General features: G+C 25.9%; 1 protein-coding gene across 1 annotated transcript; it reads right to left on the reverse strand.

The window, feature by feature from the left end:
- Positions 1–565: 565 nt before the first annotated feature.
- Positions 566–54,034, reverse strand: LOC129610430 (putative uncharacterized protein DDB_G0286901). The gene is made up of 5 exons (XM_055522999.1): positions 53,876–54,034; positions 53,512–53,574; positions 7,523–7,703; positions 5,467–5,614; positions 566–4,897 (listed from the first exon to the last, which is right to left on the reverse strand). The coding sequence occupies exons 1-5, from the start codon at positions 54,032–54,034 to the stop codon at positions 2,119–2,121; spliced, it is 3,330 nt and encodes a 1,109-aa protein (XP_055378974.1). The 3' UTR covers positions 566–2,118.
- Positions 54,035–72,089: the final 18,055 nt, after the last annotated feature.

The following is a 72,089-nucleotide window of genomic DNA, read 5'->3' on the forward strand; positions in this document are numbered from 1 at the left end:
TTTATTCTGTACGACGTTGAGGGGATAGTAGCGGTAAAAGAAATTTCATTTCATTTAAAATTAAGCTCTATGTTTACTTTCATAACAGAAACTTAAGTACATTTTCAAAATTTTAAAGAAAGCTTGTGTATTATAAAAATTTACTGTTGAGAAATATAGCTCACTATAATTTTATAGATATGCATAAGTACAATTACATTAGTGTAATTGTCTTTCATGCAAGTAATACTCAATTATTTACTAGAATAATAAATGTGGCTTCTTCATTTTATTACCTTCATTAAAATTGATAGTTCATAAAAGGTGTCTAAAAGAAAAAGGACATTTTATGTGAAGTGATAACAAAATTAATCTACTAAACAGAATGATTCGACTAAGGTAATATGGTTGAATGTTAATAGAAATTAATTGATTTAAAAAAAAAAAGAGCGGATTTTAAAAACTTAGATGCATTAGCAATCTTTATTGAATAAAATTTATTTTTTTTTTTTAATTTTTGTCTATTAGGTATATTTTGTCTTTTTTGCTTTTTTAATATTTAAAAATATAAATATGGAAGGTTTTGTATTGTCTATTTCTGTATTGATCTTATTATGATATGAATAGCGAATTCAGTAAATTCAATTTGTTATCTTATATTTATCTACTTTATATTATTTCTTTTAATAGTAATTCGCATAAGAATATCGAAAATTGACATTGCCATCTTACAAAATAATAAAATTAAAAATCATTACATTGTAAATGATATAAAAACTAACGTCATTTAAATAATAGTGATTCCGGAAATTTAACACATTTAATTTTTAGTTTTGTTTCCATTAGTTTGTAATAAAGTTCTAAGTACAACGAGGTTAATATCGCTAAATAAAAAATAAATATGTTGGCAGTAATATTGAATAACTTTATTGACCGTTTTCGCTATAATGATGCAAAAATATCATTAGTGATTTTGTAATATTAAATACTTATTAAATTTTAAAAGAATTTAATTAATGATTCATCATTTTTGTACCAGTTAGATTAAATTTAATTCGAATTTAATTATTTTGCTTATTAAAAATATAATTCTGATGGTATTGTTTTAAATTTCAGAATATTCTTCAAAGGAATGCCAATGATTGTAATAAATAATGCTATTTTAATTTGATTTAGGTTCTAAAGTTTTTTAAAAAAACAAATTAGTACATAGTTGGTTTAAAAAATTTATTTTTAATTTAGGCCGCAGTTGCAACTAGCACGTGCAATATTGTTTGTAAGATGACAATTGTAAAAATTTTCAATATCTATTATCCTAATAATTTTCAGCCACTTTCTCAAATTTGTGGGCTTCTTCTATTTCCGGTATTACTGGACTAAAACAATTATTTTTTCTATATTTTATTCTACTATTTTTGTACAATTATAACAATTTTTATTTATTAATTTTTTATTAAATTTAAATGAATTAATTATTGAAATGCATATTGTATTTATTATTTGTTCCTAAATTTCTCTTTTAAAACTTTTATTTAATAGCTTTATACCTATTAAAAAACTTTTTGAATTTTTATAAAAAAACAATTGAGGTTTTTTGTAAATATATTTATAGTTGCAAATTTTTTTCAATACTATTTTAATTGGATTAAGTTAAATTGAAAAGATGATGCGCCTAAAAAATGAGTGTCGTGAATTTCAAAATTTGTGTAGGAAATGATAGTGTCTATATGGTATTAATTTTGAAAAGAAGTGAATTTTTATAACGTTTAATTGAAAAAAGAAATTGTGAGGAACGAATTTTTGATAATATGGCAAGAGATATAAACTGTTCTAAAAATTTGCAAAAAGATGCAAGCAACTTAGCAACTGTAAGACGATTGTTATGGATTATGAGTAAATATTTTATGGGCGCGAAAAATAGGGCGAAATTGTGGTAAACGCAAGAAAATATTTGATAGCAAATAAAATACATTCATAAAAATTTAACACTGACAACTTCATAATTTTCGTTATAAAGTCCCATTTTGTATACATATAAGAGAAATGTGAATAAAAAATTATAAATTAAATTTTCTAAAATAAAAAATTATAACCTAAAATTTATTAAAATAAAATGGTAAATTAAACAAAAATTTCTTCTCACAATCTACGATCACTATCTGACCATTCATTATCGGAATTTGACAATGGTACGGGTTGCCTGTTGTGTTGTTGCTGTTGTTGCTGCTGTTGTTGTTTATTTCCTATTATATTATGTCCTTGTAATTTAATCATTTTAACATTATGATTTTCTTGATCTGAAAAATTATCATGAATTGATGAACTACAACTACTATTACTAACACGATTTTCTGGATATAATAGACCAGATTCACTGGTACCTAAATTTTGTATAATACTAGTGATATTGGCACCAATATTAGATCTTTTTATAGGAGTTAAATTTAAATTTTTTGGAGATTTCATTTGATGACTAGTTATTTTATTGTTATTGTTATTATTGTTATTATTATTATTATTAACATTACTATTAATGCTATTTATATTATTGTTGTTATTATTATTATTAACATTATTGTTTTGATTATTATTAAGTTTATTTATATTACTACTATTTATATCATTTTCAAAAGCTAAAGTTAATTGGGTATTTGAATCAAAATGATTTGAGTCTTTAACTATTTCGTATTGCGCATCAGGAGCTAAAAACATATCATGTAAATTTTTAGTTGAACGTCGATGTGCTTCCTGACACTGTTCATTAGATGAGAACGGATAAGATGCTATAAATGCATCATTTGTATTGTTTAATTCGGAATTATTATTTGTGATATTAAAATTATTTATATGATCTTGTTGTGATATAAAATTATTATTGTTAATATTATTTGTACATGGTGTTGCTGGTGATAAATCAGTAAAATCAGTTTTATTTTCATCTGAATCAATTGAACACATACTTTGTCTAGAAATATCTTTTGGTAAAATTTGTGTATTTTGTCTTGAATTTAATATTGGTAGATTTAATTGGTTTTTACATTCAAAATTATTATCTGTGGTTTTTGTAATATTTGAATGAATAATTGTTGAATTTTGTGGAAATGGAAGCCTACTACGTGTTGAATTTTCACGTTGTCCAAATCTCTGCGCTAAGTAATCTTCTTCAACATCTTCATTTGCTGGATCATGTAGATTTGAATCTTTGCATAATTTTTGGTTTGCATCGTCATAATAACTACTATCATTTTTTACCGAAACATTATAGCAACTACTTACGTCAGCAAAATAAACTTCGGATTCTGTTGACGGTTCAATATGATGAACGATGTTTTTGTCTATATTGTCATTATTTTGAAATGCTGTATTGTCAATGCCAGATTTTAATCTTTTGGTACTTTTTTGTTGCTGTTGTTGTTGAATGGAATTTATTTGATTATTTGTAGAATTAATATTAACATTATTAGCAATTGTACAATTTCCATGAGTAACACCGCCATTACCGCTACCACCACCTGAAGATGATGTTAAGGTATTTGTGGGTGAACTATTAATTTCGTCGTCATCAGGATGTAAGGGTTCATGATATTCTGGTTCTTCGATATCTGAAGGACTAATTGGCTGAAAACAATTTTGTGTATTTCTAGATTGAGATTTATTATTACTACTTGAATTAATATTATTTTTTGTCGATGATTCTATACGTTTTTTCATTTTTCTAGCTGGTAAAGAATTTGTAAATCTTTCTCTAGAACCATCACTATCCGATTGAGTATTCTCATAATTGTCTTTTGATTTCAAACCAGTTTGACGTTTAATTATACTACGATTTTGTTGTTGTGGTGATCCATTAAAATGTTCCACAATTGAATTGGTATCTAGTGGTGAACCGTTGTTATTACTTTGTTGATGACATTCTAAATTAACAATTGACTGTTGTTGCTGTTGTGTTGTCTGTTGATGATTTATTTGATGTTCTAGCATTGATGGGCATTGATTTTGATGAATATATTGATAACGGCCACTACTATTAAGTAAAGCTGCTGCTGATGGGTTATTAATATTATTTATTGTACTATTGAGTGGTCTACGAGCTGGACTGTTCGGATCACTATATGGTGGCGGTGGTCCCCAAACACCATATGGCAAACCACCGATGATACTATAACTATTTGGTTGATTTGGTAAACCATTCGTTCCCATTAAAACATTTGTACCATCAACAGAAGATATTATGCCGCCTGTGTTCGGATTTTGCGTAAAGCCGTATTGTGAATCTGGACTTGATGGTGATTGATGTAATGATCTTGAATTATGATCAGAATTTGTTTGATTTAATTGATTGTTATTGCTATTAGTGCCATTATTATTCGAATGATTTTTTTTCCATGGCATTTTTGGCCAACTCCAACCATTTGAACGATTTGTTTGATTGCCGTTAGAATTATTATCAGTTATTGATGATGAAGTATTATTACGATTACCCGTATTATTATTTAAATTACTGTTATTACCGAAATTTCCACTACAAATACCACTATTCATATTACAATTTCCCCCAGAGCCACCACCACCGCCCCCATTAATATTTAATTCATCACTACCAGGATTTGGTGAATAAAAATTTCCCGTGGCTGTTGGTAATAATTGACCATTTGTACTTGTAAATGTTGCAGCTGCCCAAAATCTATTTGCATTATCCCATACAGCTGATGTTGTGTTTGTACCAGTTATGTTAGATGATTGTCGATGTGCATGACATTGTTCACAACAACGACAAGTGCCAATTGTTGTTATTGGTGGCCCACCAATTATTGATGGGCCATTTAATGTTGGTATTGTTGTTGGTAAATGTTGACTTTCATATAATGAACGACATCGTAATTCCAATTGTTCCCAATACATTTTCTTTCGTTCGTGACTGCAATTTATTTGTGATTTTTGTTTTTAATTTTTGAAAAATTTTAAAAGAAAAAGGATTTTTTTTTGCCGTTATATTGCAAAACGGATGTTTAGTGCATTTTTTTCGTTTCCACAAAATTATCCATGAAGAGAACACACGTTTGTACATAAAAATAAAAAAACAAAAAAGAAAACATCAATATGAAAAGTTAAAGAGAAAAATTTAAAATCAGTGTTCATTTCGTTTTATTTTTTTTCCTCTCATACTAAACATGCATTTTTAAACTCTTTAATGCCTTCCCTTTTTAGAAATTTTGTTAGTATAACTGTATATATGTGTGTGCATACACATACTTGCATACGCTTAAAAGAACGACTGTAAAACTGGAATTGGAAGGCAATTAGAGTAGAGCAATGCATGCAAAGATTTTCAAGTGTTACATACTTACAAATTTATTTCATATTTTTCACAAACATACACACATATTGCATACATAAATGTATATGATACGTGCATATGCACATTTTTTCGAAAAGTTTTTATGTATGTATGTATGCGATTGTTTTAAATAAAGAAATGTTACTTACGTTAAAAGTTGATAGACCAGCATACAACTGAAAACCGCCACAAGTACACCAGCAACTGAAAGACCAAAAATAGCTCTTAGACATGAATAAAGTGCACCATGTACTAAACCACAATCAGATGTTGAATCGAATACAAATGTAACTGATTCTAAATATTTAAAGTAAAATTGAAGTCACCAAGAGAGGTACATATAGATTAAGTGTGCATAACACACATTTTTCCCAAGTTAATATTCATTTTAGCAGCAATTGATGAAGAAATATGGTGATTGGATGATGGTGAAATTTCATTTTTATCAAGATTGCCATTGAAGGAGTGGATTTTTTTCAAAATTAAAAAAGAAAAAAAAAATGTGTTAATATTGAGAATAAAAATATTAAATATACGTTAAAATAAAAAATTTCTTTATTTAAAACTGTTATATTATGTAAATTGTTATACACAAATAATTTTAACTATGCAACATTTATTCATCTAGTAAGTGATTGGGACTATATTTATAAAAATTTAATCTAACTTCAATACGTTTATTTAGAATTTAATATAAAATTCTTGCTTTTCGGGAAGTAATTGTTAACAAATCAATAATTAGAGCTTCTATCTAAAAGAAATATCTAAATGACTTCAGAATATTACATAATGTAATAGTTGTGAGGGCAGAAAGGAGTGCCTAATTAATGGTCGAGACAGAAAAGTTAGCTGACATCCCTCTTATCACTTCTGAACCAAAGTGAGATATATCTGTTTTTGACATGTTGTAGTCTTGCAAGTCGCCAACTGTAATATGGTTGTCGCCTTAGACCAATAAGATGAGATAATATTCTTCTAGATAACTCCAAGAAAATAAATGCACTGTTATAAGATCGAGGTAAGTAGTTGTACGGTACCGACTGGGTTATTGCACAATACATACTTTATGAATTTTCTTGAAAAAAATTATAAGTTCAAATTCCATTAGGCTTCAATTTTTCAATTTTTCAGAAATTCAATTTCAAATATAATAAGAGAATTTAATATAATAAGAGAATGACAAAATTTGGAGACGAGATTTTAATATTTCGACTTCCAGTAGTCTCATTTTGATTCATGATGTAGATTGGTATATCATATATTTGACATATTTGACTGATTAAAATTTTAAGTTAAATGAAGGTTTAGAAAAAAAGACATCAGATTTAGAAACCATGTCCAACACCTTATTGAATGTTGGTTCAGGAAGAGGATAAAAAGCCAATGCAAATTTCAAATTTTCTGAGAGATGCCTATCATGTTTGAAGTGTCAGTGGGTAATAAGGTTCTTGAAGAGATATAGAAATGAAGGAAAAAGTTACTGGCTTTGATCTTTACTTCTTGGACTGACATTTATATTTATGGGTATAAGTCAATGCAACGCACCAAGAGCCTCCTACTAATGCCAAAAACACAAAATAGCCAATTTGGATGACGTTCATGAAAATAGAATGTTGTATGGGTAAATTTTTTGGAAGCGGATGTGATAAAATTTTTAAAATATGTAATTTATTTTTCTGAAATAGAATAGATACAACCATTCGGATAAATACTTAAAGAAGTTTTTATTTCTTCCATTTTAAGGTTATTAAACACCAAAACACCCTAAGTATTCCCCTGTTAATAGCATGGATTTTATAATGCCTCGCTTTTCATAAAATTTCAATCCAAATTAAAACGTGGCATAAAAGGTGGCATAAATAGGAAGTATAAATTGACGTTTATTGTTTTATGCCAGATATATTATGCCTGATGCAAATTTGTTCCTATCCGCAACATAAAAATCAAATAAATTTGTTCTTCTACCACAATCCAAGAAGAATGAGAAAAAACATCTGAAAAATTTCCAAATCCTTGTTCAACTCTTCAATCCTTGTTCACAATTAATAATTTGCAAGTTACTTGTTTCCTTAATAACACTCTGTCGATATAGAATTTTTCTTATAGTAATGTTAATATGTTATATTATAAAATATCTATGTTTAACATACTAATACATGATATAACAGTTTGATTTAATATTTTTTCTCTTTTAATTTAACAAACCTCTATCCGATTCATGTGGACGCTCTGGTGGTGCTGAATAACATGTGCAGGTTTTTGCCTTTGTTGAATATTCGCATTCACTTAATGCTTGAAGCCGACTCATATGTAATACTGTAGTTGTAACCGTAACCAATGCACATACAAGTGATGATGCAAGACCACAAACTCCAGCTAATTTTATCTAAAAAAAAGAAAAGAAGAAAAAAAAGTGAAAAGAAATGTACAAGAATAGTGCAAAATTATTCTATAGGTAAAATGAAAACAGAAACAAAAAATATTTCCTTTTGTGTTTGTAAATTAAAATTAGTTATGTAAATTTTGAGGACGAAAATAAAATGAAATTTAAAACGGTACTTTTTACAACTTTTCCAATTGTCAATAAACTTTCTTCTGTGTGTATGTGTGAAGGTTGAAGAACAAGATTATGTACATATATGTGCGAATTTTTGTGCATTGCCATCATTTATTTAAAAAAGAATTTGTACGTCCATACAGCAATGTATTATGCATTTTGCTATTGCAAAAAGATTTTACGTAAATTAATTCTTTAGAGAAGGTCTTTGTTTATTGTGGGATCGGAAAAAGGTTTATTATGGAAACGACATTTGAAAAATGTTATTTTTACTTCCGGAACTGGGTACAATTAAGGTTCTAATTGAACTTTTCTACTTCAAATTTATAAAGAATAAATCTGGCATTTTAGGAATATCTGAATGTCTAGCAACCCGATTTAAGGATATTTTATGTTTGAACTTTGAATCTCGTTAAAGCGAAATTTCCAACTATTTAATTTTTGAAGAACATATGAACAAGGAATTTTAGGGTTCGTTAATGATCTAAGCGAGTTTTTGATAAGTGGTTCCTAAACAAGAACTATAGAAAATTTTTCCTTCCGCAATTTAAATAGATTTATGTAAGTTTATGATGAAACCTACTTACAGAGCAGCGATTACGATTACTTTTTGCAAATAAATTTTGAAAATTTGGAAAAAAAGTGTTGAAAAGAGTTTTTAATTTCCCAATCTCCATCTAAATTTTTAGAATTATAAATATAAAGAGTAATTTTATTTTGAGTTGTAATAAAAAATTTTAATGTTTTTTAATTTTATAGCTTTAATTTACGATAGTTTTTTCGTTTATTAATTTTTTTTAATATGCTTCCAAATAACATGAAATGACATTCGTTATGTGACATGACAACCACATTTAATTTTTTCTTTCCTCTGTGGTTTCAAAACCATGAAAATTTAAATATATTTTCCTCGATATCAAAAATGTTCTTTACTTTAGAATTGCCACCAAGTTTTGGTTTTAATCTAATTCTATTGAATTTTTATTCAGGAAATATGAGTTTTTTTTAGAATTATTTAACAGTATGTTCAATTATTCTTAAAATATGTTGTAAAGTATGTATTATATAATGTAATATTTAATAAAAGAAAATAATTGGCTGAAAACCACGATATTTTAAAGATATACGTATGCGCCATCAATAAATGAGTTTGTGTAATTAAGTAGAGGATAGATGTAATGAGGTTTGTTTGAGTGATAAAATATGTAAATGTATAGTATGTTGACCGAATTAGAAATATAATAATGTACATAGTTTGTATTATATGGCTTAAATATTAAGTTGTGGTAAAAATTTATTGAAGCTGATTTCAGTTTGACCAGGATAAAAGTGTAATGAAAAAACAAAATGTAATAAGAAGAAAGCGAGCGATTTATGCGAGTATTTATGCATTTGCACGTTTTCTTAATTAATTATTTTGTTAACAATAAAAACTATACATGAGAGATTAGTAAATTTGTGTATTTTGGGTTTTTTGCATTAGTTCAGTAAAGTGGTGAAGCTATGATAGGACGGGCAATTTTGTTTTAGAAGTTTTTTTGGCAAAAAGGCAAAGAAAACCTTCGAAGAAAGCTTTTGATATACACAATGTATATTTTTGAAATTTATACCCCTCAGACTATTGACACTTTTAAGTTCAACTAAAGATTGGATATATAGGTAAATGTTAAAATTTTGCACTCACATGAGATTTTTGTCAATATTTGCCGACTCTTGCGGTAGTTCAGAGGTTTATTTGAAAATATTGAAGCTCAGTGGAGTTATGCAATTATATAGAAAATTTAAGACAAAATTCTGTTGATTTTTTCTAATTTTAAATAAAAAATTCAAATATACAACAATTTTTTTTGTTCTCAAAATTGCAATTCATAAAATTTAAGAACATAGATAAATTTAAATGTACAAAATTTATTTAAAATACAATGAAAAGTTAAATAGTTAAAGTGAATCTCACTTTTATTTAATTTACAATATTTAAGAGAAGAGCAAAAAAATAAAAACATAAGAAGAAGCAAAAATAAAAAAATGCAAAGAGAGACGAGCCCTAAAACGCAAAGGAAGAAAAAAAATCACTTTAGATTTGTTGGAAAAGTTTTTATTTTGCGCTACGCGAAAGTTATTGAAATTATTTACGCTCACTGTCCATTGCAGTTAAATAAAATAATTTTTTTTCTCTACTTTAATCTCATTTCCTTGTTCACTTTTTTTTCTACTGTATTTTTAACTACAATTACAATTTATAGTAGGCAACAGCATCGCTATTCTAGTTACTTATACTAGTTACTAGTTCATACATATATGTATGTATAGTATTAGAGTATACAAAGTAATATATTTAACTTAATAATACAAGTATATGAGAGTATATTTAATGTTCATTATACGAAACATTAAAGTCGAAACACTAACTTTAATGTGGTTTCTCTTGTTTTTATTTTGGGGTATATTATTTCTTGTATACTGCAAAAGGATATATTTATATATGCGTAAGCAGGGTATTGTACAAAGTAGCTATAATAAGCTTACCAAGTTATAGTTAACCACCAACAGTTACCGCATAATATAAAGTTACAATTTTAGTTAACATTTTTCTATAATACAAGTTCATATTGTAAAAACTTTTTTTATTAGGTTTACCAATTACCCCAAATTTTATAAAAATATAAATTTTGCAAAATCAGTTTAAATACGTGTAATTTATGTTAAATTGATCAAGTTTGCAATTGACTATAAAGTCCTGGGTGTACCTAACAATAACGATAAATCAAAGCTGAATGAAAATTTTTCATTATTAATATCAAATTAAATTTAAATTATGTTAATCCAGTTGCAATTTTACATAAATTTTGGAAAACTAAAACAAAAATGCAAAATTATATTCCAATAATATCAAAAAATATATTCCAATAATTTTCACGTTGCATGAAGAATTTTCAATTAAATAAAACTGGAAATCTTATGAATTTTGTGGGTTGGTTGATAGTTTCGCTTTAACTGTTGTAGTTTTATTGATGAAAATTAGTTTAAGCAGCTATTTTTCAGCAATTTTGCATTATTATTTTACTTAAATTTCTGTAATATTGCCAAACCAAGATAATGATGTTTTATTTAAAAAAATTATTTTCATTTAATCTTAACAATACTTTTGTTGGTTAAAGATTGTCACGAAATTATTCAAAAAAAAATTAATTTTCCAAAATGATTTTTTTTTAAATCCCTCAAATTGCTGGTATTTTTAAGTCCAAACAAAATAGCTAAAAAACTCCTTTTGTAGTTTATTTTAACAAGTATGTAAGAATGTAATTAACCAAGAATGTAATTATATAAATAGTCCAAATATACAGGTTCAAAAAATCCCTAATTAAATTAAGCTTCTTCTATAAATTATAAGAAAATCTTTTGCAACATGTTAATATAAACTTCTTTTAACCGAAGTATTATGCAATCGGATGGCAATTCTAATCTACTAAACTTGGCATCGTTTCATTATTATTTTAATATTATGAGTAGACAAACTCTTTATATAGTTTCGTAAAATATGAATTTATAATGAGCATTATTTTTTTATGACTATTTTTTTCCTCAATTGCTACAAGTAAATAAATAATTTTTTTTCTCTTTTCCCTGAAAGAGATGAAGTAATATATAACAAAGCAACAACAGTATAGTAACAGTAATAATAAAATAAGAAAACATTAAAGTAAAATAATAATAATAAAATTATAATAATATGAAAATCTCTTTTTATTTTTTAATTTATTTAAATTTTAACTTTTATTCACCACATTCTGATTCTAACAATGGTGAATTAAATAAAGAGCAAAACAGACATAAAAAAAAATGTAGGTAAATTTCTTTTATTTTCCAATATAAAGAAAAAAATTTAAAAATTTCATAAAATCGCAGCCTTTTTATAATTTTTTACGCGCCAGTTAAAAGTGTGGGAATAGCAAAACAAAGGCAGGCTATACACAGAAAAAAATAGAAAGAAAACTTTTCTATAAATAATGTTTCCATTTTGTTTTTTTCCCTATTATATTGTTTGTTCTCCTCTTCCATTATACATTTATTATTTCTTATAATTTTTATTTTCTTTATTTAATTTATTATTGGAAAAATGAAAAAAAGAAAAAACAAAACGTTTATGTCTTTTTTCACTTATTTAGTTTTAATAAACAGTAGAGTCAAAGAATAATACAGTTATGAAGAAAGAAAGGCGTATAAGGTATTTAGGGCGTTTTATGACAATAATATTGAATGGTACTAATCAGTTTAAAAGAAGAACTATAATTGATTTCAATTAAACTTAGAACAAAATAGAAAACGGCTTGTATAAGGCATTCAGCTGATACAGGCTTCTTTTTTTCAAACAAATTCGATGTAATGCATTTCTTTAAGTATTAGCTACTCAATTTTTCATAATTGCTTTCTAATATTTTTGCAATGAATATTGTGTGTTGTAAAGAAAATTACTTACATATATACTATTCAAATATAATAGAGAATCGTATAATTCTAAGACATTTTTTTTTAATTGTTATTTGAGCTTAACAGATGAAGCCTGTTGAATATTATTTTTTAATATCTTTGAATTTCAAGGTAAGGTAAAATTGTAAATATCTAACTTAACTAAAAAAAAAATTAAACATTTTACTTAGTAAAATTTTCTGATTTTGTTTAATGGGAAAAATAGAACGTCATTCTCAATTCTCTCTTATTACTAAATAAAATGCAATAACAAAATGTTTGATTACTCAACAATTTCTCGACTGTATTTTAATTTAGTTCAATTTTGTTGCCATTTACAATGTAAATATATTCGAATGTGTGTATACATACAATATATAGAAAATTTAATGTAAATACATATATGAGAAAGAGACTAGAAGTTAAAATTTCAGTTATACTAATGTGATACTGTTTTCCTAACGCATTCGAAATTTATAAAGAAAATAAATTTAAAACAACAAAGAAAAAAATCTAGAATGAAAACCAAAACGAAATAAAAAATTTCTTCTGCAAACAAACAAAACAAAAAAAAAACAAAAATTTAAGCATACGATGAATGTAGGCTCATCTTTTAAGTTATGGTTGAATTAAAATAAAGCGACACAAATAAAGAGTAAAAACGAAATGAATAATAAAATAAAAACCAAAAGTAAAAGAATGAAGATATGAAAATCACAGTGTATGTGGGAAAGAATTTTCACAGGATATAAAAACCAGTGTTAGAGTAATTTGTGAGCCTCTCAGAATAGATTTTTATTTTTTTTTCTTTTTAAAAATACAAAATTATTTTCGAAGAAAAAGAAGCCTCTTAAATTGATTGTTTGTTCGAGAGTGAAATACTTGGGATTTAGAAGGGTTTTGTTTTATTTATAACTAAAAAAGAAGAAACAAAATAAAGAAAATGTGAAGCTTTTCTTCTTTTTTCACCCATTTTTGATTTGATAAATTTAGTATGAATAAAATGTGGCAGCAAATTGAGAATTTCGTATACACACATACATACATTAACAACTAATAATAAAAACCATAATAACAACAAAATAAAATTGAATTTAGAAAGAAAATAAATCAGTTGACTAAACTTTCATATTATGCGAGAAAAAACCTTCTTTCTAGTGTTTCTCCTTAATTCACTGTTATACTGTTTTGTTTTCTTATTTCAATCATAATTTTTAAGGATTCAAAGCATACAACAAGTGTTTTATACTTGATTAGTTTTTTGTTATTTTTTATGTTATGTATGTGATTTTTTCATTCGTAATATCGAAATCTTCTGTTGTATTTTTTTATTAAGAAAAGAAGTTAATCAAATATTTAAAAGGATACACACATTAGTAAATATTGAAACATGTTCTGTACGTGTTTTGTATATAATTTGAATTAAAAATAGAACAAAAAAAAATAGATTTTTCTGAAATATAAAATTTAGATTAAATCAATAAACATATTTATGCATGAATGTTTGAAGGAGAAGCAAAAAACAAATAATTTATTTTAATAATTATTTTGATTTTTAAGAAAATTCATGTGAAATTTCTATTTAAATATTGGTAAACTTTTTTTCCAATTACAAGAATTTCGATTTTTAGTTTGATAATTAAAGATTTTTTATTTAAATTTTTTGTATTCTAATTTTATTTAGTATTGAACTTTTGAAAATCAATTTTGATTTTCTTTTTTATTTAAAAAACTAATGATACTGGAGCATTCGAACTTGCTTTTTAGCACTTTTCCAAAAAATTTTTTGAAAAAAGTGCTTATTAGTTTCACTCTGTCCGTCCGTCCGTCCGTGGACACTTTTTTTGTTTACAAAACTTCTACAGCCTTTAAGATAGAAAGCTGAAATTTCATACGTACATAGATCTTCACTAGAAACTTATTTCCGTAGAACAAAATTTTTACCTATCTCCCTCCCTCTAGAAGTTTTACCCCCCCAAAACCCTAAAAATGGCCTTTTTTAAATATTTGTTGCAATGAAACCATAAGCATTTTTGAAATTTTGCAAACGCAGAAAGGCAGTAGCTTGCTTCCCCTAGCGCGATATGCTATAGTTAAACTTTAGAAAAACAAAATGGCCGTTCAAATTTACCGTTATCTAAAGTCCTTTTTTTCTAAATTTTTGATGTCATTTTTCTTCTAGACCCCAGCTTGTAGAAGCTTGAAATTTTAGGAGCTTTTAGATATTAACAAATAGTTCATTTCGTTAGAAGAAAATTTTTTTCCATCTCCACCCCCTCTCCAGTTATCACCTCTTGAAATTCGTAAAATTTGAATTTTTGACTCCTTATATTTCCGAAACCGCAAGCTTTTCCAAATTTTTATAAACGCAAAAAGCTAACGGTAAATTCCATGAAATTAAAAAATATAATTACTTTTCTTTACTCACACAATTAACCCTTAAAATCGAGCATTATGTTAACCCCATTTTATATTAATTTTTGCTTTATTTCAAACATTTCATATATGCGTCATCCTAAATATATGCAATTCTAGAAATAGTTTTGTATATGAATGAAAATAATTTTAATAGTTTGATGGGTATACAATATAGACTGTATATAAAAGCAGAATTTTCAGTTGTTGAATACAAACCATTGGTTTGACCCAACTTTATTAAATTTACTTACTATAGCAAATTAATAACAATTAATTTAGTTTCATAATGTTTAATAGAAAATTGCTTGATTTTAACAAAAGTTTTAATTTAAATTATTTTATTTGAGATAATTGTGATAAAGTGGCTCAGAAACACGTTCCAATAATAATTAAGTTTTGTTTAAGATAAGAATCGAACCTTTTGTGAAAAATACAATTATCCCGTAGTGATTTCTTTTCCAGGACTAGCTCTATTGTTTCCCTGCACCAACATTATGTTGTAATTTCCAGATATTAATGAGAAGTAGAAGGATTTTTTTTAAATTTTAAAAATTATGAATATTGTACGTTATTTACTTATCCTTACAAATAAAAGTTTTCAAATGAATACATAAAATTATTAAAGTTCGTTGTTTAAGAGTTCGAAGTTTTTATTAGATAGTTCTATTAGGTACACATTAAACAAAATGCTCAAATATTTTTAAATAACTTTAATTAATTTTAAGCTTATTTAAGTTATTCTATTTAAAGTTAATCCAAATTAGTCCCATTTTTTTTTTAAATTTTAGAAATTATGCGAGTCCAAATTTAATATAACATTTTTCACAAAATTACTAAAATGTTTATTTTGCATATATTCAGGCGAAATGCAAGCAATAACATTTTAAACCTTTTAAACAAAAAGAAATTAAATTATTTAAAATATCTTAACTTAAATTAATAAATGAAGTTACTTCTTTGTAAACTTGCTTTGGCTTCTTCTGGAAATTTTTAGATAAAATATGGACTTAGATAGCAATTAACAATATGGTTGTGAGATCGCAGTTTTTGGTGAAGAATTTTGCAAGTATTGTTATTTTGTACTGTAAGAATAGTTTAAAATTATTTTGAATTCTAAATTTTATTATAATTAGTGTAGGAATAATAATTATGGGTTAATAATTAATAATATAATAGTTATGGGTAATTATGGGTTAATTCAATGTGCAATTTATTTATAACCGTTAGCAAATTAATCTTTCAATGTATAATATATTTTCTACTTGGGAGTAGGTTTAACACTTATTTTAATCACAATATAATTTTCGCGCAATGGAGGATATTTAACAATTAAGAATTTGATAAAAATTATAAACTTAAGCTAACAAATAGTTTCCTACAACGTCGGGTTCGTTAAAATTTTTAGTTAAATGCAAATTTTACGCTTCGGAGACAAGATGTTCTATCTGCAAATCCCTTTGTTTCATCCAATCGGTAGTTTTTTAAAATGAGCTTCGATTTTAAAAGAAATAATTTCTATACTGAAACTAAAACTAAAAAAAACCTATTTCAAGTAAGGCAGAGAATTTCATATAAGTAGCAGCACAAAATGGCAAAATAAACTTTATAAAAGTTTTATTCAAAAAATTTGTATGTATAGAAAAAAAGTGGAATTCAATACATTTTAGAAAAGTTTTCTTCTTGTTTTTTACTGTAAACTACAATTTCTTTCAACTTCATAAAACTTTGGATGAGAAACTAGACGATGTGATCAAGTAAAATCAAATTAAAAAAAAAGAAAAAACCGAAAAATTTACTGTCGTTCATTTTTTACTCGTTGGTCTTTTATAAAACGGCAATATACCAAGAAGGTCAAGGAACATAATAATACTATTTATTTTTTTTTACATTTCCAAATTGCTGCAGAGCCATTTTTTGCAAATAATAGCATGATAAAACGCTTAAGGGGTGTGGAAGTGATGTTAGACTGTCGCAAAGAATAACAACTGCTCTAAAAGTTCTTTCTTTTTTATAAGTGTTTTCACAAATATCAAAATTGAGTCAAAAACTATTTTAAAGAAATAACTATTTTAAAGAAACAAAATTTTTTTTCTTTTTTTTTTGATGGAATACTTTCATTACTTTTGTAATGTTCACATACATACATATAGTAAGTGTCATTGACTTTAATGAACTCTTCGTCCGATACGAAACAAAAAAAATTGATAAACTCTTCATATACAAGTTTTTCATTTTATTTATAAAATAATAAAAATGAAAAGTTCTTGTAACTTCCCGTTGAAAGGAAAGGAAAAAAGAAAAAAAAATATTGTGGAATTTTTTTTTGAAGAAATTTGAAGAAATATTGACCCTATAATATAAATTATACTTTCGGAATTAAAGGATATCACATTACAAAATAAAAGAGAAAAAACTTCTAGGTGTTAAAAGTTACATTCTCGTATTTTGACGAATGCGTGACCAGATTGTTGATAATGTAATCGAAATATAGGGGGAAGATCCTTTTAACAAGGATTTAGTGTATGGCAGGTGCACCGTCTGGTAGGAATAAGTTATATTCGTTTCTTTATAAAAAATATAAACTAAAAATTTATGTTTTTCTAGTTCATCTTAATATAGTGGGATTTGATTTTAATTTAAAGCAAAATTTTTAAAAAACCTTAAGTGTCCAAAATCTTTAAATTATTCATCCATATTTGTTTAAAAGAATTCCTTGAGATAATGAAGTATTTTTTCGTTTATAGTAAATTCAACGGTGGTTTAATCAACCTATCAAACAAATTTTCACTTAAATATGGATAATTTAGAAATTTTGTTTTGGAAATAATATTTTCTTTGAAATTTATATAAATATGAAACTACTGTCGTTAAAATTTTGATATATTGTTGGGTACTTTAGATTTATCAAAGCATTTGTACCTAAAAAATTACGATCCCACATATAGATGTAATAGATATTCTTATTCAAAGCTGAATAATTTTGATTTCGTTTAGTCGTGCCTGTTCTCCTGTCTGTTAGTTTATTTATCTTAGCAATCACTTATTAGTTAAATATGTCGAATATAAGTATAAGTCGACAGGTATGTCGACATAGGAAAATTGCCATATCGCTGGACGGCAGTGCCAAAAGTGCTATTCTCATGCTTATTAAGTACTCTTGTAACACTGAACATTCACAAAGATAAGAAATTAATTTGGAAGTTTTAATTTCCTTTATTGTGTTTTAATTTTTGGTTGTGTAAATAGCCGTCTTTAAAGAAATTTTGTTATACACAGGGTGATTCATAAAGTTATACAAAAAATACCATTGGTTACAAGCTTGAAAATGGGTAAAATTTTTGTTCCGGACTGGGTGCCAAATCTCAAGGTTTTTCGAGTTCCAAGAATTTTAACGAATTTTCACGAAATTTTTATTTAACCAAGTTTTTTTAAACTTCAAACAAAAGTTTCAGAAAGGCTTAGTAAAGGGCTTAAAATAGACATGTTGCTTGATTCTGTATTTTATGTACCTTTGGAATACTAAGCATTCAAAATTTAAGGAAAATAAAATTTTTCTCTTGTTTTTTTCAGTTTTTTCTAGATAGATAATTTCTTAAGAAATTTTTTGAAATTTTTAAATTTTTTTAATTTTGAAACTTTAATTTTTCCCAGCTGTCCTCAAATATTAAAACAATTTTTATCTTACAGAAGGTATAGTACAAATCAAACCGGACGTTGATAAAACTAAAATTAGATTCAATTTGAACAAAATACGAATTTCTTATCCAAAAATTTTACAAATTTCTCAAAACAAACACCAAATTCTCCTATAAAATTCTCCTAGTTTGACAAAAATTTATGTTTTTCTTCTTTTAAATCTATTTCTATTCAATTGTATATTTTAAATAAATTTTTTTACTGCAACACCTCTTTAGTTTCATCAATCGTATGAAAGAAATATGTTTGAAATTTACTAATCCCTTTACATTATTTATTAATTATTTATTAGCTTAATAATGCTAATAACATATCATTTACAAACTCCATTTTGTTCAAAAAAATTAAATTTTCCTATTGAAAAATAAATTCTTTTCTATTAGAATAAATGTCAAAATTTGTATGGCAAATTTGTATGGTCTTTAAAAATTCGCTCCAGCTGGATAATTTTAATAAATTCAGATGCTAAATGGTGCCTAGATTTCGAAAATATTTTTTTCAAATTTTTAAATTGCACCCAGTCTGAGAAAAATGCATTTAAAAATTTCAAACCATATAGGTACCATTTCTTATAAAAATGGGCAAAAATAAAAAACCTATCAATTTTCTTTAACAAGAAAAGTTTCGAAAAAAAATTTTTGATTACTAGATTTTTTTTTGTTTTTCCTAATACAAAATTCTAGTTTTTCTTTTCAAAAATTTCAAATTTTTTGAAATCAATTTTTGTTTTTCAATTGAAAAGTTTGTATAAAATTTCGTTTCAGTTTTATTACTATTTGTGACATTTCAATAAAGACATCGAAATTCTGATTTTTTGTAAAAATTTCTCTTAAAAATGTTAACTGTTTTTTCGAGTGACTCTTGTCATCAAAATTTAATGATAGTTGATAATTACAACGCTTAAAATTCTTGCCTATATGGGCCTTTAAAATCTTGACATTGAAATGGTTTTTGTGCTAAATCTTCTGTAACATAAAAAATTTTTTAATATTTGAGGACTTAAATTGAAGCTTAAACAGCTGGACGAAATTCTATTAAAAAAATTTAAAAGTTTTAAAAAATTTCTTACGAAATTATCTAGCTAGAAAAACTATCTAGCTTGGTATTCCGAAGACACATGAAGTACAGAATCAAACAGCATGTCTATTTTAATCTCTTAACTAGGTCTTTCAGAAACTGTTTGTTTGAAGTTCCTATCTCTTTTAGCACCGAAGTTATAATCAAAAAAACTTGGATAAATAAAAATTTCGTGAAAATTCGTTAAAATACCTAGAACTCCGAAACTCTTGAGACTTGGCACCTAGTCCGGAAGAACAGTTTTACCCATTTTCAATCTTCTAACCAATGGTATATGTTGTATAACTTTCATAATCTATATGGAAACTACAGCCTACATTATTCAAATTTCATTCAAAAAAATTAAAAAAAAAATTCCAAAGAAAAAGAATTTTTTTCATTTGTTTTTCTACATGTTGAAGGTTGACATGGAGGACTCTGTCTTTAATTATCATGTCTTGCATTTTATTGCATTCAGAATTTTCCTATATTTTATAATTCGATAAAATTAATCGCTAACAACTCAATTCTGTTTTTTTTAATACAAGTTTTACCTTACCGTAAATTTAATCCTGCTAGTGTTATTCGTTTATATATGAAAGTGAAAATTAACCAAATAAATATACATAAAAATTCAAAAACAGTAGATATTTATAATTTACACTTATAATAAATGTAAACTGAAAATAAAACGTACTCATTTTCTTTAACATGAGCCAATCAAATATTGCAATCCTTACGTATAATAATTATCCAAAAATAAAAAAATTCCTTTATTTTGTATTTTCTTTCTTTATCTTTTCGGTTGATTTAAATCGAATTCCTTAAGAATTTTTAACAAAAAGAAAAACAAAAAGCACAACATTTCCATATAAAAAATATCCTTAGTCATTTTATGATTTTCCTTTATATTTTTATCTTGTTTTCATTTTGTATTTTTCTTAATTTTTCTTTCTTATTTTCGGTTTATATTTTTATTGTCCATAAGGATTGTGTTGTTTTGTTGTTCTTTCATATACATACATACATATATATAAATTCATACATAAGAGACTCAATTTAATTAAAAACAATCCTCAAAGTAGAAAATAAGTGTTTTATTCAATACAAAAGGATAATAATAAAAATAATAAAAATAAGAATAGAGAATATTGTATAGTATAGAACGAAAATTCTTTTTCAAATGAAATTTTCATTCAAAATAAAATTATCTATATATGAAATAGGAAAAAAAAATGAAAATATTTGAAAAAGATAGACAGAATATTATTAATATAATCATTTTGGATGATTTTTCTATTTCAATCAAAATTCCAGTAAATATATACGATATATATATATATATATATATATATATAAATACAAAGGAGAGATAAAATTTGCTTTAGTTCGAAATTATTAGGCAATTTTTATTATTTCTTTTATATGATCTAAATTTATTTTCTGAAATTAGTTTCATAAGTAACGTCAAACTTTTGAATTATTTGCTTTGATTTGAAGATTAACATAGTCTTGTTTTAAAGATCGCATTTGGTAAAAATTTGCTAAAATAGAATTATCGATGTAATTATTCGGAGTAAGATACAAATATTAAGTTGTTCTATATAAGTTTTCGGCTACTTTAAACAAAACAAACAATAACTGACAAAGTAAAGCCAATCCTTCAATGAATTCAATGAAAGTAAAAAATAACTTTTAAATTAATTTCTTTCTTTCCTGAAAATTTAAAAAGTCTAAAAAAATTTTCTGGAGTAAAATCATATATGCCTTAATATCGAAAAGGACGTTATTTTCTTGAAACAATAATTTTTCTTTAAATTGCTATCTTTCTAGCGAAAAGTGTTTTTAAAAAATATGATTAGCAAACTTAACACTGTAGTAGTTGAATGTAACCACTTTAGTAGTCGAATCCTATAACTGTTCTTTTTAAGTTTTTTCCACATCTTAAAAATAAGCAATGCTTATATCGCTAATATTTGATCCGAATTTGTTTAAAATGCATTTAAACAAATGAATCAAATTTAAAAACTCATTTTCATTTGAATTAGAACAAAAATATGATTTTCTAATTTCCATAATTGCATTCCTCCGGTTAGTAAAATTAGATCGTCTATGATGAATTTCTTTTTTTAAAGAAGAAAGTTTTTATCTTATTTCTTTTTTTTAAAATTACAATTCCTTAAAGCCCTAAGAACAAAGTTTTTGAATTCTAATTGAATTTTAAATTCATTTTTATTTTATTCTACAAACAAAGATAAGTGGTGTTTTCCTATTTTTACTCTAAAGTAGCGGAAACAAGTGTATGAATTTCTTGAAAAACAACTGAAATTAACTGTTAGATCAACTACTTCATTGATCCAAGTTTAGAAAGAAATGTAAATTAAAGATAACTAGCGCGATAATGTAAAAATTTCATTTATTAAAACGAAATTTCACGATTTCTTTTAAACTTGAACAAAAAATACAATTTAATATTACAGTTTATTCAAATAGTCACTTAATTTGATTATTAATTATTTTAGTACAACTAAAGAAAGTTAGTTTTCAACCCTGCCCCTAGATATATGCAATAAATTATAATTTTTATCAGAACAACTGAAAGTGACATTTTTAGCACTTTTCCAAAAATTTTTGAAAAAAAGTGCTTATTAGTTTCACTCTGTCCGTCCGTCCGTCCGTCCGTCCGTCTGTCCGTGTGTCTGTTTACAAAACTTCTACATTCTTAAAGATAGAAAGCTGAAATTTAATACGTACATAGATCTTTACTAGAAACTTATTTTTGTAGAACAAAATTTTTACCTATCTCCCCCCCCCTCTAGAAGTTATACCCCCCAAAGCACTAAAAATGGCCTATTTTAACTATTTGTTGCAATGAAACCATAAGCATTTTTGAAATTTTGCAAACGTAGAAAGGCAGTGGCTTGCTTCCCCTACCGCGGTATACTATAGTTAAACTTTAGAAAAACAAAATGGCCGTTTAAATTTACCGTTATCTACAGTCCTTTTTTTCCAAATTTTTGATGTCGTTTTTCTTCTAGACCCCAGCCTGTAGAAGCTTGAAATTATATGGGCTTTTAGACATTAACAAGTGGTTCATTTCCTTAGAAGAAAAGTTTTTTCCATCTCCACCCCCTTTCAAGTTATCGCCTCTTGAAATTTGTTAAATTTGTATTTTTGACACCTTATATTTCTGAAACCGCAAGCTTTTTCAAATTTCTTTAAACATAAAAAGCTAGCGGTAAATTCCGTAACATTAAAAAATATAATTATTTTTCTTAACTCACACAATTAACCCTTAAAATCGAGTATTATGTTAACCCCTGTTTATATTAATTTTTGCTTTATTTCAAAGACTGCATAAATGGTTCATCCTAAATATATGCAATCCTAGAAATAGTTTCGTTTATAAATGAAAATAATTTTAATAGTGTGGTGGATATACATAGACTGTTTTTAAAAGCAGAATTTTCACTTGTTGAAGGGAAAAGTGCTACAATACAAACCATTGGTTTGACCCAACTTTATTAAAGGATAATATTCCACTTTATTTCACGGAATCACTCGAGTTCTTTTTGATTTATTCAAAAAATTTTTAGGAGGCTTTTTTGGGCTACAAAGCTTTGTTTTTATAAAATGAGTGGCATTATTTTTAGAATGTCTAAAATAAAATATAATAATATAAGTAAAAATTTTTTTTTTATCCAAAAATGTTTTTGAGCTTGAGATGATTATCCTTTGAGAATGTTTTTTTTGTTACTGAAATTCTATATTTATGTACAATACATAGGTAATAATTGTAATTGTATAAATTTTTTATATACATATTCACATAATATGTATATGTACTCTATTTTTGGTAATATGAAAATCATTTTAGTGAAATAACATAATTTGCTGAATGTAATCCTTAATTTAAGTGAATTTTTTTGGTATTTTGCGTATTTATTTTGTATTATTTTTTTTATATTCAATTCTATGTACATGTAAGTATATATATGTACGCAAGGATTACTTAAGAATTCCCAATATGGTCATCGCGAATTTATAGAACTAAATGAAAGGATATAGGATCGTATATGGATCCTATATCAGAATTATTTCTTTTATTCTATAATGATTTCTCGTTTATAAAGGCGCATTTTTTTCATTCACTTGAGATCATAAAAAATCGGGGTTTGAAATACTTAAATTCTTCAATTTAAAAGAATTTTCCTTATGATCTCTTCATGTACACATATATGTGTGCATGTGTAATGTAATGATGATAAAAAGATTTTCGGATTTAAGAGCAATTTAGTTAACTTAAGAAGGGTACGGGTCATATACATATGTGGCAATATATATTTATAAACGAGTAAAAAAAAAATGGATGCATGAATAATAAATAGTTGGTTAGTTTATTTTTCCTTTCTTGTTTTCGATTGTTGATGTTTTTATGAAAGGAAAAGAAGTGGAAAATTAGAAAATAAAAAGTAGAAAAAAACACAATAATCACAAATTAAACTCTCAAATATAACAACTAAAATAACAAAAGGATTAATAAGGATTTAAATATAAAAAAAGTATGTACGTATAAAATAATTTTTGTATGAGGGTTCTTATGAGCCCTTTAACTGTTTTCTAATTATGTTTTCTAATTAATATTATAGTTTTGCTAAATTTTGGATTTAATTTAGTTGGATGTTGTTAAGCTCAAATGTAGCTAGTATTATACGGGCACAAACTGATAATAAAAGAAAATTAAAATATTAATTTTTTTTACAAACTCAAGAGGCTACTGGTAAAAAGATAACGAGCTACAATTTTCATAATTTAGAATTTGTATGTAAAAACAGTCTTAAACTAGGAAATTCTTAAAACAAGGAAATTCTTTTATTATATTTTATTTCGATTTTATTGTTAGTTCCAATGCTTCATTTCTTCAGAAATCGATAAGTTTTCAAAGTCTTAAATATTCTACCTTCTGGCAATTTCCTGGATCGGAGATATGAAAATTTTCATAAGAGTGCGTACGTTATTGTCAACACGAAACTCGTAAAATTTCAACATTAAACAGCTAATATTCGATAAAATCTTAAACTAGAAGCTCCTCAAAATTTCTATAGAAGCCAAAAGCCAATCGTAATAGTGTTGTCAACAAAAATAAAATTAGTTTTCTTAAATTACTTAACTATTATATTACGCTTTTTTTTTTAAATTGGTGTTCTTTCCCCACAAAATATGCAATATTTTTTTTATCGCATAACATAATTTTTGTAGCTATAATATCATGTAACTAGCAAAAGTAATTTAAATAGAAAGTTGTTTTTTAAAAATTATATTTTCAATTGCTCCCAGTAACAATGCTACATTGCAAACCACTGGTTTAATCCAATTTGACTCAAACCATTGCTTTGATCCAAATTTGACTGTTCCTAACAAAATTCAAAACAAAATTCATGGCTACTTAGAAAAAATTGAATAAAATTTTGACATTCAAAAATGGTCACTCTTTTATTTCCTTCTATCTCATTTCCCTCTCAAAATTAATTACATACTTTCACTCATTCCAAGTTATTTTCTCCTAAAAGTATGCACAATGAGGAGATAGGAGCAAAATATCTGCCCGTATCATATATTTTTGTTTTCTCTAAAATATCACTTTTGCATTGAAAATCATGGTAATACTGCGAAAAGGTTTTCTAGTGAGCTAGAGTATAATTTATACTTGTATATCGTTATTCCTAAATCCTGAGGTTGTACCATTGGTTTGATAAGAGCTTATTGGTATATCATCCCATATTGAATTGAAAAAAACTTGTTTCATAATCATTTGAATATTATTCAAATTTTTTTTTGGTCATAAATGTAAATTATCTGTTAAATTTCAAAAAAAATTATCTAAAAAATATCCTTGGTGTTGAATTGATTTGGAATGGAATCTAAATTTTTTATATGAATTTTCATCATATCCTTTAAATTTATGTTTATCCATAATATTTAATAAAACGGAATTTAATTAAAAGTATTTTTTTTCGATTTTTTAAAATCACCATTGTTTTTATGAACAACTACATCAACATAACGGTGAAAAAGGAAAATTAAATTAAAATCCTGTTTTTTTTTACATTTTTTTCATTTTATAAATTGTTTTTTTTAGTTAATTTTTTGATCTGACTCTATTTAGCTATGTTTGTTTGTTTGTCTGTCTGTTGGTCCGTTGTACCGTTTCATGATTTATTATAGTAATTGTTAGAACTCTAATTTAGAATTGGATGTGATTGAAGCAGTGGTTCGGGTACTTGCCATACAATTTCAAAAGTTATTTGGCTATATCTCATAAATTATTGAAGCTTTGACATTAAAAATTCGGATAAGCAATTCCTAGATGTATGATAAAAATTATTTAAATTACTTGACTTCTCGTCGTAGCTGCCGCACCATTTCGAAATATTGTTTGTAGAATTTTGTAAGGCTTTTTTTATGTTAAAATTTTTGAGATTGAATGGGTTTACATGGTAAATGCCATATATGTATGTATGAATAGCACTATACAATTAAAAAAACAAAAGATCATATGAAACGGACAGGCAATTATTCTACAACTCTTAAAATTTTTTATTCGTTGAGCTATCAAAGAGTTGAAAATATCAACTCTTTCTATTCTTGTTTATATTTCAATTAAAAATATCTGCAAAGCCTCAAATAATCATGATTTTAAATTAATAAAATAATTACTGTATAACGTAAAGAGGAGATTAAATAATGAAAGAGGCGTTGATAATTTTTAGGGAGCAGTTTTCTTGTTCAATTTAGGGTAACAATCGTCTGTTAACACAGTTTTCACATTCAATAAAGAAAATTAATTTATCTTGTATTTTCTAATTGTGAAAAGTTAGAAGTTCTTCTTAGAATTAAACCAAAAAATTGTTTTCCAAAATTGCGGTTTCCATAGATTTTGGAATTCAGAATATTTGTGATAAACTCACTAATAATTTGGTGTTTGTTGATACAACATACAATAAATTAATTCATTTGTATATCAGTTTAGAATTAAATGAGCAGGTGTGTTCGTATGGGAATTTGACAAAAAATCACATTAAACCGAATTGTTCCATTTGTTCTTGAGAAAGTTGGAATCAACTTAAAGTAATTCAATTTTATTTGTAAATATAATTTTTATTGAATATTCAATAAATATTTTTAAAAAATATTTCCTTGCTCTTATCAAAACATCGTCTTCAAAATAACACTTGAAATTTTTTCTATTTTTTTTATTAATTTATCAAACGAGAACCTTAAAAAAGTGCTAAAATTGTATTTGTTATGATGGTGTGCGTTAAATATAAACGTAAAGGTGTTGATATGATTTAGATTTTAGGGAGGAAAAAAATTAAAAACAAGTAAAAAGAAAGAATGAAAAAAAAAATGATTAATGTTCTCTGGATTCATAGGTCATAATCTAAAATCGATTTTATTTTTTTGCTTTTTTTGTTTTCTACAATATTCTATTATATTTGAAGTATAAAATGCTTGACGATGTGTGTGTATATTTTGTTTGTATTAGCCTGTTTTTTTTTCATCTTTATAAATATTTACTAAAATAATAGAATGTTTCAAGCACATAAAAGCAGGGTAGATCATCTCAATTAAAATTGAATTTTGATTAAATATTTACTTTATTAAATCACCAATATATTTTTTTGCTCTTCGTTTTCATTATTTTTTTTAAATTTTTTGCTCTCAATTTCGCTCCGAAATTATTTTGAAAATGATGTTGTATGGTCTTTTTTGCTCTTGTATATATGTTAAGGTAGAGTAAATAAAAAAAAAATAGCATAGGATGTAAATAAAATCGTGAATTTTTTATGACTATGTAAAATTGGATTCGAATTGAATTTTCGTGAAATATGAATTTAGATTTATTTTATGTGTATACATATACATAATTCAAAGAGGTTATTATATATGCTTTTGTATTAAATATTGTAATATTTACTTATATGCTTTAGGGACTTTAAAATATATAAATTTGAAATTTTCATTTGAAAATAAATTATTTTTAAATTGTAATGAGTTTGGATACTTCGTAGAAAATTGAAAACGGAAGTTAATATATTAAGTGTATTAAAACGTACCAAGTACATATATATTAAAATTTTGAGCATCGTTTTTAGAACATTTCCAATAATATTACAGTTTAAATTTGCTTATAAGTTTCATTTAGTGGGTTTCTTTTTTAATCCGTGCGTTCGTTTAAGTATATGTGTAAAAACTGAAATTTTGTACAAAAAAAAATAGTCCATTTAACATTTTTGATGTTTTAAATTCTTAAATTTTTAAAAATTTTACTTTTGTTTCATTGAAATGTTAAGGACTTTTTCAAAAATTTCAGCAACAGAAAAGTTCCGACAAACATTAAAAATCGTGAACTAATTTCTCTCTCAAATGGCTCATTGTGGAAGCCGGAAATATTAATAGAGTCAAAACGTTAAAACATAAATAGTTTTTAAAGAAAACTTTTCTATGTCCTGCTATCATTAAAATTTACTAAAATTTGCACTTGGGGCTAATTTTTTGGAATATATAGAATTTAGTATCTGCGTATCACAAAATAAAATAAGGCTTTCAAATGATTTAATTATCTGTCAAACTTCATTAGCATATAAATGGTTTTTTTTAAATTTTGTTATTTCCTAAAAGTATGCAATAAAATTGGATATTGTAATATTGAATAGGAATTTAGTTTTATTTAATTAGCTATTTGCATTCATTTAAGGGGAATGTGTTATTTTTCAAATCACTGCTTTCATCCGAATTTATTATAATATAAAACATTTTTGTATTTCATATTTAAGTTCGTTACTACTCCACTTAAATAAAAGTCAATTACGATACGAGATTGAGTGCTTTTTTTTATATAAAAATTAATATTGAATGTTTATTAAAAAAATAACTCTATATTTCGTAATTCTTAGGTTTTAGTTAGTTTTGGTTTCAAAATTAATTTATTCACATCATTTAGTAGAGTTAACATTCATCGTTTTGTTCAGCTTTAACCCTTAAAGTTTGATGTAATTTAATTAGAAACCATTCAATAAGGTGGATTAATTTTTAGTTTTCGGCTTTTTTAAAAATTTTTACTTTTCAACATCAAGATAGTAGGATGCCCAATATGCAAGAAATCACTTTTTAATAAGTTTTAATAAATTTTAAATTTCATCAAATTTTAGTTAATCTCATGAATCATTTTTGATATGTTGGAAACCTTTTTATTAAAACAAATAGACAAAGAATAATATTTCCATATGCTTTGTTAACATTTTTCTAATTAAATTTAATTGAAATTTCTCATAATTGAAAAAATTGTAATCTGCTTGGTATTTCGAGCACTTTTAGTAAGAAAATATCAAAATATTGGAAGTATATTTCTCAGTGCTATTTTTAAAAGTGACTGGTGACTACGTTCATGACACAATTCAATTTTTATCAGTATGCGTATGAGTTGACATTGTTGATTATGTTTAAATTTATCTTATTGAAATGTAACAGCTTCTTGACAAATGACTTTTCAACTTGATCAATTTTCTCTTCATAATACAGGTTATTAAACACTCACCATACCTCAACTTAACCGATCAGAAAAATAGAAAGGCGGCAGTCCTATGGTGATTTTACTTTAAATTTTCTAATCCAATTGCTACAATGTTACTATTAGTAATAATTCCTGTAATCATATTATTAATTAAAATTTTTTCTTTTTAATTTATAAAAAGGCAAAAAATAAACTACTTCAAGACCTTGGTCAATATTTTTTTAAAATAATTGTGCATTATTAAATTACAATAATAATTAACACATGTATTGAATAATTTATTGGGTGTCACGTTTCTAAGTGCACTTTTATATACCATTCAATAACTTCGAATGAGTAGGTAAAGCTTTTTTGTGGAGACAATGTTTACAGCTCAACAGGTTCCAAAATATAGGGGTTTAAAGTTACAGCTTTTTGCTCTTACTTTTCATTTACTTTCAAATTTAAATTCCTTTAATTTGATTTTTCGAATAATATTAGTCACTTTTTCAATTAGATGTTTGCATTTTTTGATATTATCAACTGAACGTCTCACATTAAAAAACAAAGTGAATAAATTTTGTATACATTTTAGAATAAAACTCACTTTCTTCTTACCTTTCTGAAATTTTCATATAAATGTAGTTTCTGTGCTAAACTGAATAAGCTAGACGAAATATGTTTTCGGAAGTTCAGCAGAAGAAATCAATACTGAATCATATAAACGCTCGAGAAACTGTTTGTAGGCTGCATATTGGCATGAATAAAGAGAAAAACACTTTGAACTTTTATTGCTAATTTCTTTTACTTATTGAAGGAAAGCATCTGTACAATAAACATTTTCTGTACTCAGTAAACATTACATCTAAGAACAGGTGATTCGTTCCTCAAATTAAAGATCTATTTGTAGTAATGCTGAACTTAGAGAGGAATATAGAAAGTTAAAAAGTCGAATTTGTCAAAGTTTTCTGAAATCTGAAAAGATTAGAGCTAATGTAAATATTTATGAGAAAGTTTTTATTCTGATTTTTAAGAACATACCGAATCAAATGTCTATTTGGAATTATACTCTAAATTTCAAAAAATTAAAAAAAAAATCTTCCAACTGCAGCTGTATCTCGAGACCTGTTTAACGCAGACTCCATACAAAAGTTTAATCATCTGATGAAAACCCATGAGGTCCTGATAAATGTGCAATGCACTTAGCAATGAGACCGCCTTTATATTATTCCGATTGTTCGTTTAAACAGAAAATCATAAACCATTTTAAAAAAACCTTCATAAATTATTTAATTTTATAATATTGAAAAATGATAAATGCTATTTTCATTTCTCAGAAAATTGAATTGTAACACAACCACCATCTCGGTCATCTATCACCCTATTTATAATAATTCATTTCAGTTTTTTTTCATAATTTTAAATATTTTATTAAACGGAGAAATACCTCAATTTTTTATGCAAAATACATAAATAATTCATTAACAATAAGTAAATAATAAAAAAAGAAAAAAATATTACAATTTACTCTACAGGTGTTCGAGGAATTTTTTTTTTTCCATTCCAAGCCATCAATATACAACTCCACATATATACATATATTGTTATGGCATGATAATAAAATGGATTCAATAAAAAATATTACCAATATTTTTCAATAATTTTCAGAATTGAGGATTTTCGAAAAAAGAAAAATAGGAAAATAAAGGACAAAAGGTAAATAAACAAATAAAAGAAAATTAATTAAAAAATAAATTATAATAAAAACAAAAATAATTCAATAATAAGAACAGATATACAATACAAACATATACATGTATATATATATATAACTTAAATTACATAATAATAAAAGAGGAAACGAATGAAAACGCAATTTTTAACCGCAAAATAAAACAACTTTTGCAACATATTAAATTAAATGGATACTTGAACAGTGCATATTCATTTTAATGAATTTATACATATGTGTATGTAGTTGTGTAAATAAAATATTAATCTCGTATGCAATATGTAAACTATAATACGCCATAAGTGTTAAAAAATAGATGTGTGTGTGCAAGTATCCTTATTTAAATAAAAATGAAAAAATAGTTTTTATAACAGATCATAAAAAATAACAGTGAAGAAAATATTTTTATATTGGAGTGAAAATTTATAACAGAAACTTATTTAAATGACAATGGATCTTAACTATGGTTGGTGTAAATTTTCATAATGAGAAGAAAATGGAAAAATGAAGTGAAATTTATTCTCAAGTGCGCATTAAATTAATTGTAAATATATACATAATTAAATATATACACGCAATAAAAGAAAAATAAAAATTTATAAATGGCATTATAGAAAGAAAAAATCCATCTTCCTAAGGAAACTCATTTTATTAGCATAATTTCAATGTATTATAAGTTCTGGTTTTGATTAAAAACTGTTGGAATTTTTGAACTTTTTCGATGACAAAATTTACTGTTTATTTGGTGCATGTTGATTTATTACCTTCGGAAAAAAATATTGTTTGAATCGGAATGTAATAAATTTCTTTTTTTTTTGGAAGGAAACTGTTAATAGACTTAAGATGGGTCGATTATTTTGAATCAAATTGAAACGAAGAGATGATTAATTTGTTTACTTTTTCAACTGTTCTGGCAAACTACACAATTAAGCAACCTAATTTCGAATTTTTGTTATAAATTCCATTATTGCAATTTAAAAATTTTCAGAAACCAGAACTACATTTTATGGCCACTTAAATAAAATGTAAGATATAACCTAAAAAATTATGAATGTGAATTAGCCTTCATACATTCGTATAGGATTTTCTTAATATTATTTAGGATATAAGATTCTATGAATATTACTACATAATATTCATAGAATTTCTAAATTGATTTTGTGTAGGGTTAAAAAATGAGTTTTATAGTTCAATATAGGAACAACATACAGTTTACTGTGCTTTTGTTATGTCTATAAAACATTATATTTATTATTTTGGAATTCCAATATTACAATTGTAATAAAGGAAAACAAACTGTTGAGTAGGAATATGAGTTTTTGTTTGCTATGTAAAGTTGTATGGCTCGTACAGTAATGAAAATTACATTTCATTTCACTTTTTTATAAGATCATAGTTCAATCATTTAATTTATTATAAAATCCACTTAAAATTTTCAACAATTCTTACCCCTCCATAATCTTGATTCAATTTCAGCATTAATAACATTTAGAAATATGATGACCAATTATCCACTTTTACGTCCAAGGGTTCTTGTTTATAAATATAACACAAGAAAACATATAACATTATTCTGTATTTTATTAATTGAACTTTGGAGAGAGCTATTATAAGCTGTACGATTCATTAACAGGTTTTAAGAAGAAATCCACGTACTTTAAAAACGCAACATAACTATATTTAAGGTTAAACGCAGAAAATAATTTTGCATATTTTTAGGGGCCAACTTAAACTTAATGTTAATGCAAAGGAAAATAATTTCTCTTTATTGAAATTTAAACTTCATTTTTACATTTAAAGGATAAAAGTTAACTGAAAAATATCCAACACGCATTATTAATATTAATTGAAAAATTTTATGAAAATAGAAAATAATAATATAAATTTATAATGTAATATTGTACATGGTTGAAAAAATATCGTAAACACATGCGAACAAACATGTGCGTAAAGGGATTTATAGATCCAAGCTCGTTATTGCAATTATTTTATAATTTTATATAAAATTATGTTCATTGCTATTTAATAAAGAATTGAAGGTTTCCCTTTATAAACATACACATATAAATATTGTAAATAAACATACGATATATAAAGGTGGTTATATATAGGATTTTATGCACATGTATAAAATACACATAAATATTTTTTTACAATTTCATATAATTTTCATCATTTTCCATAAAAATGAATCAAATTGATGGGATACAAAACAAAAAAAAAGGAAAAACAGAAAAATTATTTTTTGTTTAAAAGTTTATTTGTTATATAAGCGTAGATAATAACAATATTAATAATACAGTCATTATGATACTAAACTCTAAATATTTTCCTTATTGTGTTCATCAGTTATGGAAAACCTATAAATTGAAGATAGGAAACATAATATTAATATTAAAATCTAATTAATGTTTAAAAAAATTATTTTCAGTAGCCTTGCACAATTTTTATTTTAAAATTTTTTTTTGTTATTGCTGCCAAAAGCTGTCATTCTTTGAGATATCATTGCAAGTTGACTCAGGAAAATGACAGCCAAATTTCTAGAATTGAATACCAACTTTAGGTCATTACAAAATTGTTCTTATTCCTATTAATGTTTTTCGAACATTTTTTAGAGTTATCAATTTGGGATAACGCTATTCAAAATAAGCTCTTTTTTCAGTATCATTAATAGGTATTCAAATTGGGAGAGTTGCAAACTGATCACGGGAGCCTGAATTATACTACTACGTATAATACTACTATGTATTTTAATATTTAATTTACACTTCATTTGGAATTGTATTGAGACAATTATATTGAATATTGTACAAAATATCGTATGATCGTGTGGTAATTTCAATGAAAACCCAATTAAAATGCAAACTCAAACAAAAATAAAATTTTGATATCACAGACTTTAAAGGTTTTCAATCACTGATTAAATCCAAAAAAAATTCATATTATATTCATATAACCAACATTACTATCATCATAATCAGAAACACATTTTAAAAATGATGGTCAAGATAAACACATAAACTTATACGCATACATGGATGTATATATTCATATGTATATATATATAACTATTTTTTTATCAAAACGAATACAATTAATCGAATAAAAATGACAAAGCAACAAGGATCTTCCATTATGAGAAGAACGTACAGAAAACGTTCAGAAAAGAAGAAACAAGAAAATATAGAGTAATAATTTTTAATGTGTTTTCATCTTATGGCAGTTAAAGAATATAAAGTGAATACTCAACTTTGTTTTTGTATACACTCAGCACCATTAATTTGGAATTTTGAACGAAATTTTATTTTGGAACTGAATAACTATAATAACTTTTGTAAATTGCATGTTAATAATTAGCTTTGTTATAGTTTAAAATTTTGATTTTTCTAAAATGTTAATCGATTTTAAATAAATGTGACAGTGATATTAAGTGATTTAATGGAAAAAAATACGTTTCTGAGTTTCAATCTTTTTATCAATTCCTTTGTTCTTCAGAATTGCTGAAGTTTCAACATATAGTTCAACAGATTTTTTCAGCCATGGTAAATTTTTAATTTTGCAAATAGAGACAGACCAACTTGAAACATAAACCTTCTATCTTATCGATAAATTCCAAATAGAAATATGTCGTAGCTCTTCAATATTACAGTGCAATTTGGTAGAATTTGGAAATTTAATTTAGTAATTTTAGTAATTTTGCAAAATAAATTTTCTACAAAAAAATTCTTATAAAATATTACTAACATGGCTTGATAACATTTTAAATGGCAACATTATCTCTTATTAAATACAAATTTAACGATCATTCACCAACTCAATAGTAAAATATAATTTTAATTTGAAACAATTTTTTCCAGTGTGAAATTAAGCTATAAAAGAAAATAGTCCTTTTATAGTCCATTTATTCATATATTCATAGTTGTATGTGTATGTTTATTGTATGTACATAAAAAAAATTCAACTATAAACATTATCCATCTGTGTTGATCCATCATTTTGTTTTATATATTTTGTTGTAAATCTTCATATATAAATTTTGTTAAAGATAATGGGGATGATGATGATAATGAAGATGATGAGTATGACTACTTTTCTATTAATTATTGTATTCATAGTTTAGTTATTTTTATGTGTGTGTGATATAATAATAATATTATCGTGTATATCTATTAAGTAAATGTATATGTAATTTTTCCTTTATATACTTTGTAATATTTTAATATTTATTACAATTTCTATTTCATATTTTGTTCTATTCAAATATTTTGCGTATAACTAAATTTCATTTTTATGGAAGTAGATGTGGTTTTGCGGAAAAGCTTAAAATTATTTTGGTATATACATATAAATAAATTAATAATATTAATTTATTATAAAATAATTCAATTTCAGAATTTTTAGTGATTTAAAAATTTGATAATATTTTATACGGTTTTTTTAATCATACATGTTATATGTTATTTTTTGAAAAACTACTCCTTTTTATAAAAGTTTATATTTTAAAAAAAACATTGAAATATAATAGTCGCGTACCATATTCCAAGTGTACTGGGTATGTAAGGTTTTATAGTGTTCTTGAATTGAGACTAATAAAAAATTTTTCAGTTTATTTTCATTTTTTCACTCTTTTTTCCGAATCAATGAGAGTCATGATTGGTTTTAATAAAAAAAAATATTTGGCGTCTTACTTTTGCCTTATGTTTTAGCTCGGGTAATATGAATGAAATATGACCAAAAAATTCACTTTTAAGTCAGCGTCATACCATAATTAAATTTGTTAAACACTCTGTATGGAGTCTCGTCCACTGTGTATACTACTCGTATGTGTAGAGTATATTAAATAACCATTGCAACTGTTCATTTTTACATTGCAGTTTTCAGCTACATCAAAAAATTGTTGGTAAATCTAAAAAAATTTTTTGCTTTGAATGTATTTTTGTGTATAAGTTATAATGTACGAATTGCAAAAATTGAGCTGCTATACATTTTTTTATATATCTATGTGTATGTACATGAAAAATTTTCTAAAAATAATTTATAACACAAAGTTTTGTATTTGAATATTAATTTATAACTCATTTTACAGTCAGTCATTTCTAGACGTTCATTAATTTCAGTTAAAATTATTTTCTATGGAATAATAAAAACAATTCATCAATTTTAAAGAATAAAATGTTGAAAATTTTTCAAAAATTTTATGTTAATCGAACAAATAAATCATAATCTATTCTTTGTTTCATTGAAATTTTAAAAGGATATATTGTTTTTGCAACAAGGATTAATTTTATTTACAAACTTTTCTTTGCATGTGTGAGTGGGTATGTGCCCATTATTTAAGATCATAATATGATTATTTACAGTTATAGTAAATTCTTCATTAGAATTTCGTAGCTCGATAATTTTAATTTTGATTATAAAAAAATACATTAAAAATTTGACAATTTTAATTCATAATCTATGGGTTTATTGATTTTGAATTTGTATATCGCATTCCTTGTATTATGAAAATAACATTGGCAAGCAACGACATTTCAACTCTCTCCTCAGTTGTGTAGTAAATTATAACAATTTAATTCTTCAAATTTTCGATAGCTTATTGTTTTGAAAACAGAAAGAGTTTTTAAATTCGGCATATGCAGAAAGTTCGCAGCTTCCTTCTTCTATAAACAAAACTATAAAGAAATAAAAATTAAAAAAAGTTTTTGAATTAATTTTTGAAATTTCGTAATCGTGATTTTAAATTGGATTTTTTTCCCAAATTTTAATATATTTTTCTTCTAGATTGCATTACAAAATGAGGCAAATCAGCAGGCTGTAATAAGTACTAATAAATATCTTATTTTAATAGAACAATATTATTTTCTATCGCATTTATCATCTGAGTTATCTTCAATAAATTGTGGGAAACTTCAATATTTGACCAATTATTTCCTTAAAATTTTTAGTATTATTTGAATTCAATATGCCTTCATTAACTTAAATTACTGTTAACTAAATAAAACTGTAATGCTCACGTATTTGCACATTTTACGATTTTACTAAGTAAATTTTACTAAGTTCAATAGTAATTTGAACTACAATTTATTAAAATGAAAAAAGGTGGAATCAAAATACGAGTAATTCAAGTAAATTAAATTTTTTAAAAATATGTGCTTATATACTCTTTATCGGTAATGTTTCAGGTTCTGCTGATTTTCTTTTAAATAAAGTAAAAGAGACAAATAGAAGCATAAAAAATTTATTTCAGAAAATGTTCCATATGTATAGGCACAGTGAAGAGAATATTAAGAGAAAAGATGGGTCGGAGTGAGTTCATATAGATAGACATTATATGTATATGTTATAAAATTGAATGTGTACATAGTTCCTATGGAATGAAATTATGAAACACATAAGATTTAAGATGTTCCAAAATAAGAAATTTGTTTTTCTTTTTTTTCCATTATTTTCTGTCACAATACAAAGTTATAGGCACATTAGGCTCTCTATAAATGATTAAGAGGATATTAAAAGCATTATTCGAAATTCCTTCAAAAAATATACAGCAAATTGCCTTGTCATCGTGTCGTTTCTGCTTCATATACAATTGTATATTCATATAAACTTATGTAATTGAAATTAGTTTCTGGAATGTGAATTTCGTGTTGTATATAGGGCATGGCCATGTATTGGTGTGATTGTGTGTAGCAAATGAGTTTTTTCTATTAAATTTTCTTACATATAGTAATTTTCGTGGGGATAAAAATTCCATTTAAACTAAATCACATTAAATTTAAGGTTCTTCTAGGCTTCCCTTAAATTTGAAATTGACTAAAAGTTTTTTCAAACGTAAATTAATCGGAATAGAGAAAAAAATTGAGAACAATTTTTTATTTTATTAAATTGCTTTTTTTTAAAGACATTTAAAAGATAATTTTGGCAAATGAATAAGATTTAAAAAACTTAACAAAATTTATATTTCAATTTGAACTTTAATAAACAGCTTTCATAAATTCAAAGTTTCTGCGATGAATTATGATTAAGTAAGTGTGAATCGCAGTACAAACAAGTGGAGTCAAAGTAATACTTGCAATTTTGCCAACAATGTAAGACGATTATTGTAAAGGAAATTAAATTTAAAAGTGCAATGACACCTGTGACTTTTAAAAAATATAGAAAAACTAAAAATTTCATTTAAAGCAATTTCAGTCGATAATGTTGATAGCTGCATACAATAAGAATGTATAAAGAATGTCCTAATCCAGTGTGTAGTAGGTTAGGCATGAGTTACGATATTTTTTGATTTGGTTAATATACTGACAAAGTTAATTTTAAATTCGAATATGTTTTGCTAATGGTAAACGGTAAATTAAATAAGTTCAATAAAATAAAGAAGTTAAAAATTACTAAGAGTTGAAAAATAAATGCAAAATGAGCTGAGAATAAAGTTGTCTCTACAAAATGATTTGTAAAGCAGCATATTTCAAAGTGAAAAGATTTGTTTTTATAAATGGTATTCTATATTATTTAAATTGTACTTTCAATGTCGCCATAACAAATCATGACTATTGCATACTTTTAGTTTTGTAATAAGATTAAAATTAATTGGATTATGCGGTTGATTCGATCGTTCCTAATATTTAGGAATATATTCTGATAAGAATACATTAAAATAAAAATTTAGCTACAATTTTATTTCTCAACTTAAATAAGATTATGCTTAAAACCAACAAATCAATTTTTGGGAACGAAGAAGTCATTAACTGAATTTCTGAGAATTTTACTGGTTAATAACAATATCTTTTTTGATAGATGAATGCATTTTAGTATTTAAACGAAATTTTTAATTTCATACCTCTAAATGTATATTTATATAAAAATCATTTGAGTTCAGCAAATTTTCACAATCCCCTAGACAATCGATTTTAGAAAATTTAATTCTATTAATGCATATATCAATAAATTTCTTAATTATATTAGAATATTTTGAATATTATTAGAATTTCTTTGTGTAATATTACGATAAAAATATATATAACAAATATTAACACTATTTTATTGTAATAAATTTTTATAGCATTTTTAAGTGAATATAATACACACACGTGTCCAAAAATAAAGTGTAATATTTTCTCAATGACTTATTTTTTGACATCTTGTTATATTTTCGTAATCTATTTCATCATCTGCAATATTAATATTTTTACCCTATTCCAAAAAATATTTTTGACAGATAATATTTTAGTTTTTAATTTAAATGTCAAGTTCATATTATATTCGTACTTATATGGGATTCTAACATGAGGCAATTAAATTGCATTTTATGAAAATTGTATTATGTACAAAAAAAAAGTGTTATACATAGATAATTTGTTTTATTTTATACAAAATAATTGATATAGGGTGTCTGGTTTTTATAGAGTGTAAAATTTTTAAAAATTTCAAAAGTGTGATAGTAATGCACAGTAAAGAATGATTTACTGTGCATTGACTACATTTAGATTTGAGTATATAACTAGATTTGGCGCTAGGTTGTTGTAGTACCATTTTCGTTCCCAACATGATTAAGATCATAATAAATTAAATAAACTTAATAAAATAAATTTAATTACTTAACATAAATAGTTTAATCTTATAAAATTCGGTTAAAATACACGTCATGTTTTTTGACCTGTCATTGAGCCTTCACTTGATTTCAATACATTTAGAGAAAGCTGTATTACAAGTGTATATAGAACAGGAGGCTTAGATAAATTTTATCAAACTAATTCAAAAAACTTTCCGAAATATTTATTTCTTCTCTAGTCCCATTTCTTTTGATTATGATTGGGGCCGCCTTTTGGTAAATAAATTAAAATTTTTTGTTTTTAAAATAGAATATGAAATATTATTAAAAGAGCCTAGGACTGTCATTTATAAATTACGAAACAAAAAATTTATTTAAATTGATGTTCAATATATAATCAACACACGTACAAATATGTGAGGACATTAATAAGATTTTAAAAATTCCATATTTACATATGTACATATGTACATGTTTGCACTTATAAATATGTAATGTATATTTATCCCTTGATTTGTTTGGATATATGAATAATTTTTTATAATATAAGATTAAATTTGGAAAATATTTTATATAATATAATAATGAAAAAAAAAATCTGTTTGCAGAAATCGAGGGAGGTGAGTTGTGATTTGGGATTTAATATGTGTCGTCCATTTTTCTATTTATTGTGTTTGTGTCGTTGTTTTTTCTTATTTTTTAATTTTCTATTTATCTGCAGACAGCCAATCCTGTCAATTATAACAAAAAAGGATTAAGTTTATTGACACATGTCAGTTTTATCGTACTAGAAATATGTATAGGTGTGAAAATTATTTCATTTTAAAAATAAAATGTCAGTAGTTGTGTGTGAGTATGTGTAGTTTTATAAATAAAGGAATGTTTGAGTTTAACAAATAATTTTTTTTTTTATATTTTTTGTATAATTGACATTTTTGTTGAATTGGAGTAGGAAAATGCCTTTTTCTATTATTCTTCGTTTTTTTTTTGTTTATACAATTTTGCAATTTTCACGTTATACTACAATGTAAAAGGAGAAAATTTGAAAAAAATATATTATGTTTCGTGTCTTTATTGACAATGAAGTTGTCCAATTAAACTAGATTCAATTTAAAAGCATTTTAGAAAAAAAAAGTTAAAAAAGGGGATTGGAAATTTTCTTTGTATACATGTAAAATTTTTTATATTTATCAATTAATAAATAAGGATAATAATAAATTGCTAATCTAAAATTGCAAAATTGCGAAATTTTGACCAACAATATAAAAATTTTGCTTTCAAAAGCATTTTTCAAATTTTAACAAAAATGCAATACCTTCATTTAAAATTTTAATGTGGACAATAAGAATTTGTTGCAAAAGCATCAAAAGATTTTCTTAATATTTTCAACTTTGTTTGAGAAGATGTCCGCAAATTTGTCACTTTTACTTACATTAAAATTATCATAGTAATTTTCTCATTTGTATTCTGAATTTTCATTCAATATTTAAAGAAATTAATTAATCATATTTAAAGTAGTTCAATTAATTGGTGAATTATTACTTAAACTTATTAATATCAGATTTGCATCAGATGTATATGTGTAACAGAGTTTTAAGATATGAAATTCATATGGTGCAAGGTTTGAACAGATCTTCAAAAAATTTTAATACTATTATGTGCATGGAATAACTCAGACTCAGTTAAAATAATTATATGAATGACAAAGTATTAATGAGAACGTGTTGACTCACTAAGAAAATTAAAATGTCAAGAAATTTTTAGTTTATTTTGCCCCTATAAATATGCAAATTAAGTAAAATCTACAAATGAAGAAGAATAAATTTTTTTTTAAATTTTACGACACAAAATAAGTGGCCAGTGATTGAGTAAATTTTACGTTTTTGTTAAGATATATTCAAACTGTATTTATTAAATTTCACTAAAATTTATTTTATTTTATTTTATTTTATTTAACTCCATAAATTGACAAATTTTCTTATAAGTATATACTATATTTACAGAGATACAGAAATTTGATTCTTTACAGCTGTTAATATTATTAATTTTTTTTTTTTTCTCTTTTAATTTTAGAACTTAACTTATTACTTTATTAATTAAGGAAAATGGAGTGTATAAAAACCTTTTCTGAATCTTATTTATGCTAAAACTTAATAACTAAACTAAAACTATCTTACATACTATTTTATAAATTGTTATTTAAAATAAATTTTTAATCAAAGGATTATTTGACATTTGTGTCTTGGTTATAAATTTGTCGGATATATTTGTAATTTTATTTATAATGGTATCCATGCCAGCCTTGTCGTGTAACTTTTTTGTTGAGAAATAAAATGGAAGATTGAGCATTAATTTCATTATCTTATTTTGTGACACCTGTAGTTTTTGTATGTGAGTTGATGCACAATCACCCCATACCGGTGCTCCGTACAGAATAATAGGTTGAAAAACAGTTTTTAACAAAATTAATTTATTTTTTATAGAGAGCTCAGATTTCCTGTTGATAAAAGGATATAATATTCGAATGTATTTATTAACTTTATTTACAGTAGCAGATATATGGTTGGCAAAAGTTAACTTCTTATCGAAGTTAATACCAAGATACCTAACTGTATCGAGCCACTTTATTTTTTCATTATTTAGTTTTAACATTGTAGCTGGTAAGTAACATGGTTTTCTTCTTCTTGTGAAAAAGATGGAGTTGGTTTTTGAAACATTAATTTTAATCTTCCATTTAGTAAAGTATTCAGATAGACCATTTAGTGCATTTTGCAAGTTATTTAAAATTTGGTTGCAACCAGTGTCTGCACAATAAATCGCAGTATCGTCGGCGAAAATTGATAGTATGGTGTTTCGAGTTAATGGCATATCAGAAGTATATACGTTATATAATATGGGCCCCAGAACTGAGCCCTGGGGCACACCAGCCTCCACTTGATGATAGTCAGAGAATATACCATTTACAGAAACTCTAAACTTCCTATCATGAAGAAAACTTCGAATTATTTTAATTAAATACACAGGAAATCTATACATTTTAAGCTTATGCAGTAGTCCCCTATGCCACACCGTGTCAAATGCCGAGTTAATGTCAAGAGTCACCAAGCCAACCGATTTTTTGTCCTGGAAATTTGCTTTAACATAATTTTTAACACGCAATAATGGATGCAATGTATTATGGCCTTCTCTAAATCCAAACTGCTCATTAGGAAGCAATTCTTCTGTTTCGATGAATTCATTTAGTCTAATTTTAATAATTTTTTCAAATATTTTTGACAGGTTACTGAGTAGACTTATCGGACGGTAACTGTTAACGTCGCCAGGAGGCTTTCCCGGCTTAGGAATTGCGATAACGTATGCCTCCTTCCAAGCGTTAGGGAAATAGCCGAGCCTCAAGCAAGCGTTATAAATTGAACTCAAATAAAGCTTTGTACAATTAGGAAGTTTTTTAATACATAAGTTTGTAATAAGATCTGCACCAGGTGATTTTTTTTGTTTTTAAAGCAGAAATGACGTGATTTATTACGTGAGATGTTATAGGTTCAAAACTTTCGATGTCCAAGCCATCTATCTGTCCAGCAGAAATATTGACCTGCGAAATAGTGACAGCATCACCTAAGACATCGTTATTCTTATGTTTATTATAAAAGTTTTTCCCTAAAGCATTAGCTTTTTCAATATTTGTAATGTGAATCGAATTACTATCCTTAAGAGCCGGAATATATTTATTTTTAGTTTTAACAATTTTAACTAACTTCCAGAAAGGTTTCCCACCCCTGTTCAGGGAGCCTAGTGTACTAGACCACTTTTTATTTCTGTATTCTATAATTTCAGTCCTAATATTATAATTCAACTGCCTCAACTGTGCATAATATAACAATAAACGATTGCGAATCCACTTCCTTCTGACTGAGTTTCTACGATTAATTAGTGAAACCAAATAAGGAGGCAACATCGTATTATAGGTATTTATTTTTTTTCTGAGAACCGCCATTTCAAGTGCTGTTTTGATTTCTGAAGTTAAATTAGATACCATGTTATCTATTTCGTAAAAGTGAGCAATAGTATCACCGTTACTAGAACCACAAAACCTATCCTTTAAATAAGCCCGATAACAAGGCCAATTTGCGTTATGAAAATCCAAATAGGTATTATCAGTACTAACAACCGATCCACTAATTTGCACCCCCACCGGAAGATGGTCAGACGATAGATTATCAAGAACCATAGGTTGAGAACAAAAATCAGGTGAATTTGTGAGAAAAAAGTCAAGTGTAGAAGGTTGAGAATCTGCATTAGCTGGACAATATGTAGGTTCGGAGGGATAAAGCAGTGTAAATTTATTAGTTTGCAACAGGTCATTTAGAACATTTCCCCAACAGTTAGCCCGAGCACAGCCCCAGTTCCTGTTCCTAGAGTTCAAGTCGCCACCAACAATATAATTGCCCGTGATCCTTGAGACCCTCAGCAAATCATTTTTATACAAAGTTTTAATTTTTTCACGTTTAATTTTTTTATCTAAGTTTAATTTATTTATATAATTTTTAGTGGCCGAAAAGTATACTGCATAGAGTTTAAATGTTTGAGCATCACTAGTAGTTATTTTTAAACCTATATTTTCAATCAGCTCAGTTTGCAACACAGGTAAGGGAGAGTGCTCCAAAACGCCCTTTACAATTATGGCAACACCTCCACCCTTGCCATCCCTGCGATCGTTTCTATATATTTTGTAGTAAGGTGAAGCTAAATTAATTGTAGGATTTAACCAAGTTTCACATATCAAGGCCACATGAATATCATTCGACTGGAGAAAATTAAAAAATTCAATACTTTTATTTGCTATAGAACGAGCATTCCAAATTATGATATTAATTTTGTTAGAAGAGATCATTTTGAATACAAATATTTTACCGAGAGTTCGGTTATAATCATAAACTGCTCATGTTTGTTTTTACATTGGCTTAATTTACCTAAAATTTCTTTAGTTAATTTTAAAATTTCGTCTACAGAAAATAAATTACAATTTGTGTCATTTAAATTATTAAAATTGTTGTTATTGTTATTTTCATTATTATTATTGCAGGTATTAATATTACTATCTACATTATTATTAAAATTACCTCTAATCGTATGATTGTTGTTTTGACCATTTACATTATTAGTATTGTTAATTATATTGCTCCAAGGTACCTGTAGTGAAGACAGTGTGTTGTTTTTATTGTTGTTGTTGTTGTTGTTGCAGACACCAAGGGAATTTGGAAATAAGGTATTGTAATCAGCACTGATGTTGTTATAATTTTTGTTGCTTGAAGTAGTAGTTTTCCGTAATGTTTGATTTTTACGATTAACCAAAGCGAGATAAGTGATTTTATTAGGGCATACATCATCAAACGAATAATGATTACCACTGCAATTGGCACATTTTTTGCTAACCTTTCTGTCACATAATGAAGTTTGATGCGAACCAGCGCAATATGCACATCTTGTAACAACTTTACAGTTTTTAGAACCGTGGCCATACATTTGGCAGTTGTAACACTGGGTAATTTTTTTTTTGTGAGATCTTACGTTCCCAACGAACTTTAGTGTTATGGATGTAGCAAAACTTATTCCTTAATTCATTTAAAGTTGTTGTACCTTTTTCAATGTACACAATGTACAAGTTTAACTCATAATTAGATTGCGTATTTTTAGTAATTTTCTTTATTTCAATACATTTTAAACCTTTATTATTTAAGTATTTTATGATTTCAGCTGGTTCTAATGCCTCCAAACCCGATAACACAGCCTTAAAAGGTTTCATATCTTTTGAATCATAAGTAAAGAATTCATATTTTTGTTGATTTAACGCAGAAATGAGTTTGTTGTTTGATTCTACAGACTTGCAATATGTTTTAATCCCAATCGAAATCGATCTAATATAATAATCGTCAATTTCACAGGCTTTTAAAAGCTCATGAACATCTTTTGCTTTCTTTTTTATTATAGTAATTGGAGGAAGCACATGTTTGCTTTCTACGTCACTAGTTATGATGCTTTCATCATCAATGTGATTGTCCATATTAGAACTATTATCGTCTATCGTTTGTAATGGTGCGTAAAAATTACTAGTATTAACTTTAGATGTGGTACTACCACTCTTAGAATTTGTTTTTTTTCTTGCCATTTTTGAAATTACATGCGGTTCATCCGCAGTAAGTAATTTTACACTAATTCTTCGTTTTATTTTGGTATTAATTTTATTCTTAATTTTTTTGTTGTTTTATAACTGTTTGTATGTTTAATTATTGCCGTATAATACAAGTGCACTCGTTACAAGCAAAGAGAGAACTGTTCACTAAAATTATTATATTATTATTTTAAAATTGTTAAAACTCAGGTGATCATAGATTTTTTTAAGAACAAAGGCTTACATTTTTGTTAACATGTAAAAAATTGGAAAATTAATATTGTTTAAACAAAAAAATTTAAAGGTAAGAAAAAACTTTTTTAATATTTGATTGAATGCCTGAATTGTTAAAAAAAAACAATTCTGGAGGAACTTTCACTGAATATACCTATATACCCATTACACTAGTGATAAATGAAAGTTACCGAACTTTCTTTATAACAATTTAACACTAGAGTGGTTAATACTAATTAAAATCACATTTCTGAAAAAGTGAAAAAAACTAGTATTATGCCTTTCACACACGATGAATAAAAAAGCGAGACGCAGAATGCAGCCTGATTTTATAATTGAGTATTTTGAGAGAGTTATTTGGTTATTTTAAGAAAAAGTATTAATTTAATTTTAATAACAATTTCAACAGAACTCTTTCAGCAAATAAAGCTAAAAAGTTTCTTTAAATTATCCAGTAGTTTTTTATATTTAGTTTATATAATCCTAGATTAGAATACGGCTATTAATTATTTCACTAATTGAATACAACGTACAAAATATTTCGGATTCTCTACACATGCATATACATATATATGTGTAATTTTTAGAAAAACTCCTTTTTAAAACTAATAAATGCTATAATAGAAGAATTATATTTCATTAAGTGCTTTCAATTCAGAGTCAATTTATCAAAACCGTATTATGACTATACAAAAGTATAAATTTTTAGTTGGTTTCATTATTGTATTTCCGATGAAGAAAAGTAAAAAAATTCTCCATTCAAATTATTATTCTTTTTAATATAATAGAAAATAATTAATTATACGTTTAAGAAATAGCTCCCAGTTTTAGTATGTTTTTGTATGATTATTTGCCAGTTAGATTCTTCTATTATGTAGATTAGTTATTCATAAATATATTTTCATAAGTTTTTAGCATTAATTTGTTAGACTAAATACATTTTCAACGAAATAATGAATTATGTTCACAAGTTAACCACAATATCTTCTATTGAAAATATTATAGAAATTATTTGAATTAAAATTTCGTAATCGAAATCAAAAGCAAATCCAAGCCAATTCTAAAATCTAAATTCTAAAAATGTCACGATCTTCCGCCCAAGTGATGGCAGCAATTGGAAAAGAGAATGGTTTTTGGGAACTATATATTAGTTCAATTCTGAAATAATATTCTGATATACTTTTCTCTAGCCTATAAGAAATTATTTTAGTGTTTATAGCGTCAAATTTACTGTTATTTCTTTGAAAAATCGCATACAGAATCAGAATTAAAATTACCCGAGGATTTTCTAAATATTGAATTCAGTTCAAGTTTGTTTTTCAAAAATAAGAAGCTTGGTATTATCCAAGGGTACCCAAATCAAGAGTTTGGAATAGTGAGTTGATTTTTAGATCTTTACAATTTTGAAATATTTTAAATTACATTGAGCACGTATGGCAAGTTAATTTAATAGTTTAGTATTACTTTGTTTCAGAAAGCATAAAGAATGTTGTTCGTATTTTTACAACAATAAATGAACCAAAACAGTTACTATTTAAACAATTCCACTTAAATAGAACGAATCCTTAAAATTTTTTAGGTGCTATAATAATGTCTTTTATGTAGTAAAAACATTTTATATCCTTAAAAATAAAATTATTGTTTTTTCTTCTTGTCCAATTTATATATTTGGGTTAAGTAAATTAAGATATTGTAAGGATAGAGAATGATAATAAATGTATAAAGATATAAAATCCGTCTATATCATGTGGATCTTCATATACTTGAATATATGTTTATTCGCAAATATATACAAAATACATTCGGACTAATATATTTAATATTTCTGAAGTCCATTCTGTTCTATTCTGTATCTGTATTATGTACATAGGGAAAGTGATAAAATCAAATAAAGATCTTATAAAAATTTATGTGTATGCATAAAAATATATACTCGTAGTTGTGTATGTGCACACCAATAATTCTGATTAAAATTGTTTTTCTCCCTGATTTTTTTTTATTTATTTTGAACTCAAGGATGAGGAAGAAAATCTTATATAGGATCCAGTATAAATAAATTTTTGTTTGCATAGCATAATAAGATATACAACACTAATTATTATAGATATAATATAGAATTTTTTCCGAAGGATAATAGAAAAAACCGCGCAAAATTATGAGGGTGTGAGAATCACAAGGTTTAAGAATGACCCTCAAACATGCTTTAATGATTTTCCGTTTAATCTGTGGGTAATTTATGAATTTTTTTTTTAATTTTCGTTTACGCTTGGTAAAACAAAATTCTCATTGCGCTTCAATGAATATTCAAGGAATACTTACCAACACAATTTGACTAACAAAAAATTATTGTTTTAGATCGAAAGATTTATTAATTAACAATGAAATTATAGAACAAGTGGAAAGAACGAGGCACGGGGAGAGTTTATTCTTGAATTGTATATATGTGATTATTATAGTTTCGTTGGGGCTAATAAAATTTTAGAGTAATTTTTATTCCATTAACTGTTGAATATTTTTCATTTTCTTAAATGCTTGATTTTCTTAATCCACTTAAACTGTACAAAAAAATTCCCCATTGATAGTCCACATACCAAACTAATCTTATTGTACTAAATTGCTTAATTAAATTAATTGGAAAATATATTAGTTTATAGATTAATAAAACTATATTGAAGACATAAACTTTTTAGTATTTGAAAATAAAACTTTTGAAAGTGTGGTTGCTATATTAAGATGTAATCACAATTAATGCAAAAGTTAAATTACAGATATAGAAATATAAATGAAACAATCTGATGTGGTCAGCACATAACCAACCACATATTACTGTGTATTGGTGTATTGTTTACTATAGCGAGAGTGTTGCATAAAGTCACTCTTAGTAGAAGTTTATGCTTTTCGAATTCCCGGAAAAGTTCGGCACTTAGCACCGCTAACAAACACAATTCTATTACTAAATTTGAAGAAACTACTTCCTTGTAGACGTTGTAAGAAGTACAAAATCGTTGCCTAGTTAAACTTTGATATCTGACCCCCGATCTAAAAAAAATTATAAGTTAATTTCCTTAATACCCTGAATTAGAACAATAAAATATTTGAAAGAAAGTTGTTGATTATCTCTCTATACATCTGTGAATCAGATTAGGTTATTTTACGCAGTACACCATTATATTTATCGATGAAATTATATTTATCGGACGAATCGATGGAATCCCAGAAACATTAACAATTATTCACTTTTTTTGCCAAGAATCTTGCCCAAATTTACTCAATTTTACAAGAATATAAAAGTTTCAATTCCATTTCTTGTATAATTTCATTTTAAATCAGAGAATCAGCTGGATGATTTTAAAATCTGGTTTACAATACATTTTATGGTTATTTACTTATAATTAATATAGGTAGAATACTTAAGCAAATTTTATATACGTACATAAATTGAAGTTAAAAATTTATTTATCTAGTATCTATAATGTCTAACAATTCATTCTAGCTCTAATTTTCCCTCAATCTCCTTAATTTATAATGAGTTCCCTCAATCCTCTTAATTTTATACATAAAAGACTTATCATTAATTTGAAAATTCACTTTTTTTCGCTCAATTTAATAATTTTGAAAAATTTCAATAAGGTTAAAAGTTTGGTTTCAGATCTCTTCTTAAATTTCTTTGGCATTTTCTATGAAAAAAATAAATTTATTGTGTAAACACTAACCCTGATTATTCTCTTTAATAAAGAATATTATGTGCTTTTTTTTTGGCTGATGACAGCTCCCTAGAACGCATACGTTTCTCTTGTTTTAAATTTATGGTTACTTTAATAAATTTTCATGATTTAGAATTTTTCTGCTAATAATTTTGACACCATAAATATTCATTTACAATACAAATTTTTTATTTATTTAATATTTCTTTATTTTTTTCTTTGGAGTTTGGGTTGTCTTATGTACACGACTATGTTGATTGTATAACGTTTTTATTTCTTCTTTTTTGGTTTCTTTTGTTTTAATATTTTCAATGTCCTTGAAAATAGAAAATATATATATATAAATTAATATATATGTATGTGTATTTAAGTGAAAAGAAAGAAAAATGGGAAAAATTTGCTTTATGTCAACATTTTTCATATTTTAATAATGGCATATCAAAGATTCTTTGTTTTAAAGAAAATCCTTTTTCATTTTTTCATACAAAAATTTTTCATTTTTATCTTTGTTTTCTGCGAAAGTGAATATCAGTTTATTTTTTTTGTTTTTAAATAGAATTATTTTTAGTATAGGCAGGCAAGCATTCTGTTTATAAAGTAAACAAATAATGGCAATGATAAAATGAATGTTTACATTTTGTATTCATACATAAAATTTCATGCATATGTATGTATGTATCTGTCGACGAATATGTGTATGTAAACATAATTATATTCACAATAGACAGACTGAAATATAACAAGGATAAGAAGTATGAGATTGAATGCTATAAAGATAAAACAAAAATTTTGTTTTGATGATTAAAGACGCTGGCAAGGACATAAAATAGAAATGACAAAAAAAAAAAAATAAACCGAATTGGAAAAAAAGTATAAACATCCTGTGCTAAGTAAAAGTAAAATGAAAAGAGAAAAAAGGACATTATGACACGCCTAAGGTGGTCATCCTGAAAAACATTAGTTATGAAAATTAGAATGAAAATAAGAAAAAATATTTTTCCGTTATAATTTTTTTCCTCATTTGTTTATTTTTACATGTCTATTCCAAAACAAAAAAAAAATTAAAAAAAAAAAAAATTTGTGTTTTCTTTGTCCGTCTACAGAAAAATTTAAGGATGTTGTTCTAGTATTTGAAAAATTGAGCAAATTATAGCGAAAGGACAATAAAATTATGAAACTATTATTAAAAGAGCCTAAACTAATATTCTAAAAAAAGGTTATTAATTATTATGAAAAAAACCTTAAAACTCAACAAAAGAGTACATATGATTAATTTAAATGACTGGGGGAGGAGGGGGTGGCTATCAATTTACTTATCATTATTATTGCATTCCCATTTGAACGATGGTGAAATTTTTAATACCGTCAAACTTAGATAATTAGACTTTAATTGTTTTGGTGTAAGAAAAAACCCAAAGGGTGTTAAAGTTAAACAAAATTCAATTGTAGAGAGCGGATTATATTAATATTTCTCAAACATTTTCAAATTATTAATGAATTATTTCAGTGTTTTCGGCTTAATATGCAAAATGATGACATTCTTTGATTTTATTGTTCAAATATCGAAGACGTATCGATTGGTCAGAGCATAATATTTTATTAAGTTTTATTAAGAGATTCAAATTTGCGAGACATGCCGATTTTGCTAAGAGATTTTTTAAAATTAAAATATTAGTCGCTAGCAGCCGTGCCTAATAAAAAAGTACTGAAATTTTGGAATGTCATGGAATAAATTATAACTGAAATCGTCAGTTGATTTCAGGTTGATGAAACTTAATTAGATACGTGAGAATTTTTAATGAATTTTTAATTTGAGTATGTTGAAACTCACAGATCACAATAAGAACTAATTTCTTTGTAAACATTAAGAAATTTTCAACAAAAAAAATTTCATTAAGTGTATGTAAAATATATTTTTAATTAAATATTGCCATTAAAATGAGACCAATTTTTTTAAAGAAATTAGGAAAACTTGCTGTTTGTAAAACCGTTGTGTGAGTTTAAACTTTAATTTTCATTTAAATTTTCTTTATTTGGTTTTGTCCTCTTTCTTTAATCACATGTTTGGCCTTCTTCAATCCGTAAAATTTTTCATCATTCTTATTTATTAATGACGAGAATAAAATTTTTATAAATCGTTAAAATTTTTTTTGTATGTTTTTGATGTCCGGTTTGGCTTTTGTGTTTTTTTCTTTTTTATCTTGGAGACTTTAATGTACTCGACACAAGTAATTTGCTTTGATCATTGGGAAAGTAGAAAAGCAACAAGGAAGAGAAAAAAATGAGAACAATTTTTTTTGCATCGTTTTTTTTTTTAATTTTTGCCCAATTTTCTTTTGGTGGAATGCAAATTAAGGACGAACTTTAAAATTTTTTTTCTATTTTTCTTTCTTAATTTACAAGAGATTTTTTTCTTCTTATTTAAGAATATGAAATGATTGATCTGATATTGAAAAGTTAAGAGAGAAAGCATAAAAAACAAAAAAAAATTATATAAAAGAAGAGGAAACGGAAACGGAAGGAAAACAAATATAAAGGCAGGCATACATACACACATATAGTATATATAAATACGAGTATATATGCAGAGAAAAATAATATTTGTATGGTATGGTCTCTTATATTGGATTTCTATTTTTTTGAGTTAATCAAATATTTCGAGGATTTTATACACTTATACAAAAATATCTATAGGTTTTCTAGAATCTTCAAAATGAGTTTTTAGTATTCTCCATTCACATCTTGCTTATCTCTTCTAAGAAAGTAGCTAACAAGTAGTTGAAATATTATCAAGTAGAAGGAAGGTGGAAAATAGGCAGGCTGCCTAGTTTATATTCAAAATGAATTTTAGGTTATGAATTAAAAAATAATAGGGTCGGAATTGAAAAAGGAGAAGTAGAATATTTTAAAAAAATTTTCTAAATGATGACTGATGGATGTTGAAGAACTGAAATCGAAGAGCATAGAAAATTATAAAAAAAACAAGAAGAGGAAGAATAAGAAGAAAATCTGTTGAATTATTGATTTCTCTTTTTCTTTTCTTTTTTTCTTTCACTAATTTTTTTTGGTGTCCTATTTTTTCTCCGCAGCTAGTATTTTTTTTTTGCTTCCTTATAGAGTAAAAAATTTTAATTTTGCTGTTTTTTTTGTAGGGAGAACATTTTTGGTGTTAAGTTGGAAAATCGTGGAAAAATTCTTAACTACTTTATTTTTTATAATTTAGTTTTGATTCTAAATTTTTCTTAGATTCTTCAAGTTTGAAGAAGCAGAAAAATAAAAGTACTCCAAATGAAGAGGGTGTTAAAAAATGAAATTAATTTTGCTTTTTTTTATTGAAAAGATAAATTATAGAATTAACTAAATGAAATGAACATAATTTGTGTTAATAAAAAGATTTACTTAAAGATTCTTTTATTTATTTTGCAAAAGAGAAAATGAATTACGTTTTTTTCTGAGTTGTTACAAGCGTTAGAGTGTATGTGTTTTGTATGTGTACTTTAATGGGTTTTAAAACAACAATGGGAAAAAAATTGAAGCTTAAGGTAATTAGTTTTTAAAATTTTTTGACTATTGAAATTTTAAGGTCAAATTTGTAAACTATTTAAAATTTTTCAGTATTTTAATTTTTATTTTTTAAATTTTTGTTCATAAATATAGTTTAAATATTGAAGGAGCCAACAACAATAACGAAAAATGATATTTAGGAAAGATCTTTCCAACCAATCACAAGAATAAATTGTACCAGATTTAAGAATGCTGTCATATTTACATAAATAGACACATAGGCAATAATTAATAATTCAAAAAATGGTAAAAAATGTATTTTGTTGCTTCAGATTGACGCATTCAAAAAATAGTAAAAATGGTTGCATATAGTTGAAATTTTCGACCTGTAGTTTGTAATAAATAATCAGGAATTTAATTTTGCAAGTAAAAATAATAATTCAGTTTCTTCATTTTTAAAAAATTTTTTTTTTGATGAATAATAATTAAATGATGCTTATACTATAAGAAGTACATTAATAAAATTAAAAAAATTTTATTGACTTGTTTATTTACTTACCAAAAAACTGTAGCGATTTCTTCTTCTTGCTAACGTAATTATACATAACCCAGTTAAAATGAGCTGAAATAAAAATTAAAAATAATTTTGTAACTAATTATAGTGAAATAATTTAAATAATCAAAAATTTAAGCAAAAATTATAATAAATTTTATAATTCGAAATTCAAATAAAATTTTCGTTTATATTGCATAAACCTACTTCATATTGTTAGAGATTATGATACTAGTTTAAGATTTGTGCTACATATGAAACAAACCTCGTTTTCAAAATTTCTTTTCGATATATCATAGAATATATTGTATACCCAGTAGATTAATTTTATTTTTCAAGTGTAGGGGACCGAGACCCTCAGGTCCATTACAAATTGTAGTATAGCAGCCACCTCAAGCTGCGAGATCTCTGTTTTGGTCACAAAGCCCCTTCCGAAATCGCGGCGAGTCACCGCATCGCATTGACATAATAAGTGGTCCACAGTTTTGTCGTCTTCCAGGCATAGACGGCAGATATCATTCTCCGCCATGCCCATCCTTTTCAGATGGCCGGAGTGCGGTTAGCTTCCGTCCTTTGGTTCCAAAAGAGATACAAATTTTTTGGAATAAGATAGGCCCGGGCTATTGTTCCAATGATCTAGACCGTTCCCAACCATTCAAGGCTGACCGGAACCATCAGCCATCATTTCCGTCTATGCCGTCTGGCACAGTAATATATAAATAAATATTAAAAAAAAATATTTTAATTATTCAAACTAAAAAATGTTTTTAATTTCTTAAAATCATCGTAAATAGCCAATTTTCCAAAGCCAATAGATTCAAATTTTATTTTCTTGTTTTGAAAAACTTATAATGTTTCTCAACCTTGTAATTATAAATCTTAACCCTACGTTAATTTAAGTTACTCTGTTATACTTGTATTCCTTCCTACAAATATTCCTTTTATAAAATATAAAAAAAACATTGCAAACAAAAAATACAAAAAATCTACAATGTGCTTTCCAGCAAATCATTCTTTTGACCCCAGTTTAATTCAAATGTTTTATGAAAATAAATGCAAGCAAATACATATACATGCAGCAACTGTGCTCGTTCGAAATTCACTTTCATTATTCGCTGCTATAAATTTAAATGAAATTTTATAGCAAATAGCATTCGAGAATTAAACTGCAATTATTATAAAATAAACATTAATCTCGATGATGGGATCGCAAGAATAATAAATTATAAAAACTGTGATTGAAAATTAAAACTGATGCCCATATAAAAACGATAATTCCACTCTTCAATGAATTGAATGAATCCTTAAAGGTATATTATTATGTCTGACAGCATACCATTATGTAAAATCACAATTGAAATTAATGAAGAAAAATAAAATGGAAAAAAATTTTATTTGATTTGGAAATAACAAGTTTGATGAACGATGGTTTAGAAGGATTGAATTGAAAATCACAATTATAAATGCGAGAAAATAATTAAAATTCATATTAAAAATGGGGTTGTAATAGAAAATCCTTTGATTTTTGGATTAAAAAATAGTTAATGACTTCAATGAAAAGTTTGATTAAACGCCTAGATAGAAGAAAAATCATTTGCTGGTCACATTCGCGAATTGAAATGTCGAATAGTTCTGAGCTTATTTTAATTAAGTTCATTAATTCCGATTTATCAGCTTTAGTATTTATTTTTAATTTTTGACTAGAAACAATTGTGAAATTATTATTTTTTTGTGTAAAATTAAGTTAAAATGAATGAACATTTTGGATCTTATATTGAAAATATTCCACTGCTAGATATTTGCCATACTCGTATTTGCAGAGGAATTGACGACCATAATATTTTGAAAATTGTTATTTTTTTTGAATTTTGTCTTTCAAATATGCAATTTCTTTAGTTGATTAAGTAATGCAGAAGATCTTCCAGAAAAAATATGAATTTCTTTTAATTATAAAATATCATGAACTGCTAAATTATTCAAATTTCGTGTTTGTTGAATTTTGATACCAGCCCAAAATTAACATTAACTGTTCTTGCCAAAATTTTTCCCATTATCTTAAACATTCTTTTAAACTTATTAAATTTGATCAGATTTTTTGGATTGATCAAATTAATTTTAAAATTCAAATCAGTAAACATCAAATTTCTTCAACTAAATTAATGAACAGTACAGCTAAAAATGCACAAGAAACAGAATGAACAGCAGTACAGCTGAAAATGCACAAGGAACTTCTTATTACATTACAAATTTAATAAATTAGGAACGAAATTTTCAATTTAATTTCATTTCCTTCCGTTTTATACAATTTCAGCTGAAATGGACTTCATTTTTAGGACAAACTTCAGTTATATTACAATTTCCAACAAGTTCCATTTAAAAGTAAAAGTCCTTAAAGTGCTTCATACTTTTTTAAGTTTTATGAAGTTATATTTCCGATTCAAATTTGCAAAAGAAAATTTAAGAAGACAAATTTCTTATTTAAAAAGACAATCGCATTTTTTTCTTAATTATTTTTTTTAATTGTTTTATTTTCTTATTTTCTTGTTTTCTTGAAGATAACAGAATCAAAAACATAAGGAGGATAACGAATTTTTCAATGATATTTTTCTAATTATAGAACGAAATCATTCAAGAATTTATTTATTTACTAGAAGGAAAGAATGTCCTTTTCAACAACAAGAAAAAAAAGGGGAGAAAAATTTTTAAAGTTTTTCATTTCATAGAAAAATAAAAAATATATAAGAAAAATCAAGACTATGCTCAAGAATTCGTTGTCAAGTGTTACACTCAAATCACTGATTCGAAAATTATTTGTTACAATAATTAAAAGAAATAAAAAATTCTTCGTAGTGAATTAAAATTAATTTATATAGGAAATTGTAGCATTTTATGTTTAAAACAAAATTTTTATCGTAAGTTAATTATAATTTAAATTGAAAATTGGAAGAAGCAAAAATATCCTTGATACGATTTTCGTTATGTCCTTAAAATTTTAAAAATGAAAATAAATAATAGAAATATGAATTAATTGGAGCATGAAATCCATTTTTTTTATTTTGTAATGTACAAGTCTGTAAATAATCACTCTAACTCACAGTGTATAAACACTCTAACTCACTAACTATAACAGTAAGTGTTCTGAGAAGGAATTACTTTAATAAGGTGAGCTTTTAGGAAAATTTTAAAGGGGTAGTATAAATATTCTAGGTAAATTGAATGGTCAGCATTAAATTTTACTACAAGGTTTAAATAATCAGGTACATTACTCTAATAATTTGTAGTTGCTTTAAAAATTCATAAAGTGTGTAAACACATTTAAATTTGTGCATATATTCAGGAATTGGTAACCTACGACTTGCGGGTTGTTGAATGGAAATATTTTGGGAACAAAACGATAAAGTTGAAATAAGAAATATTAAATAAATATTCAATAATTATTAATATATGAAATTTATAGTAAATGTTTATCAAAATTTTAGTTCGTTTACCAGGAATTTTGAAAACATACTATTCTAACGTAGTGTTTCTTAAAATTCATGACAGCGCGACCACAAAAATTTTTGTGTCGATTTTCAATTTTTGAATTAATATTTAATGGATTTTATGTTGTTCATGCTCTTTAATCATCTTATCTACTCTCCCCAGTATCGAATTATTCAAACTAAAAACTTATTAAATTTTAAGTTTTCATTATCGGACGACCATTTTTATACTGTGCTCGACCATACTTGTGGTCGCGTCGCCATAGTGTGTTTGACAATCGTTGCTCTAACTGATCAGTTTTAAAAATTAAACATTATGTGAAAGATAAAATTCAAGAAGTCGCGGAAAAATTTGTAAAATCATCTTCATAAATTATCAAGAATTTGAACACCATTTTCTTCGTATGTTTTCATTAAAACAAAAAATTGGTTATGCCTCGTGTAGTCGTAAAATCATAAAATTTGAAAAAATATTGTCACAAATAAAATTTATATTTTGAAATAACATGTTGAAAACATTTCAAATGTTCAAAATTCAGATGTTTGCACTAGTTTTAAGACAACTAAAGTAACTCTAAATCAATTTCGGCAAAATTGCGAACGTTCAAAAAGAAATTTGTTTGGACTTTTGTTTTATTAGACAAAACGAAGTTAAAAGTTATAAAAGGCACCAGTTGTACAATTTATTATAATTTAATTAATCCATTTTTAAATGCAGAAACCACCACACTCTTAAGATCAATTTAATTAAATTTAATTTTTAAATTTTTATTAAAGTTATAAAGAATTCAATATTATATTCGACCGCAAGTAACATACAATATATTTTTTTTGCTTAAAGAAGACGGGGCGACGTTTTATTAAAATAAACTTTAAAAAAATGAAAAACTATTTAGTAATTGTTCACTTCTTTAAAACTTGTCTATCATATTTTTTTTCTTCGCAAAATATTTCAGGATACAAGAAAAGAGATCTTCAGGAGTTCAAGATGATATTTTGAATGCGAAAGGGAAAATGACCTTTAACTAAAAATAGAAAAATATAAAGAAAAATTTTTTTGCAAGACAAAAGCTGTGTGGTTTTTCATTTTTTTATTTTCATACTTAAGGGTGATGATGGTATAAAATAACAAGTTCAGAAGAAGAATGTGTAAGAGATAAAAAATAAATTAAGTTGTAATATTATACGGTGATTTCGGGAAAGCACATTTTTAAAAATTAATTTTTGAATATCAATAAATTGAGTTTGCGAACTTTAATTTGAGGATTTTAGAAAGTAAATATTTTGTAAGTATTGTTATTCATTTGCGCTCCCTATAAATACTGCAGTTCCTTATTGTAACAACATTTAACATTTATTTATATTTGTTTGAAAGTTTGCGGTTTAAATTGTTGAAAAGTTTGTTCAACACTTGATTTTGTTTGTAAATTAATGGACGCCGGAGCACCAGATTTTATTTAAATCAAACTTGAGATGACACAAGAAAATTTCTGTTCGTGACGCTTTTTGTCAATATTTTACTTACGCCAATAATATTTTAGTACCTTTATTCATTTATTTATGTTCTTGAGTTTTATAATAGTATTTAACGTTTAACACTGTTTTACTTTTGACTTTACATAATTATATTTTGAAAAATTCTCAATTCCTAAAACAATAGTTTGGATGCTCATGAAAAGTGTACTCACTGTAATTGTATTCCAATTCTTATTTCATACATTACCCTAAGTTATATCGAAAACTTATATGTATGGGTTATCCCGTTCTTCATTTTATTTTAGGTCCCAGAAATTTCCAGTTGTCTTTTAGTAGTTCTAAATTTTAATTTTGGAGTTAGAGCTTCATTGTAGGAAATTATTAGACTAGCAAACTGAGAACATTTTTTCAAATTTTTTTAAGAATATTTTAAAATTAAAGTATTGAAAAACAGAAAAAAAGGTGAATAAAACTTTTCCTTTCCATTTTTTCTTTTCTTTTTTAACCACAAAAGTATTTCTGTGCTCTTCTCCAATTATTCGGGAACGAGAAACTTTTGATTCTTTTTTCTTTGATTTTTTTTTCATTCGCCTTTAATACTTTTGTTACTCACGCCTCAATTTTTAAATCCTTTCTAGTGTAGGAAAAAACAAAAACAGAAATAAAAAAAAAATACCAACAAAGGAGCCAAAACTTTTATAAAAATATTTTTACCCCGTTTGTTGTGTTTTTCTTAATGTTGTTGTTTAAATTGCAAAAACGGACGAAACAAAGAGCAAGAAAGAGAAATTTTTCGAATAATACTTGTGTAAGTTGTGAAAAACCTCAAAGATTTGTGTGCTACTTTTATTACGTCCAATGATATTTTTTTGGTCCTTAGTTTGTATTTGAACGAAAAAAGTAAAAGACGAAAAATAATGGACGACTCTGTGTTTAAAATGAAAATTACGTTGAATAATCAAAAAAATAGTATAAAAAAATTTTAATTCAAATATCAAGTGAATTATAAAATGCAAAATCTTATACCAATACACATTACATTGGTTCATTAATAAATGTCCCAGCTGGACATTTACCTAAAAGATATAATGAGCAACTGATTACAATTAATCTTTTTATTTTTGAGATTCTTTTTGCCTAAATACATTTAGATGCGAAACTAGTTATTAGCATGACTGCTACAGATAACTAATTTTGGCGGTATAGTATAAATCTTCCATAATTTGCATTATTATTGCTTCGTGCGTCATAAATTTTATAACTTTCGAGTTAAATGAAAAAAATCTGATGTGGTCGGAACATAACTCCCGCGACGTTTATTTTCTAGTTTAGCGAAAGTATTACAGATAATTATTAAAAGACTTCTTTCCCATTTTAAGGGATTTAGTACGCTTTTAGTTTAGGTACTTGGAAAAATGTAAATACGGTTCTTAATACAGTTTCTGTTTCCACTGTCCTGATTCTCTGTAAAGTTCGTCAGTTAGTTTTGGTAACACCAGAACTCAAATATTAAATTTTCAGAAAAGCGGTTGATTATTACTCCTTATATGCGCAAAAAAGCAAAAACAGCCCGCACAAAGATCCAGTTCCTGAGCCCTAATATAACTCAAATCGTGACATTGTCAAAATAAACTCGCATATAAAATGTCATCAAAATTGGTTCAGCCGAACTTCAGATAAATAAAGTATATTAAAACTTTAGAAAATAGTTGATTTACACTTCTACACTATGGAGTTCCCCTCGAAGACTCGACATCGGAAATTTGAGACCAATCTTATAAACTTATTGTATGCAAAGCGGTAAATGCAGTATTTTATGAATAGAACTATTTTCATACGGAAATTTCGTCACATGCATGAGTAAAATCAAATTTTAAATTTAATTCAACAATTTCACATAATTTTTCATTTAAAAATATCAAAGCCATTTATTATTAAAGTGTGCAATTATTGTTTCAAAGCTCTTTTAAAATTAGGAGGTGATTTTATTCCAATGTGATTTTGTAGGCGCTAAATATTAATTTACTTCATGTCTAGATATTATTTGAGTCAGCTTTGATTTTTCATCTGGAGAATACCATTTTTACCAATTTGCTCGTAATTTCCGAGATGCTGCTTGAATTGGTCACTAATAAAACTTTTTTCTAAAAAGTATAATAATGGTTCTTAAAATTTCCTACTGGGAAGGTCATTTGGATTTAAGCATGTAGCATAACTGTATATGTTTTGTTAGTGTTGAATTTGAAATGCAATATGTATTTGAATGTAAAAAACTGGGTGTATAAGTTTGGGTGAATTTTTTTTTTACCAAAAGAAGCAAAAGATGAACGCAAAGCAAAAAAGTAGTAACAACAATAATTTCGAATTAGAATAAAAAACTGAATAATAAAAAAAAAACTCATTTTCATTTCTGACACAAAAGAGTAGGAATGGACTCTTGAATAGAATTCACAAAAAAATGAAGTTGAGTCAAACCAATGGTTTGTATTGTAGCACTTTTCCCTTCAACAAGTGAAAATTCTGCTTTTAAAAACAGACTATGTATACCTATCACACTATTAAAATTATTTTCATTCATATACAAAGCTATTGCTAGGATTGTATATATTTAGGTTGAACGATTTATGCAGTCTTTGAAATAAAGCAAAATTTAATATAAAGTGGGGTTAACATAATGCTCGATTTTAAGGGTTAATTGTGTGAGTTAAGAAAAATAATTATATTTTTTAATGTCATGGAATTTACCATCAGCTTTTTGCCTTTATACTCGTAGAAATTTGAAAAAGCTTGCTGTTTCGGAAATATACGGCGCCAAAAATTCAAATTTTACAAATTTCAAGAGGAGATAACTTGAAAGCGGGTGGAGATAGAAAAAAATTTTCTTCTAAAAAAATGAACTATTTGTTAGTGCCTAAAAGCTGTTAGAATGTGAACCTGTGGTCTAGAAGAAAAACGACATTAAAAATTTGGAAAAAAAAAATTTTAGATAACTGTAAATTTGAACGTCTATTTTATTTTTTTAAAGTTTAGCTATAGTATGCCGCGATAGAAGAAGCAATGCTTTTCTGCGTTTGCAAAATTTGAAAAATGATTGTGGTTTCACTGCAATAAATAGTTAAAAAATGGTATTTTTAGGGTTTTGGTGGGGTATAATTTCTAGAGGGGGGGAGATAGGTAAAAGCTTTGTTCTACGAAAATAAGTTTTTGGAAAAGATCTATGTACATATAAAATTTCAGCTTTCTTTCTTCAAGGGTGTAGAAGTTTTGTAAACATGTCCTGACTGACAACACGGACTGACGAACGGACGGACAGAGTGAACAATAACTTTTTTTTTTTAAATTTTTGAAAAAGTGCTAAAAATTAAATGAAAAACAAAAATACAAAAAACCAAACTAAAATTGTGAAACGTTTTTCGTAATGAGTTTCGAATCATTTTAGTTTTTTTAACCCCTCCACCCTCCTTCTTTTTTTTTTGTTTTTTTCACCGTTTTGAGTTTGACGTTTGAGAATGCTTTAGTTTTTTTTCTTATCTTTAAAATTGTGATCAGAATTTTATTCAGAGTATGTACAGATCACAATGAAATTTGTTTGCTAAAAATTTCTTTTAGAATTTTCGGTAAATTTGGTAAGCTTTTAGTAATTGTCAGAAAATTTTGAAGTAACAATTTTATTACTTTAGTAGTGTAAATTTCGTAATTTTTAATCACTTTGATAATTCAAACGGGACACACCGATATACATATATAGGGAATTATTGCTTTTATGCAGCTTATTTAATTTATTTTATGTAGTTTGTAACAAATACCTCGAAAAGTACTTACGATCTTACAAACTAATCAACCAGCTTCTAATCAATATGGTCACTTTGATTTTAACATGAATTTAAAAATATTGTTTACATTGTCAATGGTTTCTTTGATGTTAAATTAAATGTGTCCAAACAATTTTGTTCCACACTCTATTTTTAGCACTTTTCCAAAAAATTTTTTGAAAAAAGTGCTTATTAGTTTCACTCTGTCCGTCCGTCCGTCCGTCCGTCCGTCCGTCCGTCCGTCCGTCCGTCCGTCTGTCCGTGTGTCTGTTTACAAAACTTCTACACCTTTCAAGATAGAAAGCTGAAATTTAATACGTACATAGATCTTCACTAGAAACTTATTTCCGTAGAACAAAATTTTTACCTATCTCCCCCCCTCTAGAAGTTATACCCCCCCAAAACCCTAAAAATGGCCTTTTTTAAATATTTGTTGCAATGAAACCATAAGCATTTTTGAAATTTTGCAAACGCAGAAAAGCAGTGGCTTGCTTCCTCTTGCGCGGTATACTATAGTTCAACTTAAGAAAAACAAAATGGCCGCTCAAATTTACCGTTATTTAAAGTCCTTTTTTTCCAAATTTTTGATGTCGTTTTTCTTCTAGACCTCAGACTGTAGAAGCTTGAAATTTTAGGAGCTTTTAGATATTAATAAATAGTTCAATTTGTTAGAAGAAAATTTTTTTCCATCTCCAGCCCCTCTCAAGTTATCACCTCTTGAAATTCGTAAAATTTGAATTTTTGACACCTTATATTTCCGAAACCGCAAGCTTTTCTAAATTTTTATAAACGCAAAAAGCTAACGGTAAATTCCGTGAAATTAAAAAATATAATTATTTTTCTTAACTCACACAATTAACCCTTAAAATAGAGCATTATGTTAACCCCTTTTTATATTAATTTTTGCTTTATTTCAAAGACTGCATATATGCGTCATCCTAAATATATGCAATCCTAGAAATAGTTTTTTATATGAATGAAAATAATTTTAATAGTGTGATAGCTATACATAGACTGTATTTAAAAGCAGAATTTTCACTTGTTGAAGGGAAAAGTGCTACAATACAAACCATTGGTTTGACCCAACTTTATTAGTAATATTTTCAATTTTAAATTTATCTGCATGTTATGTAAATGTAATTGAAAATTACACAAAAATTACAAAAATGAAAACAAATAGAAAAATGAAAACAATTTTCTATTAAGATTTAAAAAAAAGAGTTTTTGTTGTTACTTTTTACCGACCGTATTGTGTATACAATAGGTAGGTTATGTGATGGCAACAAATTTTGCATATCGAGTTTTCGGTGGGAATGCGCTTCTCCATAGTAGGGAAGTGTAAATAAACTATTTTTTGCAACCTGTCGGTCTGTCGGTCTGTCCGTCTGTCGGTCTGTCGGTCTGTCGGTCTGTCGGTCTGTGTGTGCACGCGTGTATCTCAAGTTCTACTGAACCGATTTTTATGAAATTTTATATGTAAGTTTATTTCCACCATGGCACGGATTGATCAACTTTTGGGATATATCAGGCCTCGGGAACTGCACTTTTTAGCGGGCCTGTTTTACATTTTTGACCATTTTGAAGAAACTATTCAACCGATTTGCTTGAAATTTCATATATAAGCTTCGCTCGACCGGCCCCAAAACCTCCTAACTTTTGGAAGAAATCAGGTGTCAGCAACTAGACGTTTACTACGGGCCAAATATACATTTTTGCGTATATAAAGAGAAATAATCAACCGATTTCATTGAAATTTAATATATGAATTCCTCGTATTAAAACAATGAACATATAAATTTTTTGGAAATATCAGGGCTCGAAAACTTATTTGCGGGCCGATTTTACATTTTTCACCATATCTACGGAACTAATTGATAGAATTTCTTGAAATTTGATATTTGAGTTCTGGTTGTTACCGAAACTAACTGACGAACATTTCAGGGAATTCGGGTGGCACAAAGTGAAACTCTATTGAGAGCCAAATTTACATTTTTCTAGGTATGTTAACTATAAGCTTACTAATGTCCTAAAAATTCGAAAGAGGTAATTAACAGGCATTTTTATAATATTCTGTAACACTTTCTCTTAACTAGACAATGCCCAATGCGGTCGGTGCTGACCACATCAGATTTTTTTATTAATCTCATTTCTGATTATACGTGGATATGAATGTATAATGAGAGTGTTGTGTATGTTTAAGTTTAATTCAGTATTTTGCAGTTTCTAGTGATAAGTGACGCACTATATACACTGATTTTATTATGTAATGGAGGCAGTAAAGGACCAGTAAAATTTTACATCCAACTTGGACAAATCGGATAGCTTTTGTGGCCTATGAGATTTGAATTTATTTTGACAATTAATTTTTAAATTGAACCTAAACTAATTTTGAGTTAATGCAGTCTTTGTGTATATAAATTTAGCAGATAAAGTAATAACTACATAGTAATAGGGGTTAAAGTTTTTCGAGATATAATCTTTATGAATCGAATATAACGAGAGAAACTATGGGGTTTCGACGAAGTTTGCATTCATTTCCAATTCAATATTGTTTTTAAAAAACAGTGTAAGACCGTTGGTTAATTTTTGTCGTGAACTATTTTGCAGCAGTAAGGAATTTTAAATCAAAATGTGAATGCAGTGAAGTCCGAATAATCTTTCTTAAAATGAATATTTTCGAAGACTTTTCGCGAAATGTTAAGCCAATTAAAAGGTAGATATTTTTGAAATAAAGCAGCAATTTCGTTATATTAGAATATAACGAAATTGCATCTTTATAATAAGGCTTATAAGTACAATCCTAACATTATGAGTTGCCGTGTTGCTTATTAAATGTAGCAGAAACTAAATATTTATCAATTTTTGTGTAAAAGAACTTATTCTTCTCACAATTTAAATTTCAATGATATTATATCACGTTATAATATAAGAGTTTTCAATTACAAGTACAGGAAATCTCTACCCAAGTTCTACTGTAGAACATTATATACGAAATATGTATATACGAAATATGTATATGTGCCTATAGTAAAAATATTAATTTAAATATTGATGTTAGATAATACGTATTATATGAATATAATAAAAATTGTTAGAATTTGTGGGATAAGGATCAGGGAATGTATTAAACTTATTGCTTTACAAGATATTTTTTTTAATAAATTTAAAAAAAAATGCTATTCAAGACGAAATGAAAGGGAGATGTCGACAATAAATGTAAGTAATTGAATTGTATATTAATGTGTAACGATGTTTTATTTTATACATATATGTTTGTATTGTACTGAATATTATATTATTCTAATGGAAACAATGGGTATAATTTTCATGAACTGGATGTGAACTCTTAATCATTATTATAATTTTTAACAATTTGCCATAATATGTAATTATATTTCTAAGCTAAGGCTTCAGTATAGAAAAGAAAATGTAAATTTTTGCGAGTTTTCCAAAAATATTTTTATGAGGTTGAAGGATTACTGTATAAAGGATTAATTCTCGGATAATTTATTTACTTTCAATATTAATTATGAAGATCGATGAGGTACTGGTACATTCGAAATTTAGGAATCAAAAATAATAATTTTCAAAGTGTTGAAAAGCGATGTAAAGTTTATTGTGGTTAATTTCGTCGAAAAAAGCTGTGTTGGAAACAGTAGAGTAACAGTGAAAGCAATTAGTATAGATTCCATATAAGGAACTCATTTTAAAGATAATTTTGAATATTTGAGCAATTGAAATTTTTCTTAAACTTGTGTTCATTTTGATTAAGTTAAATTTTTTCAAAAAATTTGGCAGAAATTCTTAAATTCGAATTTTGTCTATTTCTATATATTAATGACTCAAGTTACGAAATTTGTGATCCTTTTTCTTTATAGAAGTAAACAGTTATAGGTGAAAACTTTCGGAAATTTTTTTAAATCTATTAACTATAATTTCAATCTATAATTTGTGTTACTTTCCGGTTAAGACACTTTTTGTAGTCATACAAATATAAAAATTCAGCGTTCCTGGTTCTGTTATTTCAAAGCTGTTCTATACGTATAAAAACGAGTTCGAAATATATTCTGCAAAGTTTCAGCATAAATATACAAAAAGTATTTCTCCTTTTTCAATTTTCCTGTTGAAATATTAAAGTTCCCTGTAACGATTCGCAATCCGAACGTATAATATTTTCTTTATGCACATGCTAAAAGATTTTTCAAATACTTAATGAAAAAAAAGGATTAAACGAAAAAACCAGTGGAGTGAAGCAACAATTATTAAAGGATTATATTATTCAAAATTTCTATTTAGAAAGATTTTTTAATTGTATTGCAGTGAACTTGTAGTGGTTTTTCAAACCAGAAAATTGTTTAAAAACTTTTTCAACACAGGTGTCCATTTTGTTATTAAAAAAAAATTTTCCACTTTAATAGTTTTAAAAATTCATAACACCTCTTTTTATGTTTAAAATCCAGAACAAAAAAGTATTCCATGAATGTGTTTTATGAAACTTAGTTAGTACCAGGCTGTTTGATGTAGGTATAAATTTATTAGGTACTATAAAATTAGGAATGCTTTTTCCAAATAAAGAATATTTTTTTTCTGGTTGTTAGAAAAACCAACAGTATATTTGGTTTGTTATTCTCAGATTTGTGGTTTTATATGGCAAAAAAAAAATTTCTGCTAAATTTAAAATTAAAATTTAGATACTTAGTATTATGCACTTTGCGCATTGGGAAATGAATTTCTGCTCCCATCATGCTCCCAAATGCGTTGATACGTGAGAAATTGCAATTCTGAAATAATAATTGAGAACTTCTTCTGTTTAAATTTGATTGTTGGTCACATCAATTGCGGATATTTTACAAAATCAATTTTGTTTCCAAAAATTTCTGAAGTGATAGAATAATTTGCAATTTTTGTGATTGTTATGTTTGTCTAATAAAACAATGACGGCCGCCGTCATATGAGAAAAGTTTCTTGACTCAATTTCAAAATCACTAATATCAAAAAAAAAAATATTTTTTAATTAGAAGCTGAGAAAAAGCTAGGTTTTAAATATTAAATTGTTTATTTAAATCTTTAATGCTTTTATTAGCAGATTAATATTAATCAGCCTAATAATGCCTCATTCATGCTTCAGTTACCTTTTAAGAATTCCTATAATAACACTCAAAAAATTGTTGCAATAATACAAAATTTGTAATCATTGGCTAAAAAAATTAAAACAGTTCTTGGAGGTGATGGTTGACATTAAATTTTTTTTTGCTTAACATTTGGTTGAGTATTTTCTCATTTTATTGAAATAATTTATTTTTGTATATGGTAACACTTTAGTACGTTATAGCATTGTAATTATTTTCCCATAATTTCTCATAAACACTTTAATTGAATATTGTAAAGGCAACAACGAAAATTAAACAAAAAATAAAGGAAAACTTTTAGAAAAATCCGACCAAAACTTTATGCTTAAATTATCAATTTTCTGGGATGAAGACTGAAATTACTTTTCGCATTTTACTAAAAAACAATCAAGTAAATGAAAATTTCAAAAATTATTTAAGAAAAAATTCATCAATTTAAATGTACGTTAATTTTTTCTGTTTTTCATTGACTATTAAAGATTTATATCGCCCCCACATAGAGAATAATATTTAGAGAGCGTACCGCATTCTGTAACTAAGTATAATGTTTGTCTTTATGTGCATAATCTATTCATCCACTTCAACGTCAAAATCAAAATCAAAAATATTTTTAGACACAAAACAAGAAAAAGAACCAAAAATGTTATCCCCTTCCAAAATATTTTGTTTGTTACACATAGTTACATTCATGTTACATAAATACGTACATACATACAAAACCATGTCTATATGATGTATTTATGGCGTAAGTCCTTTATTTTGTTCAAAATTTCTATAAGGCTTATTAAAACATTTTCATGTTCGTTTCGTCGTTACACCCACTGTGTCATGAATTTCATGTTTTGTTTTTCTTTTGTATCAGTCTTTATGGCTGTCATCCAGTTGTTTTTTTTTCATAACCATAATATTTTATGAAAATTTATGCTAAACAAAATAACCAAAATTAAGAAAAAGGCAAAATAACAAAATATTGTCTTTTTTCATATTCTAATATCCTTTTTTTATTCATTCGTATATATATACATAGATATATGGAAATTGTGTAGCACTGTATATCAAAAAGCATAAATGAACATGAATGTATAATCTTGAAATTTATCCCTTTTTGTTTAAATCCTCAATCCATCAGTCAAATCATCAGAATTGAATTATATACGCTTGTACATACAATATATGGATGTGGTTTTAAGCTGGTTTATGGAAAAATCACATGAAGTATAGAAATAGTAATCTTCTTTGTTGAACACTGTCTCTCTCTTTTCTATACAATTTAAGTTCGTGGAATCGAGTCATTCATACTTAAAAGTATGTTATTTTATAGTTTGTATTATGTGTTGAAGTTGAATTATATACTTGGAAATTTTTACAAATTTTGTAATTACAATAATCAATTTCCAGACATTGTTTTCCCATAATAATTGTTTATTCTTTAAGTGTCTGGTAAAATAAAAGAAATTTATTATATTTCAAATTATATTTATGCAATGTAGTATAAATCACGTGTATTATATAAGTGTATAGAATACGGGCGCAGCAAAAAAATTTTGAATATTTGAAAATTTTATTAATTGAGTAAGAAAACATTGACAAATATTATTTTGTTAGCTGGAATTACCAATTGAGTTTTGAGGAATTTCTAATAGTCTTTAAATTCATTCTTATAATGTTTTCGATTCTTTTTAAATGCGATAAAAATAATACCGTCTGGGTATAAAAATTAATTATTATCACATCTAATCTAATCTAAATCTAATTCACATTGCGTGAATATTCCTGTAATGGTGCGACTTTCTGTATTTAAAATAAAATCTATACAGCGTAAACTTTTTTCCTGGTATATCGCAATTTACTTACTTTAAAAGTAAAATTGCAGTGCTAGATATTATATTAGAGTTTTTCTTCATAAATTTATCAATGAAGGAAAACTTGAAAGATTTATTTTTAAGATTTGACTAAGACCTTTCATATTCAATTTAGATTCAATTTCCTTTCATATTTGAACTAAATTACAAGCTTGTAAAATTATAGAACAAAACCTTAAATTATTTGAATGTTAAATATCAGGGTTGGCTTAAGGTATATCTTATATACCTAGAAGATGCGATATGCATACTATAGGTTTTTGAATGGAATAACTTTCAAGAAATAATCTATTTTCTTGATATTTGAAATAAAATTTTTAAATCAATTCAATCCGTGATGTTTCTTCAGGGAACCTTTTCAAATTTAGTGATGAGTTTTTAACTCATACTTTCCTACATGTTTTGGCCGTAAGCAAACTTTTCCAAGTTTGAAAATGATGGTTAAATTTAATTTTGTTTCCTTTAAAGTTATTCATGAAATCCATATTCTTTTTAATGTTGGGCAAATGTAAATCCACCTTTCCTAAAAATCTTAATAGAATTTTTGACATTTTAACCTCACCATTTGTTAACAATTGAAGGAAAATTAGAAAATATTTTTGCCTACACGATAAAGTTTTTTTGGAAATTTATTCAAAGGTTTTCAGGATTTTTTCATGATTTACTTTTAACATTTTTATGGTCAAAGAAAAAGCTTTCATTTTGTTTATTTATTTTGAATGCCCTATCCACGTGTGCAGAAAACCCCTGTGGAATTGATATTTTTTATTTAATGAAGGCGTTTTTTTCAATTAATTTAAAGTTTTTTTTAATTTTTGGATTCTTCTTCTGCGGAAGTGCCTAAATTTCAATTATTAATTTAGGTTTGATATTTAAAAAATGTGAAATGAATTGCTCTTTCGGCATTCATAATAATTCTTAAAATAAAACAAAATTTCCATTTTTAATTGAATGATGGATTCAATAAAAAGATTTGAGTCATCCTCTTTGCTTGTTCTAGATTTATAATAAATAATTAATTATGGTTTGTAAATAATTATACTTTTTATATTTGTCTTTCCTTTATAATGGCTTTTTGTTGTTGTGAGAGTATCTGCTCAAAGTGAGTTTTGACTATTAAAACTGAATACATATTAAAAGGCTCCGCTTACCAGAGGGCATAATCCAGATTTAGAATAAGACTTATTGCATTGCATTAAACAAAGATTCTCTGCTAAGCCGATGGTTTGCAATCGACCGATTGATACTGAGAAATTAAAATTTGTCTTCTTATTAAGGAAAAATAAAAGGCTTGAATTTTATATATTTTGCTTTATTTCCTTACGTAAAATAAAAATTTTACTACAAGGACGTAGCCCTCGGCAATTAAATTCGTATACATAAAATATGTTTACGGCATTCTGTTGTAAATAATTAAATTGCTGTTTAAGTTGTATGTTATTTGAGTAATAACCATTGCTACATTATTTATTCCTATAAAACATCAATAATCGGCTAAATTTTGTTTGAAACTAGGTGTAAGATCTCAACGGTTTTCGAGATACAGAATTTGTTTGAAGGAAACATATTTCGAACAAAGTTATTTTTGTAAAGACCTAAAAAAATATATAGAAAAACCTAAAGCTTTCGGAATGATAAGCATTACAAATTTTTAAAAATCTCTCGTAAGGTCTAAAAATTTTTTTCTAAATATTGATTGCAGCATTCAAGGATTTATGAATTTCTATTTTTATCTAAAAGTTTATTGCAACTAAAACTAACGCTAAATATCATGAATGGATAAATAAAATTTGTTTCGTTTGCAAACACTCTTAAGTTCAAGTTTCGTTGTGCAGGTTAAAGTTGTTTTATTACCACCTCTCCCCAAAATTTTAGGGTTTACTTAGAACGGCAAATCTTTATTTCACTTTTATTAGGAAAATGTAATTAAAATTGTAATTAATACATCTGTACCAGGGTATTGACAAAAAGGTTAAAGTACTATTTATAACTGTAATATTATTTATTATAAAAATATTGCATATTTACTGGAATATATGACAATACAAGATAATATCTTTGGAATGTACGAATTCACTTCTTATAAAATAAAGATGAAACATAGATAAAAGTTCGGCGAAAGTATATATGTAAAGGAAAATAAAAGTAAATTGACATACTTTTTTTTCAATATGAGATAATTTTCAAGTTTCCAATTTTGTTCAAACTAAAAAACAAAAAAGCAAAGTAAAGCACCTGAATTTCGTTTTAATTAATTTTCTTTCAACTTTTTTCCAGTTTTTGCTCTTCAGTCTTCACTCATCATTTATTCACAGGCAAAGTTATCAGTTTAACTAACCAAAAAGTAAATATTTTTCTAACTCCCTTGTTTGTGTTATTGTTGTTGTTGCTCTTACCGTTGTTATAGCATTTTACACACCTAAATCCTGTATTTTTTTTTGTCTTTTTTTTTTTTAATAATATTTACTGGAATGAGAGAGTTGCGAAAAGTAAAAGACAAACAATTAACTTTAACAACAACAAAAACGTAAAACTTAATATTAACTGCATAGTTTTTGTAAGGTGTTATAGTAAATTGTGGTAAATTCATTTGTGTGGAGAGGGCAACTGAGTAAAACCCAAAAAATTTTTGATACTCGTATAAAGGAGAAACTTTTACTTTATATCTAAAGATTTTTAATAAAACGCTGAATTTTAGTGGTTAAAGAAACTTAAATATTTACAAAAAGAAGAAATTTTGTTTAAATTTTGCCATAAGAAAAAAAACAAAAAGATTTTATTCGACATTTTTGAAAATTATAAAAGTTTTTTTAGATAAGTTTT

Source organism: Condylostylus longicornis, unplaced genomic scaffold, assembly GCF_029603195.1.
Source record: "Condylostylus longicornis isolate FDR11 unplaced genomic scaffold, ASM2960319v2 ptg000044l, whole genome shotgun sequence".
In the NCBI taxonomy this organism is placed as follows: domain Eukaryota; kingdom Metazoa; phylum Arthropoda; class Insecta; order Diptera; family Dolichopodidae; genus Condylostylus; species Condylostylus longicornis.

Excerpts from the sequence above, each read along its gene's own strand:
- LOC129610430 (XM_055522999.1), bottom strand. The coding sequence starts at position 54,034 with ATGGCGGAGAATGATATCTGCCGTCTATGCCTGGAAGACGACAAAACT. Across the intron at positions 53,575-53,875 it reads TGGCTGCTATACTACAATTT|CTCATTTTAACTGGGTTATG; the intron begins GTAATGGACCTG and ends TTTTTATTTCAG. Across the intron at positions 5,615-7,522 it reads TCCACATGAATCGGATAGAG|AATCAGTTACATTTGTATTC; the intron begins GTTTGTTAAATT and ends TTAAATATTTAG.